Below are 72,089 nucleotides of genomic sequence, written 5' to 3'. Positions count from 1 at the left end.
TCAACTTGTATGTATGTATATATATATATATATATATACACACACGGTACTGCTCGAATTAATTATGAATGAAAATTGTAACATTAAAACTCATTACCATAGAAGACTAGGAATACATAGTAGCTCTAACTATTCTTTCGCCCGTAATTCCTCTACTACTCCTATTTACAATATAGTACAAAACTGCGGGCAGCAGAAAACAACGGCAAATTCTAAAAGGGCAAACTCGCTATTCCAACTAAGTATCTCCCTTTCGTAAAAAATCCTGAGGATACCCCTCTTCAGAAGGCTGTTGCCCTCACCGGTTCACGCGTCACGCAGGGGCAAACCCATCACTTTCTCCATGCCAAAGGAGTCCTGTCCCCTTTCTAAGGATGGCAGCTTCTCATTATATCCCGATATTACATATATATATATATACATATTTTTTTTATATAAATATATAAATATTACATTACTTATGAGAAATAATAAATTATTCTTATATTTTTTTGTTTAATCTATGATATTTAACCAATCTTATATTAATTAACCTCATATAATTTAATAAATTACATATTTATAATATAGTACAAAACCACAGGCAGTAGAAAACAACCACAAATTCTAAAAGGGCAAACTTGTCATTTCAACTAGTATCGCCCTTTCCATGAAAATCCCAAAAATACCTCTCTTCGGAAGGTTGTTGTCCTCACCGTTTCACCCGCCACGCGGGGGGCAAACCTGTCACTTTCTCGACACCAAATGACTCTTGGTCCCCCTTTCTAAGGATGACAATAGGACTCTATTCCTCAATAACCTGTAAAGAATTCTTCTATTAGAGAATATGTATGAGAAAATTTAATCCCCGTGAACATATATGAGGACGAGAACGGGAAGACGCTCTCGTCCTTGCTCCTCATTATATTTCTGATATCACACATATATATATTTTTCTTAGTATATAAATATACAAGCATTATATTATATATGAAAAATAATAAATTACTCTTATATTTTTATATCTACCTATGGTATTTAACTAATCTTATATTAATTACCCTCATATACTTCAATAAATTATTTATTTATATTAAAAACACATTATTAATATATAAAAATAATCAATTATGATTAAATTTATATCTCATTAAAAATCTAATCTCATAAAATTTCTCGTAAAGATAAAGATAAGAGAAAATTACCTCCAATAATTAAATAGGGACAAGACGAGGAAGCATTTCCTAACAAAAATTAGCCCGGTTGTCATCACTACCCCTCCCCACTACTCGGGCCCCACCTGTCAACGTCGTCCTCCCCCTGTCCCCACGTCGCGCCCACCCATTCGCCACGTCACCCACTCCCTCCGCCTCTCCTCCTCTTTATAAGACCTCGCGGCCTCGCGGGCAGCTCACTGCCTCACTCTTCCGTCTCCGCCTCCGTCGCGTGGCAAAGAAGAAGAGAGGGCGAACCGCCGGAGATGGCCGCCGCCGTAGAGCCTCCTGTGAACAAGAAGTAAGACGGCGCAGAGAGCAGAGACTGTCTGGTTGTAACCGAGGCACGCCGCACGCGTCTTTCTTGTCTTGTCAAGTGAGGACGGTGGCGGTTGGGTGGAGGGGGTACGGCTGTAAGGTGCTCACGCGTCGCCGGCGGTCGATGACGTTTCTGTTCCCGGTCAAGAACCAGCAGTGCGTGATGGAAGTCAGGCCACCGGCGCTGGCGAGGGTGTCGATGTTCCGGAGGCTGCTGGTGCGGGTGACCCCGGCCGAGCAGCTGGCCGGGGACGGCAAGGAGAGGGAGAAGGATGAAAAGGCGTCGGGCGCTGGCGCCGGCGGGGAGGCAGAGGTGGGGACGGTGGGGCTGGACCGGATGGTGCTCAGCTTCATGGAGGACGCCGCTCCCGTGGAGCGGCCCCCGCGCGGGCGCTGCAACTGCTTCAACGGCAGCAGCGGCCACCAGGACGGCAGCGACGACGAGGAGTTCGACTTCCTCCCCTCCGCCTCCGCCCTCACCGCAGCGCCTGCCGCGGCCGGCGACGCCTTGGAGCTGCTAAAGGTACGGTCTTGTCTTGTCCGGACTCGAGGCTTGTCGCTTCCGAAATCGCTCGTCGGAGTGATCAAGAATTGATCAAGAATCGCTCGTCGGCGTTAACAGGGTCTGGTACAGTGCGTGAGCGTGGCGGAGCAGAACCTCCTCGCCGACGCGTCGCGGATCACCGAGCAGTGCGGCAAGGGCGGCTTCGGCCGGAAGAAGGCGGACATCCGGCGGGCCGTGGCTGACGGCCTCCGGGCGCTCGGGTACGACGCCGCGGTGTGCCGGTCGCAGTGGGACAAGGCTTCCTCCCACCCAGCCGGCGAGCACGAGTACATCGACGCGGTGGTGGACTCCGGGACGACCCGGCTGGTGGTGGAGGTGGACTTCCAGTCGGAGTTCGAGGTGGCGCGGCCCACCAAGGCGTACCGCGCAGCGCTGCAGGCGCTGCCCCCGCTCTTCGTTGGGACCCCTGACCGGCTCGGCCGGATCGTCGCCGTCGTGGCCGAGACTGCGAGGCAGAGCCTCCGGAAGCGGGGCCTCCACTTCCCGCCGTGGCGCAAGCCCGAGTACATGCGCGCCAAGTGGCTGTCCCCCCACGCCCGCAGCTGCCCCGGCAAGCCAACGCTGCCGGCACCGCCCACGCCGGTGTCCGCCGCCAGCTTCTCCGGCGAGTTCGAGCTGCGGTTCGACGACAAGGTGAAGGCACCTGACACAACCGGCGAGAAGGAGAAGCTCACGGTGGTCGTGTCGCCGTGGCGCCCGGTGGAGGCGGAGACGAGCAAGAGTAGTCCGCAGACCAAGGCGAAGGTGGTCACCGGGCTCGCCTCCGTGCTCTGAGCACGGCGTGGCGGATCGAACAACACTCCAGCTCCAAGTGTTTTTAGCGGTTTTCCGGCTTTTTGGAAAAGAGAAAAACGGCCCCGTTTCCATTCCCATTTTCTGTTTCTTTTCTTTTTGCTCCTTTTTGGCTTCGGCAAATTTTCCGGTTTCCAGTTTTTGAGTTCCTCGTCCTCCGTTGTTGAGGACGACATGGAGAAGACTCTTGCCACTTGCCAGGTTCATCCAAGCCTCGCCATGATTTTTTGAGTTCCTCGTCCTCCGTTGTTGAGGACGACATGGAGAAGACTCTTGCCACTTGCCAGGTTCATCCAAGCCTCGCCATGATCTGACCTGCTGGTTCTAGAACGACTGGAACTACTGTTAACGAGAGATGTCTTGGCCTGCTGATCAAGCCATTAGAGGCTTGTAATCTCAATTTGAAGAGGGTGTAAAGAAAGTAATTAGTAATTACTCTACCAGTGTTGCAAACAGTTTGCCAAAGTGTTTTCGTTGTCTGTTTGTCTGGCTCATCGTTTACTACGATTTTTTACTGGTTTACCGCCAAGGAAAGGATGAAGCACGAGCTGAAGATGTAATAGGATGAAAAGGTACGGGAACGTCAGGGAAAAGCATCTAACTTACTTTCATATTTTTTCTAAAAACTAGAAAGTTAGAAACAAGAACGAACTCGAAACCGTTGGACATTTGAACATAGATCAATCAGAGTGAAAATATGTTGATATCGATCGAGAGCGGATAACTCAAATCGAGATCGTCGAACCGCATGACTTCAAACATTCAACCAAGTATAACAGACCTGATACACAGGACCATGACTTTACCTTCAAAATAACGGTATATACACATATGAGAATAAGTATGACTAATTCATACATGACAACCTCAAGTGTTGGACATAAACGACAAGTCCATGTCCTTGCATTATGCATATGATCTTACAAGTCACATATAACGATTAGGAAATATTTAAATTATTAAAAAACATTAGTAAAAAAGGAATCTTATGGGCTAAGAAAATGATAGGTCCATCCATCGCTCGTGTTCTTATCAGCTATTCAGCTCACACGCGTTCCGTCTCTCCATTGACCCTTTCTCCTACTTCTGGTTGTGATCATGATTACAACACAACAAAAGTATAATGATAGTTGATGTAATAACTATTTATCTCTTTTTTTATATAAGCTGAGTGAGGATATTTATAGGTATACATCAATTATTTCTGTTGTCATTACATCTTTACTCCATCTACAGAAATATTTCTGCTAATACTAGAAAATATTATAGAATATCTCAGGAGTAGTATGATTATTTATATTATCCTAAGCAACCAAATCTCGACACGTGTTTTAGGACCCGCACTGAACCCTTCGTCGGGTTACTAGCGATATCCCTTTAGCCATTTTATTATTGACTTCTAGCTAACTTACGGATCCCTATCTAGGTTAGCCTTCGCTCTTTCACCTAAGGTCCTCGCGCCGCTTTCCTTCGGCTTTAGGACTTTGCTGGACCCTTCATCCTTCAGGTTTCGTCGTACCCCTTCGGCTTTCGAGCTTCGCCTCCAAACTTCGTTCCTTGGGTTTCGCTACACCTTCTCGAGCCTAACTCTTGTAGAATATAAAGGAGATTATCCCTACCTTGACGTTAGCCTCTCTATTTGTCACACCTCAAAATTCTAATCTAGTCATTAAGCATGCTTATGCATCATGACATCATGCTTCATGTTGTTGATTTTGACTTAAAGTATTTAAATATATTTTGAATACACGGAATCGGTCAATACATGTTTCCACCATATATATATATATATATATATATGTATGTGTATGTATGTATATATATATGATGGGAAGTCGTTTCGAGATAGTTAGGAAGACTCTAAAGTCATTTAGGAAGGAGAAGAAAAAGATAAGGAAGAAACGAGAAAAAGAACGAAGGCTTTCAGCACGTGGGCCTTGCCCATGGTCTGACTGGGATTTTCCACAGTCTGACCGCTGGAGTGCAAAGGCGCCACTTAACCATCGAACAACTCTCTCCCGTTCTCTCTCGTTCATTCATTCATTCACTCACTCCCCTTCACCAAACACACAGAGAGAGAGAGAGAGAGAGAGAGAGAGAGAGAGAGAGAGAGAGAGAGAGAGAGAGAGGGGATCACCTTGACCAACTCGATGGCCAGAGATCGACGAAGAGGACTTCCCCGAGCTCCTCGAAGGCTTCCCCAACCTCCTTTCCGCCATCTTCTTCGCTGGAGGCGCTTCCACGCGACTTCTTTCCCCTCAAGGTAGAACCCCACCCAAAGTCCAATCTTTGAATTAAAGCTTCCCTGGAGTTGGCCAACACCCTAGAAAGCTTCCCCACGCCGAGGTGAGACTTCCCCTACCATTTCTCCATCGTTCTCGAGCTCCAACGATCCCCATTTCATTTAGACCCGAGCTCAACTCTAGCCATGGATTTCATCCATAGGGTCCTCGAGTTTGACCCAGTGCATGTTGCCCAAATCACACAAGAAACTGTTGGAATATAAGGCATTTTTATGTTTAATTTAATCTATAAATAATTCATGAGAAAAAACTGATAAACTGATATTATCATATTACCAGAGCATAATTTAGATATGTGTACGAAAGCACAACAAATGACTAGATCTACTATACTCAAAATTAAAAATCACAAGGAATAAAATATGAGTAACATGATTTTTACGTACTCGTCCTACGCTGTGAAGGTTGCTGAAGATGCTGGTTGCACCGTGTTGATGGCACAATCGATCCTGCTGATGATGCACCAAAATTGTTGACGATGACAGTGGGCAGCGCCCAAGCGACCAGGAAGACGAGCTGTGGTGAAGAACTTGAGCAGTCGTGCGGAGCGCTTCCCAAAAACCTTATTCACTCTCTCCCAGTGCAAGATCTCAAGAGCGAGGGTTTCGGATATTTGCTCTCCCGGTTGCCGGTGCACGCCGACGCTAGGATGGAGTAGACTACAGCGGCAGCACAACAGAAAGAGAAAGAGGCAAAAACCCTAAATCTTATATAGACTCACATAATGAGAGCGTTCCCAATTTTAAGGCTACTCTCAATTAGCAGTCTATTTATTCGTGTTACCAAAGAGGTGGGGGTCCTTGCATATATATAAGGGAAAACCCCCACCTCCACTTCCATTAGCAATATGGTACTAATAGAGGGTGGGACTCAACATGGGCCACCTCTCCATAATATAGGCCACCTCTCCACAATATGGGCCTTTGAGATTTATTATGAATTATTATATGAGCCGGCCCCAATAATTCTAACAATCCCACACCAGATCTCAAAGTCCCATAGACAATTACCAGTTTCCCACTGTTATTTGATATACCAGTGTTTCAGTGGAGACTGTTAAATTGAACATCCACCTAGAACATCAAGCTACACTCATTCACAACTTGAACAATGGACTATACCTTGAATTGCAAGTTTAGTGCAAACAAGTTTCACTTAAAGCCATAGCTGATACTTGGCTGCCAGTAGACTACCCCGCAGGTGGAGTATATAAGTCATACTCCATGGTCTCTTCATGAGTTTACTAGAGATCACTAAAATCTCATAGACTGCGACCAACAGTCAGACTCATATAGGTGTGTTCTTTCAAGAATGCCCTGTAGGTCAGCATCTTTGCTACTTAAAGCCAACAGAACACATTAAGGCATTAACCAACATGCCTTACATATCTCTGAGAGTATTGCATCTTCACTCGAGTGGGTCAAACAACAAAGGTACTCTCCTCCAGTTAGACCAATTGCTTGTTCTTCCCAGGTCCTAATTCACGGGATCTTCGATCACATAGGTTGGGTTACCACTATGGTATAACTCACATGGGTCTCATACCCGTCTCCTTCGATGCATTATCTATCACACTCCATGGTAGTCCCTTTGTAAAGGGATCTGCCAGGTTCTTAGCTGTTTGGACATAATCCAAGGTTATCAGTCCGGAGTTTCTCAATTTCCTAATAGACTTCAATCGTCTCTTTACGTGCCTTGAGGACTTGTCATTATCTTTAGAACTATTTATTTTGATAATAACCGTTTGATTATCACAGTTCATAAGGATAGCCGGTACCAGTTTCTCAACCACAGGTAAGTCCATCAACAACTCACGCAACCATTCTGCCTCAACAGTGGTTGTGTCTAATGCAGTGAGTTCTGCTTCCATAGTTGACCTCATCAATATGGTCTGTTTACAAGACCTCCATGACACAGCAGCACCACCTAGAGTGAATACATATCCACTTGTGGCATAAATCTCATCAGCATCAGATATCCAGTTTGAATCACTATAATCCTCTAGTACCGATAGGTACCCAGAATAGTGAAGACCATAACTCATAGTACCAGGCAAATAGCGCATGACTCATTCAAGCGCACACCAATGTTCATCACCCGGGTTAGAAGTAAAGCGACTCAATTTGCTCACAACAAATGAGATGTCAGGCCTTGTAGCATCAGCTAGGTACATGAGTGATCCAATAATCTGAGAGTATCTTAGTTGGTCCCTACCACTTTTCTTATTCTTTTGAAGTATCACACTAGGATCATAAGGTGTTGGAGAAAGCTTGTTGTTCTGGTAACCAAAGTAGCTCAAGACCTTCTCAACATAATGAGATTGTGTAAGAGTAATCCCATTCTCTCCTTTGATTAACTTGATGTTTAAGATTACATCAGCCTTACCTAGATCTTTCATATCAAAGCTTTGAGATAAGAAAGATTTGACCTCATTAACCACGTCAAGGTTTGTTCCAAATATTAGTATGTCATCAACATACAAGCATAATATAACTCTCTCACCCCCACCATGGCGATAGTACACACATTTATCTGCCTCATTGACCAAAAACCTGCAGATGTTAAAGTTCTGTCGAACTTCTCATGCCATTATTTAGGAGCTTGTTTAAGGCCATACAAGGACTTCAACAACTTACACACCATACATGCTTGAACTTTTACTACAAATCCATCAGGCTGTTCCATATAAATTTCCTCGTCCAACTCTCCATTAAGGAAAGTTGTCTTAGCGTCCATCTTATGAACAATGAGATCATGTGAGGCAGCTAAGGAAAGTAGCACTCGGATAGTAGTCAATCTCACAATAGGTGAATAAGTGTTAAAGAAGTCTTCACCTTCCTTTTGGGTATAACCCTTGGCCACAAGCCGAGCCTTGTACTTTCAATAGTACCGTCGGGCCTAAGCTTATTCTTGAACACCCACTTGCAACCCACAAGTTTGCATCCATAGGGTCGTTCTATGACCTCCCAAGTTCCGTTTGCAAGGATGGAATCCATTTTGCTCCGTACAGCCTCCTTCCAGTAGTCTGCATCTGGAGATGCAAACGCTTCTGAGATAGACTTGGGTGTGTCATCCACAAGATACACAGTGAAATCATCACCAAAAGACTTTGCAATCCTTTGTCTCTTCTCCTCATAGGAGCTTCACTGTCATCCTCCTCAAGATCTTGCTCATGTATTTGTTCAATAATCTTAAGAGGTGGAGGAGGTTTAGAGATTATCTCAGAAGATAGTCTAGACATGCTATGTAAATCTTTCATAGGAAATACGAGCTCAAAAAATGTTGCATCACGAGACTCCATAATTGTATCGACATGCATGTCAGGTACCTCAGATTTAACCACTAAAAACCTATAAGAAATGCTCTAATGATCATATCCCAGAAAGACACAATCCACTATTTTAGGTCTGAGCTTGCGCCTTTTAGTTATTGGTACATTGACTTTCGCCAAGCATCCCTAAGTGCGCAAATAAGAAAGTGATGACTTTCTCCCTTCCCATTCATTATATGGGGTTTTCTCCTTATCCTTAAGAGGAACTCTATTTAGGACATGACATGAAGTCAACATAGCCTCCTCCCACCATGCCTTAGATAATCCTACAGTGTCTAACATGGTATTAACCAAGTTAGTCAATGTGCGGTTCTTCCTTTCGGCAACCCCGTTTGATTGGGGTGAATAGGGAGGTGTCATCTCATGAATAATCTCATATTTCTCACAGAATAAATCGAAATCACTAGAGAAATACTCTCCACCACGATCCGACCTAATTCTTTTGATCTTTCTCTCTAGTTGATTCTCAACTTCTGCCTTATAGATTTTAAAGTGATCTAGAGCCTCATCTTTCGTTTTCAACAAATAAACATAGCAATATCTAGTCGCATCATCAATCAAAGTTATGAAATACCTTTTTCCACCCTTCGTCAACACACCATTGATTTCACACAGATATAAATGTATGAGTTTTAGAGGTGCCAAATTTCTCTTCTCGCCTGCCCTGTGGGGCTTACGAGGTTGTTTTGATTGCACATAACTATGACACTTAGAACCTTTGACCATGGAAAAATTTGGAATTAAACTCATACTGGAAAGCCGAGTCATAGAACCAAAATTCAAATGACATAACCGCGAATGCCAAATACTAGCATCATCATTAGCATTGCAACAATATGGTTCACTGACTTATTGCTGAAATCATAAAAGGAAAAACAGAACAGGCCTCCGCACTCATAGCCTTTACCAATAAATTATCCATGCTTTGACACTACTACTTTATTAGACTCTAACACCACCTTAAACCTATCTCTGCAAAGAAGGGAGTCACTAACTAGATTCTTGTTCATTGTAGGGGCATGCTGCACGTTCCTTAGCTGCACGATCTTTTCCGAAGTAAACTTCAGATCTACCGTACCAATACCATGAACAGAAGCATGTGACCCATTCCCCATAAGGACGAAAGAATCATAGACGACCTGATAAGATGAGAACATTGAGATATCAGCATACACATGAACATTGGTCCCTGTATCAATCCATCAATTAGTAGACTGAAATACTGAAAACACTGAGGGTAAGTTTTCATACCCTGCAGCTCCATTTCCAGCTTCGCCAATGGTCACCACAATAGCAGTCTTTGAGTTATATTTTTATGGAGCCTTTCTTCCCTTACTGTCTGGACAATCCTTGGCAAAATATTCAATCTCACCACACACAAAGCAAGATAGTTTTGCTGTGTTCATCTTATTCTTCTTGAAGGTGGTAGTTTTGTTTGGCTTATTATCTTTCCCTTTGTTCTTGTTGTGGAAGGGCTTTTGCACCATATAGACGCTAGTCTGTTGCTCACCTCCTTTTAGACTCACATCCTTAGCCCGAGCTTTCTCCTCAACATCAAGAGACATGATCAAACTCTCAACAGTAATCTCTTGTCTCTTGTGCTTTAGAACAGTGGCAAAGTTTCTCCACGAAGGAGGTAACTTGGCAACGATACCTCTAGCTTTGAAGAGGACTCGAACCTCCACGCTCTTTAGCACAAACTTGTCGGGTACATTGATCGATGTTGAGGAGTTTGAGTTCCTTAATGATGCACTGAACCTCATGAGCCTGCTCGACTACATAGCAATTTTCAACCATCTTGTAGTCATGATACTGCTTCATGATATACAGTTCACTTCCTGCATCTGATGCACCGAATTTAGCATTCAGTGTATCCCACAGCTCCTTCACGCTTTGTATGTGCATATACACATCACAAAGACGGTCACCAAGAACGTTAAGAATGCATCCTACAAAGAGTGTATTGGCATCCGTGAACGCCTTTTCCTGCTCAGCAGTAAGGGTTCCTTCCGGCTTGCCCTTAGCCACCCAGTAGACATTCATAGCCGTCATCCACAGAGTGACCTTGACTTACCATCTCTTAAAGTGCACACCAAAAAACTTATCTGGCCTCAGTGAATCGACAAAACCAGCCATTGATAAACCTAAGTGCCTACAATAAGATTTTTGGATTGTTGGAATATAAGGCACTTTTATGTTTAATTTAACCCATAAATAATTCATGAGCAGAAACTGATAAACTAATATGATCATATTACCAGAGCATAATATAGACATGTGTATGAAAGCACAACAAATGACTAGATCTACTATACTCGAAATTAGAAATTGTAGGAAATAAAATACGAGTAACATGATTTTTACGTACTCGTCCTGCGCTGTAGAGGTTGCTGAAGATGCTGGTTGCACCGTGTTGATGGCACGATCTATCCTGCTGACAATGCGCCAAAATTGTTGACGATGATAGTGGGCAGCGCCCAAGCGACCAGGAAGACGAGCCGTGGTGAAGAACTTGAGCAGTCGTGCGGAGTACTTCCCAAAAACCTTATTCGCCCTCTCCCAGTGCAAGATCTCAAGAGCGAGGGTTTCGGAGACCTGCTCTCCTGGTTGCCGGTGCACGTGATGTCGGGATGGAGTAGACTACAGCGGCAACACAACAGAAAAAGAAAGTGCCAAAAACCCTAACTCTTAGATAGACTGACATAATGAGAGTGTTCCCAATTTTAGGGCTACTCTCAATTAGCAGTCTATTTATTCGTGTTACCAAAGAGGTGGGAGTCCTTATATATATATAGGGGGAAAATCCCCCACCTCTACCTTCATTAGTAATATGGTACTAATAGAGGGTGGGCCTCAACATGGGACACCTCTCCACAATATTGGCCTTTAGGATTTATTAGGAATTATTACATGGGTCGGCCCCAATAATTCTAACAGAAACACTTCCCTAGCCTTGTAGAGTGTTTTGGTACCCTTGATGGTCGAAGGCATCGCCGGAGCTTTCGCCGGTGACCTCACTAAGGTGTCTTCGACCAGGCCCAATGGTCTGACTGTCAGGTTGTGACTTGGCCGGTCAAACTTCCAGTCAAACTCCATAGTCAAGAGTCATACTGCCACTAGGTCCGGTCTGACCACTAGGTCTACTTAGTACTGTTTTCTTCTCTGTTCGACCCCCACAATCTGACCGCCACCTAGGCCAATCTGACTGCCAACTACTCAGTACACTGTGACCTTAGGTTGTCTTATACGAGGTTCAAACATCTTTTAATCCAATCGCTTAGGCGTTCTTTTGCAAATGTTTTGTGACATGGAGCATTTCATCTAGTTCACGATCATACATCATAATCATGCATTTATGTTCATTCATATGTTTATTCAATGTGTTCTTAAATTGTCTAGAGAGTGACGCGTCAACGGTTTAAGCGGTTGAGGCCGACACCGAACTAGAGTTGTACATGAGCAAAGCACTGGAGCTACAAGGCAAACATCTAAGCATATTTTACCTTTTACCTTGGATCACGTTGTGGCTAATTTGATAAATTATCACTTTATGTATGCTATGCATGTTAGCGAGTCGATGTCGGGAATTGTGGGTAGAACCTATGTTGATGCATTGTTCCTATCTTGAACTATTGATAATCCCTATCCTTAAAACTTGGGTATAACCATGTGGATGTCTAACTTAAAAGTTCTCCGAAATGCTTAGCAATACATAGATCATTGGTAGAAGTCGAGCTATGGTTCGACCATCGTTCGCGAGCTATAGTACTTAATTATTGCTTGACAATGAAAATGATATTAGGATGTATGAGTTGTGAGAATAAGACGAGATGTGAGCTGTGACAGGGGTAGTTTGGGGGAGGAACTCGAATGCCATAGACCGCTTGTATCGATTAAGCACTGATCGTTGTTTGCCATTGGCTTAAACACTTTTTGTACTTTCACATATTTAATAAATGTACGGATGAGCTGATTATCATATGTTGTGCTAACGGTTGACTTGCGACCCTATGACGTGTAAGAGAAAAAGAACGAGAAGAAGCAAGGTGGCATGGAGCCGGAGGTGTCCGGGATATGCTCACGATAACTCTGGTGCCATTGGGGAATGTGTAAGTGGGTAGTTTTAGGTATGAGAAGGGTTGTCTCGGGGGCCAAGCGGATAGACCCGTGTTGTGTGGGTAAAGATGTACCCCCTATAGGGTGTAAGATTAATTCAAATTGCCGCACTTATGGTTATGAGTATGCTTATGTCCATCCGCATTAATCGTAGAGTTTCTGATGTTGGGATATTTGTGGTATGTTGGGAAGTAGATAGTGTTGGTTATGTTGGAAAGAGTAAGACCAAGTGATGGATATGCTTATGGTTATGATCTCATGATAGGAAGGTACAAGTTGTTAAGTTGTAGATACTCACACACTTGAGTCAATAAAATGCTTTTGTGTGTGAATTCATTTAACCTTGTGACTGATTTCTTGCAACACATTCCTAAATGCATTATTCTTATAATCAGGTTATTATATGTACCCAATATGGAATAATTCTTGTGAGTACCTTCGTACTCATCTTGCTTTTATTGAGTTTTGCATGTGAGGAATAAGTAGTGTACGGTTACTCCTTGCCTGTCGATGTCGGTGATGGAAAAGAGTAGTATGGGCTACTCGTGTTGTTTTGGGTGGTGCCTTAGGACAAATGGCGACACCTATCTTTTGTTGTTTATAAACTTTAATTCCACTGTGTAGTAACTCTAACCGGCTAGGTGGTGAAACTGTTGTATTTTGTTCTCCTAGCGTTCATTGTTCTATAAATTATTGAACCTCTAATAACTTAAGGCCTTGTATATTTACATTACCCGCTCTTTATTATACCTTTATGTAATGAAGCTTGTTGTAAATTCATGTGTTCTGATCTTGGGCATAAAACACAAGCCGAGATTACCATAATTGGATTCGAGTTAATCATTGATGGTCGCAATCGTGTTGATGAGATGTGGGATAGCATGTGGCATGTCGAAAGACAGACATGTGGGATCGCTGAGCCTTTGGCATCGCTAGCTAGATGAAAGTCGGTAATGTTGGCTGGGCATAGAGTTGTGTGAGGTTCACCGCTGTAAGTTCTGTATTTATATGCAACGGATTAGGTCAGTTGTGAGGAACCGTCCAAATAGTATTCTAATTAATCATCAGGAGGATCATTAGTCATAATCACAACCTCGACGATTAAACAGAATACCATTCCGGTAGTCCCGGCACGTGTTTTGTGCCCAGGATCGGAACACATGCCTTCCAACTCAAATATCACAACACAGTTTAATAGAGAGCAAATAATTAAACTGGATTACCATTGTTAAACAAGCAACTGCTTCCACAATTTACAACAAAAGAGGAACAACAACAACTACTATGCAGCGGAAGAAAAACCTATACAACAAAAGAGTATGGAGCCGTATGCCCTTAGGCTCCATACCAAAAGCGCCCGAGTTCGGAGTAGAAGGTGCTACTCCTGCCCGCCACCCTGATCGGCAGGCACAAAGTAGCCGAACACTGCCTCTTCTTCGCCGACCTGCGAACCTGGAAGCAACTTAAGGGCAGCACCCTTAGTACGAAGGTACTAGCAAGTCTTACACAGTATGAGTATATATATTCTCGACTCCAAGGGTCATGCATTTAAAGCTGTAGCAAGGATTAAGACATGTTTAAGTTCATTAAGCGGTAAGCAACCTAGACTCTAGGTGTAAGCAACTGACTTAATCAACCACCGACTCAAACCCTGCCAACCAACTGATCAAAACAGATATATAACAACAAGTGTATAAAAGCAAACCATTCCCACCAAACCACCAACCACATACCGACCAAGCCACCCCAATCTAACCATGCCACAACCCACATCGAAACTCTACGACCAAAACATGGTCGCTCGGTGGAGATAAGCGATAGCGATGCTCATGACCGAGAGCGCGGCAGTTCGAACTGATTATACACCCTGCAGGGGGATACTCCTGGACCCACACGACACAGGGACCATACGGCTTGTGCCACCCGCTAAGATGCGCACAAGGGGGTACCCGTGACAACCTTTCCCAACCAGGCCCAACCATGTGGATCAACCATAGCTCGGCGAGGCGGTATTAGAACTACTCCCCGAGCAAACTAATACCGCTAAAAGCCCGGACTCAAACCGGACTCACACCGTCTATGACGAGGCCCACATGACCACGTCTGCGAAGGTAATCGGCTCGCCTACCATTATATCAGCATGTGGTGAGTAAGGTATGTGCTAAAGCCGACTACACCGATGATCGGTGCTTAACCGGTGCAAGCGGTCTACGGTGTCCGGGTTCCCTCCCCGAACTGCCTGAGGACTCCTCGTGAGCAGATGACACCCCTAACACCGCCCACACCTCGTCTCAACTCACCACTCACCAAACCGACTCATCATCAACACAACCATAAGTGCGAACAAGTAATAAGTCCTAGGCTCGCGACAACGGTGGACGCCGTCGTCGACTTCTACCGGAAAGCCTAAGCACCACTAAGCATAGCGAACTAAAATTAGACCTCGATGACCCCACTAGGCTCCTAGGAACAACACATGACACGTGACCGAAATGGGATAATGCATCGGCATAGGTTCTACCCAACTCAGTACCCGACACATGCAATATATACATAAGCGTAGATAACATATTAAAATTTCAAGTAGACACGGTGCAATATGAACGATGCTTGCCTTGCTGCCCTGAATCAGAAAGGTGGGACGCCTCACGATCGCCCACGGCCTCCGGGATCGACGGATCGGCGTTCACTACAGAGAGCAACGCGTGCAATGTAATGAGCATGTATGAAATGCGATCATGTAAGAAAAATATGCTCCACAATACATGACAACATTATTCCAAGATCGTACTGTCCAAACCAGAATTTTCCAAGTGGTCTCAAAAGTTTGGAGTTCCTACGAATTAACTACGAATTTTACAAGCTATCAGCTATCAGGAAAGCCTGATAAACCGTGCTCGGGGTGCCCGGGATGAACAGTACTCACGGGTACCCGGGGTGAACAGTACCCGGGGGTCCTCGGGATCGACCGTGCTCGGGTGCTCGGGGTGAATCAGTACAGGGGTGCTCGGGTGCTCGGGTGAACAGTACCCGGGGGTCGTCGTGTGAACAGTACCCGGGGGTGCTCGGGAGTGCTCGGGGGTGAACAGTACCCGGGGTGCTCGGTGAACAGTACCAGGGTCCTCGGGATCGCCCGTGCTCGGGGTCTCGGGTGAACAGTACCCCCGGGGGGGTCGTCGGGTGAACAGTACCCGGGTGCTCGGGGTGACTGCGCTCGGGTGCTCGGGTGAACAGTACCAGGGGGTCGTCGGGTGAACAGTACCCGGGGTGCTCGGGAGTGCTCGCGGTGACTGAGCTCGTGCTCGGGTGAACAGTACCCGGGGGTCGTCGGGTGAACAGTACCCGGGGTGCTCGGGAGTGCTCGCGGTGACTGAGCTCGTGCTCGGGTGAACAGTACCCGGGGGTCGTCGGGTGAACAGTACCCGGGGGTGCTCGGGAGTGCTCGCGGTGACTGCGCCCGTGCTCGGGTGAACAGTACCCGGGGGTCGTCGGTGAACAGTATCAGGGGGTGCTCGGTGAACAGTATCCGGGGTGCTCGGGTGAACAGTACTCGCGCTACAGTAAAATCAGCCTCGCGCAGCTCCAGAACAGCAGCCATTACGAAGGGAAAAACTGAGCTAAACTAACCTGGGAGTCTCTCTAAATCAAAAGTAAAAATGCCTAGAAGGGTGTACAGGGTCTAGACTTTGTTCAACCGCCTAGCAACATGATTCCTAACTCAAATCCACATAAATCCTCATTTGTTCCCAGACTGTAGAACTTTAAGAACTTTGCAACCCTAGTTCCAGATCCAAGATCTATCCAACCAAAAATGAGCATACTTGCCATGGGAGCCTAGCAGACTCACCTAAGGTCCTTTGCTGAGGTTGGTGACCGCCAGTTGAAGGAGGAAACGACGGAAAATGGCTTGGAGAAGAGAGGAAAAACTGCTGCTTCCTTGCTTCTCCCAAAGAACACCAAACAAGTTCAGAACCAGCTCGAATTCCTTCGGGGAAACTGAAAATGAATTGGATGGACGAGTAGTCCTTGAGCTGGTGGTCACATGAGTACCACATACGTACCTTGATCTTGCTCCCAAAGGTAGGGATCCAAAAGGGGAAAAAGGGAGCCTAAGAGAGAGAGTGAGAGAGACAGCCAACTCCAACTTGCTTCCTCAAAAAGCCTTATGTGGTGGAGTGGGTGAGGAGTACGTATGGGCAGGTTTGAGGGGAGAGAGAGCTGTTGCCCACTTATAGAGAGATATTTTCCACCCAAGTGGGCCCCATTTACCTAGAGGAAAGTTCAGACTTGCTTCCAGCTCCTTTATTTCTCTTAGTTTTTCCTTCTCCCACCTCATTGACTCAAAGTGAAGTGCTCCAGTGACCCAAACTGGAACATGAACCTGAAATTGCATGTTTTAGGATTAAAACACACAATTATGGATTTCGGGACGTGACATCAGTTTTGGGGTGTGAACAATCACACATCACTTTGGGTTAAGTGGCGACTGCTGCGATTTCCCATCAGTGCCTAGGCATCTCAACGCATGTGCCGTACGCCGTTATGGCACCGTACGATGGTTTTGGTGCTCTCGAGACCGTTATGGTGACCAATTTGGTTGTTCCATATCTGTTCACGACGTGTCGCCTTTATGTCCCGTAATTCTCTCGTCGTGAAGACGTGACATGAGTTGTGTGGGCCTCATGTGTTAGGATGCCCACCATGTTCTGGTAGGCCGTGCTACGACATGCCCCAGACTTTTTGGGATCGTGGCTTGGGTGTCAGGTATATATATATATATATGGGTTCCCCCTCACCTCTTGTGGTAATTCTTTTTGTTCACCCCCATTTTGTTCTTGTTCTTCTGATAGCCCCCTCCTTGCTACTGTGCGTACCCTTTGGGTAAGGCGTTCCCTTTTCTTGGTATTTCATTTCCTGTCCTCTTTAGGAGATGACGAAGGCCAAGCTTCAACGTGCTAGTACGACGGCTCCCTCAATGCCATACTTTGGTGTTAGCTGGTGCACCGAAGGGCATATCAAATCTTTAGTGGAGAAATGTCGGATCTGCGATGTGGGCGATGCCCGGTTGCCTTTGCCTGAGGAGACGACGCCGCAGCCATGTGAATTTGAGGTCATCCTGTTCCTCGAGTTTTTCACCACCAGCCTTTGCTTCCCGATCTCCATGATGGCTGGTGTTCTGAATCGGTATGAGCTGCAGATCCAGTAGCTAACGCCAAATGCCATCATCCATCTATTGGTGTTCACGTGGATTTGGCGTTCGCAGGGCCAGAAGCATAGTTCTGTGGCTTTTGTGTTCTTCCATTACGTGCACTACCAACCGAAGAAGCTGGTGCTAAATGGGGAGGAGTATGCGATGTCATATGGCAGCGTCATGTTCTGCCCTTTTGCAGGGTTGCTGGTTCATGTGAATGCTCAACGAAATCGATGGAGCAACGACTGGACAAATTTTTGGTTCTATCATAAGGTTCCCCATGGATTGAAGATGGCTTCGGATAAGAAGGAAATCGGATTATGAAGAAGGCCATCCGTGTCCTTGAGTGCTGACATCAATGCGAAGCTCAAGACCATCGCACTGGCCATGAAGCATCTTGGCTTTCATGATCTTGTTGAGGAGTATTGCGCAGCCAGGGTTAGTCTGCTCTCCTTCTACTGGAAGTTCAAAGTGGCACCTAAGGAATCTTCAAGCGAACTTCAAGCCTTTTAAAATATGTCTTGAAGGGGCACCTGGTAATTGTCCTCATGTGCTCGATATCCCCCCACTTTTTCTAAGATGCTATGATTACTCACCTTTTATTACAGGGAGCGTTGAGGATATTGAGGCAAAGGTGGAAGCTCTACTCGAGCCGTATACACGGTCCGAGCACGAAGAGTTGGTGGGGAGGGTAACAAGTGGACATCATATCCTTGTGATATGGGTCTCACATTCCACCTCCCGAGGTCAAGCAAAGGCAAAAAGTGGTGGATATCACCGCTGATGATGCATCTGGTTTTGCTGTTGCCGTGAAGGTCCCCCATCGAGGTTCCAGATCATGCAATGAGCCAAGACCGAAGAAACAATGAGTTGTACCTATCGTTGAAGGACATGGTGATAGCCATGGTGGCCTGCCTTTGAAGATGGCTAGTGATGAGGATGCGGCAGCGACATCGTCTACTCCCAAACCTCGCAACCATGTCTCTTACTTATGTGGCTCCCCCTTCGTGCAAGGGTGCTCATGCAACGGACAATGTTTGTGACAAACGCTTTGATTCCGATTCCGAGGGAGATGATGAGGAAGATATTGGTGAGGAGGGTGTCGTGAACTCACCCCCTGGTGTGCTGTATCTCTCGAAGGCTCTATCATGGCCCCTAACAGCTCTACTTCAGATTCTGAGGGCTTTGCTACGGGTCTTGAAGGATCTTCTAACTGTGGCAGCGAGATGCATCCGAACGCGAGTAAAGAGAATACTTTGGGTACCTTTCCTACATATTTATCTGATATGTGTATTATGTCTTATGCTATATTATATTTATTCATAAGAGAATGTGTGAGGAACCATTCAGATAATATTCTAATTAATCATTAAGTCAACCATTTGTGTAATCACGACCACAACGATTAATCAGAATATCACCCCGGTAGTCTCGGCACGTGTTTTGTGCCTAAGATCGGAACACATGTCTTTCCAACATTAAACATCACAACATAGCTTAATAAAGAGAGAGTAATTAACATTATATTACAAGTTCTTAAGCCAAAAATAGGTTTACAACAATTTAGATCAAAAGAGGTAAAACTATGCATCGGAAGATTTAAAACTTAACAACAACAAAAAGACTGGTGGAGCCATATACCCTTATGTTCCACCCAAACCTCGCCACATGAGTACTTCGGCACTGGCGGACATGAAGTAGCCAGAAGCTAACCTTTCCTTGCATGCCGATCTCAAAGAGCAGCGTGAGTACGAAGGTAGTTGCAAGACTTAAATCATATATGGCACATGCAAACATACATAAAGCAAAATTTATATATTGAGACTCCATTCAATTTGAACAAAGGATGCAATATGTTTAGTTGCTTGCCTTGTGGTTCAGCTTGATCACAAACAGCAAAAGAAGCAACCTCTGGATCGCCCGTGTTAACCTCTGGTCCTTTGTTCACTAAAGAGAACGAGTGCAATGTTGAGTATGAGAGAGATGCGATGATATATGCTACATGTTGTATAGAAGTAAATAATGCATCACAAGATCAAGCTAATAGCATAAGACATACAAAGGAACAAAGAAGACTTGCAAACTAAACTATGTTGGAAGTTGACAGCAGTCCGGATAGTCTGGGTTAGGCCGGAGTATCCGGGTTCGGACCCTCCGGGTGAGGTTGGACCCTTCGGGTCAACCTTCGGTCTGGCTCTCGCTCCTAACTCAATTCAATCCGAACTATTCGGGCTAGGTTGGATACTTCGGGTTAGCTGGACTATCTGGGTTATACTCCATTAGAGGCTCTCTGTTAAATTTAGACTAAATTACCCAGAGTTTCTAGGTAGACCCGGATACTCCGAATGCTAGCAGTCTAGATTCTTGCGACAATTCTCGCGATCGATTCAATCGTGCATGTTAAATCCATTGCACCTAAACATGGATAAGAACTAGTACATGGGTTCTAAACCCAATTTGGACCCTTAAACATCAAGATTTTTTAGCATAATACCTGGAGTATCCGGGTTAAGTCCAAACGATCTGGATTGCTACAGAGAGCATGTTCGTGTCATTTCATCGATCGATTCGACTTGCATGTTGAAAGATAAACCACCTAAACATGTAATGGTGTGAATACATTAGTTCTAAACCTAATTTACTCACTCTGCACCCACGAATCAAATGCTAACTCATCCAACACCCTTTTAGCTCTAATGCCTCAAGAACACGACATGCTCCGCTATTCCTCGATTGCAGTCCACATATCCATCCCAAAAACTAACTGAGACATGCACATGCTACCATAGAAACCCCAGGGACTTACCCAACATCCTTGTCGAGACTTGGGACTGTCGGTTGGGGAAGATTCGAAGGGAGAGGCTCAGCGAAGAGGGATGCCAAGCTGTTGAAATTCAGAAGAAAGGGAGGTGACAGAATTGGATGTCAAACCTTCAAATCTTCTTGCATGTAAGAGATTCTTGGGTGGATGTGAAGCTAGAGAGATGGGGAATGTGGTGGTATAACATGCAAACCTTGCTTTAGCTTCTTTAGGGCAGATTCTTGAGGAGAGATGAGGGAGTTTGTGAGAGAGGGAGAGGAGAGAGTAGCGGCTCTTGTGCTGCTCATTTAAGAGGGGGAGTGAGAGAGTGAAGGAGAGGGGCTGCTGGTGGGGTAGGCAGCCGAGTGGGGGAGGGAGAGAAAAGGGGTGGGGCTGGCCAAGGTGGGCCTCATGAGCTAGAGAGAAGCTAATTTTAGCTGCACAACTATTATAAAAACAAGCGCAATGATAATAACTTCTAAGTGAGACTTAAACTAACGAAAATCCTCATGTCGGTTATTTTTAAAACGCAAAGCAATTATCAAACCACCAAATGAGATAACAAGCTATCAACCATGCTTGAAGATTAAACATGATGTTAATGATGCACAAGATGCATGATTACTTGATTAAAGAATTGGGACGTGACAGAATGCCACTCGACATCATGCCTCTCCACCAAGAAAAGGCTTAGGGAAAGGTTAGTCATTGATGGGGACCCTAAGGATTCCTCAGCCAAGCGATAGTACCTCCACTTTTGAAGGTTTTGACTGCTAGGATCTCTTTGTGAGAACCCTCTAAGTGGCATGATCTTAACACGCTCGATGAGTCGCTAGAGAAAACTGCGGTCTAGATAATGGCAACTCAATACGCCCCTGATGACATGATTGACCATCTTTTCATGGTGCAAACGAATGTTTGACTTCACATGTTTTTGCGTTTTTGTGTCGTTTCTCCGACGCTAACATGCATGTGGATTTACGATAGGGTTTGGTTCTTGTGCAAACTGCTCGGATAGTCATTAGCCATATGGTGGCTTAGCTTGACAAGGCTAGGTCCTGGCGCTACCGTGTCGAAGAGGAGGTTAAGGACCTTAGAGCTACAATAGAGGAGGAGTGTCAAGCGCGGCTTGCCTCTGAAGGTCCCTCGAAGAAGAAAAGAGGAAATGGTGCACCTCTGACGATGCCCTCGAAGGAGAGAAGAAACGATAGCTTGCTTTGGACTCTACTAAGGAAGAAGAGAAATGGAGAAGGCTCGATCTTGAGGCCACCCTCAAAAGATAGCTAGGACATGTGCTTTAATCTACTGCAACCCTTAAGCATGAGAAGGTGAAGCAGGAAAAGCTAACTGCCTCCTTCGAGAGGGAAAAGGTGGCATGAGAAAAACACACCGCCATCCTCTAGCAGGTGAAGGGCGCTTGAGCATCAGAAGGCAACTCTAGAAAATGAGTTGGTCAATTTGAACCCGTGGGAAATTTGAATCCCTCGCTAGTGCCCAGGACGTCAGCGCTTTGGCCTCGGTGGTGACCGAAACCAACGAAATATGTCTCGGGGATGCATCCGAGGGAGGCTAAGGTGAAGGAGTTAATGTTAGTAGAGCCCAGGTGTGACATTATAATCTTGGCTCTACTAATATGTTTTATTAGGTCATAGGATAGGTCATAGGCCAGGTCCTCTGCTTTGTTTTTGTAAGGACTAGGGTCTTTGTTAGTCTTCTGTAAGGCAAAACTTTTGGTAATGGAACAACCCTTTGTTAGCTTTCCTTATTTGTTCTCTTCATGTCTTTCGACTTTTCAAACGCATTGTCGAATGCAATCCTCGTCCTATTTATAAGCGGGAGAAGATGCTATCATTGAGCCCCAACCCAAAGAGGGTTGTTCTAGATGAAATTTCTCTAGAGATGGAGTATGAATGTCTCTACATGCGTTGTCCGACATGGCGAACATTTCTACGCTAGTATCCACAAGGGGAGTTCAAATACTATTATCGTTGGTGAAAGGCCACTCAGGATGCCTCTAATGCTCAGGCCCACACATTTTGGAGGACATTTGATAGGTCATTTTTAGAGGCTCGATGAAAATGAAAGGGAGCTCAACCCTGTGACCAAGCTCTTCACACCAAAAGAGGGGCCTATCAAGAAGATGAGGTTACGATGACTGAAAGCTTCACTGTGACTTCATCATAAAAGTCCTCTTATTCTGGGTGCCTGTCTGATTGGGAAATAGATCCATAAGCTCCTTTTGATGCGAGGCACGACCTCACCTTTTAGTTGACACGTAGCTAGAGGTATAAGGAGATTTTTCTCTCGTGATCCTTCGGGACCTTCGATCGGCTCCCCTGACCTCTTCGTGATGTTTTAATAATTTATGTTAAATAATGTGTTGGCAACCTTTGCACAATTTCATGTTCTTACGTAAGTTTCAAGCTATTAAGTGTTTGTAACACTTTGGTCCGATCGTTAGTTTAGGAAAAATTGAGCCCATGTGCAAGCGTAGACCCTCAGTTTGTTGTGGGAGAGTCCTTAGACTATAGCCCCTTAGGGCCCTTAGGCCGGTCTGCTTATCGGAAGGATCAACCCCAATCGAGTGGGTATTGGCCCTTCGATTATCATGGGCTAGTCCTTAAACTTCAGCCCTTCGGAACCCTTGGGTCTGGCTGGTTTATCGGAAGGATCAACCCCATTCAAGTGGGTATTGACCCTCTAATTATCATGTGCGAGTCCTTAGACTTCAGCCCTCAGGGGATCCATTAGACTGCTATCCTATTTTATTATAGGTGTGTCCCTTAGGCATCAACCCTCCGAGGCCCTCGGGCTTGTCTTGCTTTTAAATGGCACGTACTTGGACTTTGGTCATAAGTGAGCCCTTGGATTATCACCATTTATTATGCAGAGCATAAATGCACATTGTTCTTCAGGGAATTAATTTTCATTCCTCTAGGGATTACATAAGGAGGCTGCCTCATTAAAAACATTGCACCCCAGCATGGGGCTTCCCCTGTAAGGAAAAGAGTAAAGCTCCGAAGTTGCTTATATATTTTATAGAAAAGTAAAGGCCGTAACCGAACCCACCTATCCTAAGAGGTTGCATGAAGGATGGTCCTTAGACCCAATACTTGCGGAGCAAATCCGTGTTCCACGTGTGAGTAAACCTGTTAAAAGGTTGGGCTGGGTCGGGCTTTGGGCCAGTCTTTGAAAAGCCCGACAAGAAAACCACAAGTCCAAACCTGATGCCGAGCCAGATTTCTAGGCTCGAGCCTGACTTGACATCATTTTTTTTTCAGACCGAGCTCAGGCTTTCGTGGGTTTTTTCGAGTTTTAGACCTATTTTTGAAGCCAGAGCCCAACCCAAAAAAATCTATGGGCTAGGAAGTTAAGCCCGAGCCTGGCCTTGTGCTATGGTCGGGTTAGGCCGAGTCGGGCTAATCGGGCTAGGCTGCCCCTGCCGCCCAACGACCTCCCTCTAATCACGAAGATGGAGAATCTCACCGGAGAAGACCTGTCGAGAAAGAAGATGGACGTTCACACCAATCGTCTAAACTCAATCGAGTTTTCAAATATCTGGAATTTAGGAAGCGTGATAAAAAACAATACCTGTACCATTGGCCACATTGCCAATGGATTTTTTTAATGCTATTATTTTTTGGAAAATTGCAAAAATAATAGCTACATTCATAAAGTTGCAAGAATAGGTACATTTCAGCACATGGAGTACCGATAAGTGACTTGTTGGTACTTCGTATGCTGACAACCTACGTGGCAGTAGGCTCGGAGGCTTATCGGCACACATGTTGTGCCGAAAAGGTCCATCTGCACTTCGCATACCGACATGACCCTAGGTAGACACTGATATGGGTGTCGTGCTACTTGACAGCTGACATGCCCGTCGGACTTGGAATACCGACAGCTTGTCGGCACTCCGTTTGCCGACAATAACATCTTTTTTGGTTTTTTATTAATAATTTGGCAAGAATCATGTATTTAATGAGGCACAGGAAGAGATCACTCAACATCCTATAAAAGAATTCAAACTCTTTCAAAAATATCAACTACGGCTACACGGAGGGTAAGGCAATGAGGCGCGCGAATGTTGAACGGCCAAAAATATTTTTTGTGCAAATAGTTGTCCAATCGGCATCACAGAGTGGTTCATTTTTTCCTTAAATATGGTTCGTTGTAATTTTATCAATATTTATTTATTTAGTTGATGTAAAATTGTGCGAGTAATTTTTTTAGTGAAGTAACGTTGGGAGGATACAAAATCTAATTTTTAGAAGAATAGTAGTTGTGAAGCACAATTATCATAAAACTCGGTACGGAGGTTACATGCGCTGACAAACATTATATGGGACATGGGGTTTATTGTTGTTGTGTGAATGGACCATAACCATAAAGAAATGAAGATAACAAATTTGGCATGTACGATACGCCTAAAGATTAACCTAATAGTGCTAAACCTAACATGCCTTAGAGAATTAAAATAGGTTGGGTTACAATAGATGCTCTCTACTAAGTGCATCTAGGATATTTACCCTTTCTCAGGGCATCGAGGCCCTCCGCCTTAGTACGACATGCCTATCCCGCTTCCTTTCCCTCTTTGCTTTGCATGCTTTAGCCGCGGTGCATGGACTGAGTGCATGGGCATTACTGGGGGTTAGAGCATGGGAGTATTGTGCACAAGGACAAATAAGCAGGGATACTCTGTGAAAGCTGAAAAAGTTGTGGTAATGATGCTTGGCAAAGATTCTCTGTGAAAGCTGTTACTTGGTGGGATCATTTCATTCTGCAAAAGTTTAGCAAGGAGTTATTATTGCCTCTGCATGGAAGGCAGGGAATCCTATGAATGCATTAGGCTTAGAAAAAAATGTATTGATATGTTCCACATTTCATTGATGAAAGTGAAGTACATCACATATAAAGGTCATTGTAAGCATTCATTGCATGTCTGTGGCTATAGTGCATAAGGCAATATGCACCGACTCATACCCTATCCGTAGATAATCTACAACAAGTTACAATGTCATGTAGTACTCTATCGCTAAATGAAGCATGCCTGCAAGACAACATCTACAAGGTTGGTGGAAAATATGGAGGCTTGTCATCCATATATTCCCAGTGGATCTCTTGAAAGTTGCATCCACGGGGGTAGAGCTTGCTACACACGTACCCTTTGTGTCAATCCACGTGCCATAGGCCCCGACACAACCGGTAGTGAGGTACTTATCCCTTCACTCTTCATTGACCTCCTGTAGCCTCATCTTCAGCCGTTTAACATCCACGCGCCTTATTGTCTCAGCCTCATCATAGTCGTAGTTGATGTTCGCGTACTCTTCTTCGTTCGTGTACCATTCATACTTGCACCTTGGCTTATCGTACTGTTGGAGGGAAGCAGGTGAATTAGATGAAATTCGTAGCACGGTAATATGTCATGCACACTTACCCCACATTGGTACCAAGCAATTGTGGTAAGTGGGAATGGTTTTAGACGTACTATTTTACCGCAGTCGCACCGTGGCATGCATGCCTCGTACGCTTCTATCTGCAGCTCAATCTCCCTCTTCTTCCGCTCTAGATCTTTATTTCTATTTCACTCTTCGTCCTCACTCTTGATTCTATCAAGGATTTTGTGCCATAGCTCGTAAGGGCCCATCTTGCCCTTAGCCTTGTTGGACCCAGATCCGGATCCACTTGCCACGAAAGGGATTGTGTTGGAGATGAAGTAGCCATGGATGGATTACCCTTATATACAAAAAGGGGGAATACTGTCATAAATTGTTCACTGTGTTTGAGGGAGAGTTATTGCGATGTCACGGTGGGTCTTAGGTAATCTTGTCACGTGTCTATTGAAAGCGTTCGCCAATAGAGAGAGAAAGAGGTGCGGTACTATAGAAGAAGGGATAAGGTCACGGGCAAGTGTCCAAGCTATAGGTGTAGGCCAGCTGTAGCTGCAAGTGCTATGAATGTGATGCATCACGTGCTCTAGCATCTTCTCTGACAACATAGAGTGGTTCCTTTTACATCGTGCAGGAACAGTCTCAACTAATGATCAATGATAGAAGGACAACGTTGATGGGTTACCCTTATATAGACAAGGTGGTCATGGCCTGTTTTAGAGATCAATGATACAAGGGGGAATATTGCTACACCATGTGATGCTTTAGAAACAAGGATAAGGTCACGAGATCATGTATCATTGCTAATTTTGTGAAGTAAAAAAGGTTTGTAGAATAACAGCCGATGACAATTCATTCAAGTACGGTTATATAACACAGTTATACTGCCATACGGCACACATATAGGAAATTTACAATTTTTGTGGCGTTAGTTATCATGGTCGATACAAAACATAAGCATAACATGTAGACAAGCCTTAGGGAAAGTAAATAGCCGGACTACAGTGGAGTAACATCAGAGTCAATCCTCGTCACTTGATGCTTCTTTTGTGCGCGGGCTTCTTTCTCACGCCTCCAATTCAGCTCATCGTCCCACTTCTTCCTTTGACCCACCCATTCCTGGTCCTTGAGGGATATGAAGTCATCAATCCACTGGTGAAATGCACACACCCCGGTTAGTGGCTGGATGCGATTTGTTGCCTACGTACGAAAAGTGTTAGTACATGAAGTGAATGGAAAATTGTGTAAAGTGATTACCTAAGAAGAGTCGCTCTCTTTGGAAAGTGCATCTATGTTTGAACGATAGTAATACCTCCTCCCGAAGGTGTCCAAGTCATGGGAACACCGAACACTGCATGTCTGTCCACAATAGCATTCAGGTCTCGGCATACATTTTGGAAGTAAGCGGTTGTTGGACGCATTCCTACTTGGATCATTTGGTGGATGACCTTCAAATAATTGCATGGCCCTTCTACATCTTACTCTTTCCACCATACTTAGTATTAGTTGTGTTCAGATGGTCGAGATAGAGGTGCCTTATTGTAACAGCCTAAATTCCTAAAACCAAGAAAATAAAAACTTTTTCAAAAGAAAGTAAAAAGAGCTTTGTAAAATTAAATAAATCCCTAAGTGTGTACGTGTGCTTTATACATATATACATATATACATATATGTGAGTATGTGTGTTATATGTATAAATACATATAGGCAATGAGGGATTTTTCCTATAAAAGAATGTATATATATGCATATATGTGTATATATTTGATTGCTTGTTTATATAAGCTAATATAAGTATATAGGTGGTATATAAGCTGTATTTATAAATATACATGTGTATACACATAAGGGAATAGAAAAGATAAAATGAGAAGAAAAAGAAAAGCTTTTTGGTTGTATAGGCCGAAGCCCACCTCCTCTCTTTTCTCTCTTCTCTCGACCAACTCAGTCAAGCCGGCCTAGCTTGCCCTCTCTTCTTTTCTCTCCCTCTCTGCTTCAACTCAGCGTAGCACTGCAGCAGTAGCCGGCCACCACCATGTGTGCGTCGTCGTTGTGTCCGAGCCGGAGAGCAAGCACCCATTCGCCAGACAAGATCGCCAAAGCCTCTAGAAACTTGAGCCCACACTGATGTTGCTAAAGCTCAAGCCAAGTCTGAGATGAACACGTAAAGGAGTCCATCAACCGTATGGAGTCTCGATCAAACTTAGGAGAATGCATGGGAGATAAGCTTTGGATCAAAAGGAGGAAGATTCTAGAGGCTATGCATGATCTTTTTCCTAAGAGATAGAAGCCCGAGCACATTTGAATCGCCAGTTTGGAGTTCAGATCGCTGTCACCTCTCGTTTTCAAATCTGACTCAAAATTGGAGATAAGGAAGTCTCCCGTGTATAAATATGCGCCCCTAGACCTCCCTTAGAACATCCCGAAGCTTATGCCCAACTTGCCGAGGCAAAATCGACGCCCAGCGGCCAACCCCGGCGAGCCCTAAAGCTTTGCGCCACCCATTTCCATTGCCAGCCTCTCTAGAGCCTCTCCAACGCTGACACGTACCCTAGGTGAGTTCCCTGTGCTCTCCCAAACCTTTTTCGTCGCTCGTCAGAGGAGTTGGTCCATCGGAGTGCTATTTCAGCGAGTTTCCAGCCATGTACCACCACGGGAGGAGCCGTCGTCACCTCTGTTCTGCCAGAGCCAAGAGCTAACACGTGTGAGCTGTCTGATTTAAAACCAAGGGCCGAGATTAGAAGCCTGTGTACTCTCAGCATAGTGTAGACTAGGCAGAAGAGTGGTGAATGAACAATATCTTGGGATCCGAAAGGCACAAGAGGGGGCTTCCATTGTTGAGGTGAAATCACGCAGCAATGAAACCTTAGCAGGAAGACATGTACTAAGAGGGGGCATTGTAAATACTTTGTAGTGGATTCCTAGCGCACACCTCAGTAGTGTGTAAGAGTTCTTCGCTAGCCAACGGATGTTTGACAAAACAGGATAATACATCTTGTGGATAAAGTACAATCTTTGCAGAGTTAAAATTGAACATTCAGCCGTGCTCACAGTCATGAGCGGCACTAAAAACATACCATGATTATAACTTGATGTTTTGGTTAGTTGGGTCAACTATGATGGTGGAAATCATAGTTGAGGATGATCAATCATAGTATTGGGAACTATGATTAAGGGTTTAACCTTAGTGGATGGAACTTTCATTGAGGTGTTAGTTAGTTGGTTAAGTCAAGATGGATGGAATCTTGAGATAGTTTGCTATTCACTTAATTATTATTGCTTTTCAAATGTTTTCCTTAAATGTTGTTTTATGCAAGAGAGCCATATTAGCCTTATTTTTGTCAAGCCTTCATATGCATACTATTTTCTGCATAACTTGCTAAGTACGATAAGTGTTCACTCTTAGTATCACTAAACACTCAGTTGGAGAAGGTATCGAGGAGTACGCTGAAGGTGGATCATTCTAAGATGCTTTATACGTCGATGATGCCTATGGAAGAGTCGTAAAGGATTAGAGTCTTCGTAGTTCGTTTAGTACCACTGCAGAGTTTAATTGGTTCTTTGACCCATGAAAGTCACTTTTGTAAGACGGTTTATTCGATTAAGTTTGGATATTGTAATGATGAAGTCACTATGTGTTGGGATTGGTTCCTGGGCTCAGCACATAGATGAGATTGGTTTGTTTCTTGAATCGGTCTCGACACTTATATTGACGAAGGGCACCAGATACTTTGGTAAGCTCATCATCGCGTGTCACTGCAGCGGTAGGGAAAACCTATGCCATGCCTTATATTGATGAAGGGCATTAGATACTCTAGTAAGCTCATTAGCATGCGTTATTGCAGCGGCAGGGAAAAACTTGTGCATGATTCAATGCTGCAGTGCGATGAGGTGATGGGTCGCTATAGTTCAATAATTGACCTGCACCGAGATTGTGGTGGAGATGAAGTAGTCGGTCTGTATGCACTGAAGTGTATTCATCCTTGGGGTTCCCTTTATATAGAGTAGGTTTTCATATGGATGATTGTGGGTTCGAGTACTGGATTGACCCACGAGTAGAACCACACATTCAAAAATGCATCCATCACCTGCATGTCATTATTGAGGAACTACAGGAACAATTGCGCCAAGAGAGAGCCAACAACTTCAGAAGGCGCTATATCCTACCTAGTATGGCAGGTTGGAGAAACAACTGGGAGTAATATGGATGTGTTCTAGTGGTCGGTCAAGGATTTGATTTTGTATATGTACCCATGAGTCACCAAAAGTTTGCTCCTCCTCCTCCATAACCCTCGGTGCACTATGGTCAAGGAGGATGCTAGGAGTCAGGAGAGTCTTCACAGTTCATTCTTAGTCAGCATGACTAGAAGCAATGCATCCCGATGTATGGGCAAACCCAGTTGCATGGAGACATCCTGTAGCGTGACAGTCATCTCACCTACGGGCAGGTGAAAAATGTGTCTCTGGCCTCTAGCGGTCGACAAGTGCAGTTAGTAGTGCCCGATCAAGCAGAATCCGAGGGGGGAGGGGGCGATCCCTATTCGGGTTGAGGAGCCGCTCCATCGAAAGGAGACCTGATGCCCTCAACCTATGAAAAATAAAGAATGAGAATAAAATATCAGGTGATTTAGAACAACAAACATATAATGAACGAACTTATTACCTCGAGATCTAGTGATGGTCAAGCCTCCAGAAGTGGTCTGGAGTACGTAAACGCAAGGTAGGGTACAACTCGGTGCCGTCCAAGGGTGTTCAACGCGTCGCATCGATCACCGAGTCGATAAGCTCCATACCTAGAAGCAAAAATGATTGTACTGCATAACATAATGAATATGACACGTACATAGTACTGCGACATAGGATATGCAAAATAAAAATTGAACTATAGAGAAATAAAAAAAAAGAATAATGCATAAATGAAACACAATATGAGTACAAATGTAACAGGTTGTTCGAAAACATCATAGAGTACAACAAATTATGTACAACAAATTATGAGTACTTACAGAAGTTAATAATATTACAACAAACAGTCAGGTAGTATGAATATAACATAACCCAAATGGTCCAAATATTATAACGTGGTCTAAATATTACACCAAATACTAAGGTTGCCAAGTACTCCGAATAATACATAATACAACCTGGTCCAAATATAACATCACATATTCAGGTTGTCCATTAACTCCAAATAGTACATAATACAACATGCTTCAAATATTACAACACATACTCACGTTGTCTGAATATTACATAATGCAACAATGTACCAATATTACAATAGTTCAACACATAATCTAATGAATATTACAAGCATAGGGCACCATCCAATTAGTAATACAACATGGAAACATTTAAGCCATGTTTCAAATACGAGTCTTGTTCAAAGGGTCTTTCTTTTTCTTCAGCTTGTGTACCAGGACACGCCTAACTTGCCCGCCTTATGCTAGAGTGTCCACCAGATACTGATCGCACTACCCCCTCTAATGTGGACCTTCGCATACTAGGCACTCCTTACAGGCTTGTGCTTCCTCAGCATCATCCATATCATTCCTAATATGCCGAGTCTTGCGTTGCTCCTTTGTGTTCACCTTGATGTTTGGATCTGAAATGTAATACGAACCATTTTTAGGCGGCTTCATGAAATCTTTTAACTCCCTCCACCCAAGCAACTCGCCAGCCTAAGTACTTTCTATGGCTTCCTTGTGGTAGTACGGTGACATTAAATATTCCGATTCTATGCTACTCTCTGCGCAACAAGCTAGCACATGGGATAAAGGCAAATGCATCAGTGATGGCCTGTTGCAAGTGCACTCGCACTTGTTGTCTGCTGGCCACAACCGGCATTCCATTGTAATTTCCTACCTTCTGATACCCAGTCTGTCCTTATCATGCAACATCACCTCGAAGACGTGCTGATGGTTACCAACAACATAAACTCTGTGGGAGTGGCCCTTCCCACTCTTCTCTTCCATGTGAGATGTTATCCTCTCCGTGTACACCCTTTGCGGGATGCCCATATGTAGCGTAACCTTACTGTAATGCTCTCGGGGATACCACTTCGTTCTATGAGTGACTCCCTCCACAATTGCCACCAATGGAACTGACCTATTTCCCTTCATTACCCAATTGTAAACCTCGGTGAGGTTAGTTGTCATAATTCCACAACGTGAACCATCAGTGTCCGCAATGAGTACCCATTTCTCCAATGGTTCGTGTTTGATCCAGTCAGAGAAACACTTAACCCTCCTTCAACCCTTCCTTCTCCTAGTGACACTCTGCGACTCAAGTGGTAAAGGCTCTAGGCCCTCAGGCTCCTCCTCCCTTGGTATAACTGGCTTCTTCATAACTTCGTGCATGTGCTTACCAATTAGTTTATTCAGCTCTTCCCACAAAGCATCAAACTTTCTCCTTTGGTTCTGTTTGCACATCTTCTTAAAAAGATCCATCAACCTCTTGCTCCTAAATTGTTTGTAGAAGTTTATTATGAGATGCCGCATGCACCAACAGCTATACAAATATGGCCATGACAATACACCACCCGCACCACTCTGCAATGTGTTGATAGCATTCAATAAGCCTACATGGAGATCATGAAGGACACACACGTTAGGCATGTTACCAACAACACCTTTCTTAACCTACTACAAGAACCATAATTAACTATTCATAGACTCTTGTTCAACGAATGCAAAAGCCAAAGGCACAACCTGGTTCTCACCATCTACCCTGATAGCTGTGAATATCTACCTCATGTATTTGCATATGAGGAATGTCCCGTCCATACACATCACTAACTGGCAATGTTGGAATGCCACGATCATACAGCTGAATGAACAGAATGCCCGCTGAAGGACTCGATCTCCATCCTGATTGACGAAATCGTGAGTAGCAATGCAGGTGCCTGGGTTCCTCCCCTAAATAACCTCTAGCAATGAAGGTACATTGTGGTATGAGTTCTTATATATGCCAAACCTCTTCTCTAACACATTCTGTTTCGCTCTCCATGCCATGTCGTAAGTAATCTCGTACCCAAATCTGTTGTCGATAGCATTCATAATTCCAAATGGGGACATAATAGTCTTCTTCACAATCTCTGGGTACATCTGCTTTGCAACATAATCAGCGGCCATGTTCATATGTGCACGCAGGTCGACACAAGTTGCAAGTATGTGGCTCAACAATGGACGCTACCCATACAGTGTCACACATCGGCAAGAATTCATGGACTCGCCACGTGCAACCTTCACCTAAACATTTCACGTCGTATGTCTGAGGATTGGAAATTACCACCTTGCACTCCCTCTGCTCCGAGAAACACCATCTCTTCACTGCATGTTGCAAATGGACATTGTCATGAAACATATGGCCTTTGGTCAGCACGATGAAATCATACTCCCATACTGACTCGTGTCCATCATTCACCATCAACTTCTCCAATGCAAAATTCGACCATTCCTTCAGGATTTTGCACCTGAGTCCACAAATGTGCGAAACTCGTCGTCATCTACCTCCATCTGGTCCACAAGTGCCTCGTCCCGCTCCCCCTGATCAGCACGCATTGTGATCTGATTATCTTCCCTGTCGTTATGTCCGTCTCTTGTTGTCTGTATCTCAATAGGTGCACTAGTCCGTAGAGGTACCTCTGGAACCACACTCTCCTGCACCTCCTCATGGAAAACATTTTCACCTACAGCTTCTACAGTGCTAGGCTTGTCTTTTGTCAAACCAATATCGCTCGCTTCTACAAGCATGTAGTGGGAAAAACCCCGTCTCAACCCCAGTGATACAAATTGCTTCCATTGCTTCGAACATGTATCCTCCCAGAGCTCTCACTACTAACCGATTTCTCGACGTCCAGGAATCAGAGCCTTCACCATCAATTGTTGATGTGCCGAACTAAGTTGCAGCGGATTATGCAGCCAACCTAACACTTGGGCCCATTGCAACTCTCTCGGACTATGTAATTATGTGTTCACATACTGAAAGTTACTCAAATTCACCCTACTATCTCAATGCATGACATATCTAGTGCCATAAAAAATCCTAAACCCCACTACAGTCGATATCACTGATTCAACAATAATACTATACTCCGTCAGATAAAATAATTGTAATCAACATACAATAGCTATGACCACAAAATATATTCAACCTCAACACTTGTATTCTACATAACCATCAAATATCACAACTAACATACCCTTTCTGTTCACACTATACCATTCTAAATGTATTTCTGCCAAAAATATTACTCCATTTCTATTGTAAATATCCTACAACTATGAAATATTTTTACTACATATTCAGAACAATTCGACTTCAAACTAGTGTAGATTGTCTAACTATTTAAAAATTCCAAACTATGTATCCTCTATGCTAAATTATCCATTCTACACATATCTAAATACAATTTTACAAAAATCCTCAACAATTCAAATGAACAATTCTTACATCGACGGAAAATGTGTACATCTAATAATATTAAATTTTCAAATCTGCACTATACTACATTTCCTAATTATACTATATTTCCTGCCTAGAGCTAATTTCCAAACCATACATTCTCTATTCTAAATTTCATTTCATTATTTTTCTAAATTATCTACTCTACTCGATAATTCTCTAATATTCTCTAATTATTTTCCTATTTTTTCTAAGTATTTCTATTTTTTCTAACTATTTTCTACTGTTTTTCTATTTTTTCTAACTATTCCTAATTTGTAACTATTCTCTACTATTTTTTTCTAAATCACCTACTATTTTTCCAACTATTTTATATCCTACTACTTTTCCTAATTTCTAATATTCTAACTATTCCTATTTTCTAACTACTCTAAATTTCTAACTATTCCTAACTATTTCTAAAAAGAAAAAACTTACGGTACCTACTGCATTTCTTCTATATTTCTACTCTAATTTCTATGTCCCTTATTTTTCTAAATTTCTTCCTATACTGCTATGTTTCTATGTAAATTTCTCTAATCCTAAATTTTGTATCTATATTTCTATTCTAAATATGCCTCAAATCTAATAAAAAATCATATTCGACATATACCCAAATTTCGTTAATAATAGACCTAAACTATTTCCTACTCTAAATTTTCTATTTATACCGTGGAAATCCTACTCTAAATTTTCTATTGATACCGCGGAAATCCTAGTCTAACAATTATAAACACTCTTGAATGTCCTAATCGAATTATACCACTAAAATCCTACAATAAAATTTCTAAACACTCTAAATATCCAATTCTAAATATACCGCGCAAATTATACTCTAAATTTTCTATCTATTATTCTACAAAACTTAGTCTCTAACCTAGTTTTATTCTACCGAATTTATCTAAAAATCCATCTAGATTTTTCTTATACTACCTACTACTATTCCTATTCTAATCTAAATATAAAAGAAAAAAGGAAAAAAGTTACTAAAAAATTGTACGGCGCCGCCGATTCTTGCTCCACGCCCCACCGGTCGCCGTTTGCTCTCCTCCGCACGCTGCCGCTCACTCTACTCCGCGCGCCACCACCCTCTCTCTCCTCTACTCGTGCTGCTGCTCTCGGTCGATTGAACGGCGAGCGTTCGAGGAAGAAGCCAAACCGGTCGGTGGTCGTGTTAATATTATAGGCTTGTCGGCACTCCATGTGCTGATTGGCATGAGCTGGCACTTGTCGGTATGCTGAGTACCGACAGGCATGAGCTGGCACCTATCGGCACTCCGGTGCCGATAGATCTCCTCGGTGCGCCAAAAGCCTCTGTAGCACCCCATTTCGCTGCATGCCCTGAGTACCGACAAGTTCTCGGACCCACTCACATATAGGAAGTCGACATGTGGAGTGCCAACATACCTCTAGTCGGTACTTCATGTGCCGACGGGTACCATGCTCTGAGTACCGACAGGTCCTCGGACCCACTTACACATAGGAAGTCGGCACGCGAAGAGGTGATAGACTCCTAGTCGGTATTACGTGTGCCGATGGGTATCTATTCATGCAATTTTGTCAATTCAGCTATTATTTTTACAATTTTTAATAAAATAATATTATTAAAAAAGCTCTAAACCAACCCGGTTTGGGACTAAACACACGAGCGCACGCTCAGCTTCGCATCCTCTTTTCTCGAGCTCTTGCCCGATACAAGCAGCATTTGCATAAGAAGCCACCTAGAGTTTCGATGAGCAGACAAGACTGCTGCCGAATCCGAGGTGTGAATAAAGTTAACGCTGGGAACGGCGAAAAAAAAAAAGTTCCGAGTTGCATGCTGCCTGCCTGCCTCGGCCATGGAAGTCGGATCGTGGTTGGCTCACGTATGCTTCGGTGGAAACAAAACCTCGGAAGCAATGATCACGCTTTACGTCTTTACCAACACCCCTTCATTTCAAAATATTCAACTTGTCCCTGTGCTTCATCGAAAAAAAACAGAGCATTTCTTAAATCGATTAGAGGATCTCCAACAATATAATCTATCACTAGTTATAAAATTTATTTATATCATTTATAAATAACATAACAGGCAACCCTTCTAATGAATTGACTATATTCTTTTGTCCTAATTTAACGAGGGTTCACTTGTAATAGGTATTAAAAATCTACATATACCTAGGAATACGCAATATACTAACTATATGTTGATAGTCTCTCCTCACAATAACTCTTTTTCACGTAGAAAAATAAAATAAAATATGTACATTCATACATCTAGCTGGTATAGATTGTTAGAGACACCTTGTCACGATCTCGATCCATCATGCTCGTGAACTCAATAGCAGTAGGGATTTAGGAAATCAGGAAGAAAGAAATGGACTAGGGAAGATGGAGTTCATTCCGCCATGAGAGATTTCAGAGAAGTTCATAGTAGTGTTTTCATTCTCCATACCTCTCACACCCACGCTACACCCTTCTTAACTCTCTCCTCATCATCGGCCCGTCACTTGGCCCACACTACAGTTGGATAACGCGTGCTGGGCCACGACACTCGAGTACTCCTCCGTTGGCCCGTCGATGGGTTCCTACACAGCTCTTCATTTCCCACTCGATCTATTCCAGCCTTCGATCCACCGTTGCCTCCAGTATCGACAGTGACACACCTCTAATATTCTATTGAAGCGCCCTAAACAAAATAAAATTAAGTGTCTTAACCACAGCGCTAATCACGCAAGTAGCCTCCCTAGTAAGGATGCAAGTGGCATGGGTCTGTCCGTGAGCCTACTTGGCCCGTCCGCAAAAAAGGCCTTGTTGGACAATGCGGGAAGCCTCCTTTTTTTGCTGCAGTTTGAAGTGCTAGGCCCATTGGGCGATCAGCTAATGTAGTTGCCATAGCTAGAGGGCGGTCGGGTTCGATTCGCCTCGGCGTTCGGTTGTGATTGACGGCGTGGAGGTGTCACGACGGAGAGGCGACTGGGGATGAGGTGGCGGTGGCCGCCGCTGGAGGTACCAATGGTGGCGAGCTCGAGCACGAGTAAGTGGAGAAATATTTCATCGCTGCTTCGCTTTTCCCGCGTTCAAGTGTCGACAGCTTCTACGTTTGGTTGTTCGTCGTTGTGTTTAATTGTAGCTTCAGATTAATTGATCTCGATCTCCAAGCTCTGATACCAGGATGTCACGATCCCGATCGATCGTGCTCATGAACTCGATAGCAGCAGGGATTTGGGAAATCAGGAAGAAAAAAGAGGCTGGGGAAGACAGAGTTCATTCCGCCATGAGAGGTTTCAGAGAAGTTCAAAGTAGTGTTTTCATTCTGCACGCCTCTTACACCCACACTACACCCTTCTTAACCCTCTCCTCATCGCCGGCCTGTCACTTGGCCCACACTGCAGTTGGATAACGCGTGCTGGGCCACGACACCCGAGTACTCCTCCGTTGGCCTATCGATGGGTTCCTGCACAACTCTTTGTTTCCCGCTCGATCCAATCCAGCCTTTGATCCACCATTGCCTCCAGTATCAACAGTGACACACCTCTAATATTCTATCGAAGCGCCCTAAACAAAATAAAATTAAGTGCCTTAATCACAGCACTAATCGCGCAAGTAGTCTCCCTTGTAAGGATGCAAGTGACGTGGGCCTGTCTGCGAGCCCAATTGGCCCATCCCACCAAAAGGCCTTGTTGGACAATGCGGGGAGCCTCCTTTTCTGCTGCAGTTTGAAGTTCTAGGTCCATTGGACGATCAGCTAATGCTGTTGTTGTTGCCGGAGGGCGGTCGGGTTCGATTCGCCTCAGTGTTCGGTTGTGATCGAGGGCGTGGAGGTGCCGCGGTGGAGAGGTGACCGGGGATGGGGTGGCGGCGGTGGCCGCTGGAGGTATCGATGGCGGTGAGCTCGAGCGCGTGTAAGTGGAAAAATATTTCATCACTGCTTCGCTTTTCCCGCATTTAGGTGTCGGTGGCTTCTGCGTTTGGTTGTTCGTTGTTGCGTTTAATTGTAGCTTCGGATTAATTGACCTCGATCGGGATCCTGCCATGTGACATGCTTGTGCAGGTAGTTTTGAAATGGGAGGGATTTCAGCTGGTTTGATGGTTGTTAGGAGTGCTCTGGGGCGCTTGGCTTGAGGTGGTCTCCTTTTGCCTTCATATGGCCATGAATTTTGGTTGTCACCTTACCTAGGATGTAGCTGTGTGCAGATTGAGATATGAAAGCTGGTGATGCATGCCTACATATCCAAGTGGGTATAATCATGTGAGATGTGGAGTAGGTACTGCTTTGTGTGGCATCTTGCCTGCATATTTTGGGGATAAGTAAACAACAATGAACAAGTTGCAAACGGGAGACTGTTATAAGAATTGAGCACTCGGCCTGCTTACCTTATCCATAAATGGTGATCTAACCAAAGTAGGCATTTCATCCGTGTGAATGGGAGTGAGACATGTGTGGCTCTTCTGTTTCCAGTATAAGGCAGAAAAGGATCAATTGAATATCCTACAAACAATCCAGTTGAAACAGGGATTATTGACATTTGTCAACAAGGTAGATTGTAAAGAGTTCATTTTGGTTGTCAGACTATTGATCAAAGATGGATGCACAGGTTTCCAATTGTGGAGCCAGACTACGGCCACACTAAACTCTCTCAAAAGAAGGTTTGGAGGCACTTCAGAGGATCGAAATTCCAATAGCTTCTGTCTATGCATATATGTTCATAATATCTAATTTGGATAAGTTGTATATCACATGAATACAGGATATTTTGTTTGTCAGAACCATACATGTCTGTCCCGGCACACACTAAGTTATGTTTCTGTGATTGTCTAATCAGGTTATTGGTCCATACCGATCTGGCAAATCTTTTCTTCTCAACCAGCTTCTCTCCCTATCATGTGATAAAGGTATACCGAGCTTCCCGTCCTATATATCATGCTTCAGAAAAGTAAATATTTGGACAATTGGACTGGAGGGATTACAAATTTTCGTTGCAGGTTTTGGAGTTGGACACATGCAGGATACCAAAACAAAAGGTGAGGTGGCCTGCTAGTTACACCAATTAATGTACTTGTCACATCCTTATTGAAGAATATCACACTGATCCACATTTTGCAGGTATATGGGTCTGGGGCGCCCCTGTCGAGGTCGATGTTGATGGCTCCATAGTGTCTGTCCTATACCTGGACACTGAAGGATTTGAGAGTATTGGAAAATCAAATTTATATGATGATAGGTTTGTCACCTACAATAACTCATACAGTGATTCTGAATTAACTTTTTTTTTCTAGTTTGGATGTGGCAACTAATGTGTTCACTTTTTTGCTTGTGGCAGGATATTTGCTCTGGCGACTGTTTTAAGTTGTGTTCTTATCAAATCGGTCACCGATTCATTTCATTTCAATAGTCTACATACATTAGTCCCGTGAACCACCCCTAGTGGTCTTCAAAGCTATTATGACTTTTACTAGTTTGAAAACTTTGTTACCTCATCTTCTTATCAGACTAAATATCATTGATGCGATTAAAAAAAACATGGTACATAGATAATTAGTCAGTACTCTTACAAGCTGGATGCAGAGATTTCTGGCATGGAGTTCATAAAGTTCATTTCTTTACAGCAATTGGTTGATGCTCTTTAAGTACCCACATTTTCGTAAGGTAGGTGCTACATTAGTAGTTAAGATGTGTTGTAGACTTGCAGTAGTGGTTGTATACGCTCATAAATTTATTAAACTTTCTCTGATGTTACTGACTTCCATGATGCAGAAGGAAAATATGTTCAGCAGATGGTTGATGAAGCTCTCCAACGTATGCCTAATAACAATGGTTAGTTCAAGTTATCTTATGAACTATCTCTAGTATATTGTATTATCTCTAACTATCTAAACGCAGTCGCGTTCTCTACATGTGAGCTACTCCATGTTATCGTTTTTTTCTATGGTCTGTCCGATACAAAATGAACGGTTAGGATGCCACCTGCCATGGCTCTGACGAGTTCTCTAGATTTCTCTCTCTCTGGGCCCGCCTCCTCTTCATCGCCTTGCTACGCCGCAAGACGGCGGTGGTCACCGGGATAACCCGTGACATCCGCTCGTTCTGGGATAAGGACAGAAGAAGGTGGCGCACGGCTATAGCACAAAGCTCATGCGCGGCGAAGCATGCAGGCGATTTACATGCACATGCTGGAGGAAAAAAGAAGCACCAGGCCGCTCGCATCCCCTCTGACGTCGTCGCTGCATCAATGTAAATTCGGCGACCAAGCTAGAGAAGTTCATCGCCGTGTAGGAGGTCGTCACTATGCTGGTAGTGCTCAACCCCGTCACACCGTGGAGGAGGTGGCCCCAGTGCTGCTGGGGCTCGACGCCGTCGCACTGTAGAGGAGGTCACCCCTGCACTAGTAGCACTCAAAACCATGGAGGAGCTCGCACTATTACAGAATCGGTCTTTTATACCGGCCTATCACTGCTGGTTCCTAATGGATCGACAGTGATGACGTATCACTGCCGGTTCATAAGCCACGAGAGAAAAATCAGACATCGTAGCTTGTGAATCAGCAGTAATAAGGGTCATCACCCTGGCTCGTATTAAAAATCAGCAGTGATACTATCATTGCCAGTTTTTAATACCCACCGGTAGTGAAACCGTGACCAGACCCAAAATTGCCGTCCAATCTAATTTTGGCTTGTCAGGTCCATGCGTTTGATTGGCTCACTAGATATTTTCGAGTGAGCCTCATCCTCTCCACTCTCTCTGGCCCATTGAGTGAGCCTTATCCTCTCTGTCTCTCTCTCTCCCTCTCTCTCTCTCTCTGAAACTGGATCTCGCCGTCGTCATCGTCGTCCTCCTACTTCATGTTAGCGCATCAGAACTCTGTGTGCGCATGTATGTATTCGATTGATGCATCTAAACATCTGAGACTGAACTGAACTTGAGTGTGTTCTTGTTGTTTAATTGCGTAGAGATGCTTGCAGCTGGACGACCTGATCTCACTGCTCAAGCACAAGCTACAGTTGATCCACCAAGGCCACACCTTCAATGGCAAGCAGACCAAGATGGTGCGGTCACAGGGCCACAAGTTGCAGGTCACCCTCGAGCAAGAACAACTAGGCTCCTTGTAAGTTCCGCATTTATTGTAGTTTCTTGGGGATTGAAGCTTCAACTCATCTCCTTCTCGATTCATTCATTCTGGCCATGGTTGTTGTGCAGGGCAATCTGGGGTGGGCACTAATTCAGAAAGAGAACTACACGGACTTGTTCATGTTTTCTTATTCATATTTGGTTGTTCTTTTTTGCTTGTTGCCCTCTGTATATGTATATATGATACATAAATTGTGTCTTGTTCTTGTTTGCTTGTTGCTCTCTGTATATGTACAGATAATGCATAAATTGTATATGTGCTCTCCTCTGTAATTTCTGTGTTCGATGTGAACAAAAGGGGGAATGGGTTCATCTGTTCAGGTGTTGATTTTTCTTTTTCGAGTCATTTTTGTGTTTGATGTGAACAAAAGGGCAAGGAGCTCCACTTGGGAAGGCCGTGCTCTGGGCGGTGGTGGTGGCAGCGGACTGCGCTGGCTGGCATGGCATCAGTCGAGCCGGCTTGTTTCCTTTTTTTTGTTTTGGAAGGGGCAACACTACCGGGTTGGGATCCAGTAGTGATAGTCCTCCAACTATCACTACTTGAAACCCACTACTGGTTCCAAAACTGGCAGTGATGAAGGGGTTTGGAACTGGCAGTGATCCATGTTTCTGTAGTAGTTTTGCCGTCATGGAAGAGGTAGCCATCGTGGAGAAGCTCGCCGCCTTGGAGGAGGTCGCCCCTGCACTGCTAGTGCTCAACACCCCTACCGCTCATTACCACCATGCCCCCTTCGTGGCCCGACCACTCCCATCGCCGACAGTTCACCTAAACGGATCAACACGAGCAGAGATAGAGGCGACGCCACCCCTCCTCCTGGTCGCTCTTTAGGCACCAAAGGCACGATGGACCAACCGTACCCGAGCACGACGAATGGTGGCTAGCGTGAGAAGGTAGATGGAGATATTGAGACACATCGTCCACAGGAGGCGCCTGATCCTGTCGAGGATAGCCTCATGGAGGGGCTCCTCGCGTCGAGGTGGGTTGAGCACCAACGTCATCGTCGGCACCCTAATAAGAAGCATGTAGATCCGAGGAGGGCAAGACCCCCACGGTGGGGGCGGACGGAGGATCACCTCCCACATGCGTTGTCACCTACACCTGGTCGACGCCCCCACCACCCTCCTTCCCACCGGGGCACACTGACGAGGGACGACGCCGTCGCCATCTTCTGCTACCAGGATGGCGATCACGACATCACCTTCCCCTCCATCACTCCAACGCCTTCTCCCGAAACAGCAACCATGGGGCTCGGCCTCCCCTCCGACGAGATCCAACGTGCCATGTGCCGGCCTAGCCAAATGGACTCGCATGCGGAGTGGCAACGATGACCACCTACAGCGGCGTGCTACTACGACGACTACAAGCCTACGACGGTTGGCTCAAAGGCAATGGCGGTGGGTCGAAGGGAAGAAGGGGGGGACCCTAACCCTAACTGCCTTCGCCCCCTCTCACCTTTATATGGGACTCCCCTCCTGGCTTGGGCTGGATGGGCCAAAAAGGCCACCTAGGCCAAAGCCCAGGTTGTCTCAGCCTTAGGCGCCACCCGTTTGCACCGATCATCTAAAAGACCTAAAAGTTCGTAGCCCAAGTTGGTTCGGCCCATAAGGCTGACAATTACAAGCTTCAGCCCTTATTACAAAAAGGCCTTGAAAGTTTTATAGAAAACCCCCCGAACTTCTGCAAAATTGTGTAAACATCTAGCAAAATTATATCATAAATTCACAATTCATATTTACTTTTGATCATTTTTTACTATGGATTGGAAGCTCAAGAATTTTCTCAAGTCTGCAATTTTACTATGAATTGGGAGCCCGAGAATTTTCCTAAGTCTGGAGTTTTACTATGACTTGGATATCAACATTCTGGATAAGTCTAGAATTTTGTCGTGGCTTGGGCTAACTCCAAAACGTTATAGCAGCTTATGAGTCCGATCTCCGGACTTACTCCATAACTCGGTAGTAGCTCAAACATCCGGCAAAGTCCGCTATTTCGTGATAAGTCTTCCCAACTAGGCCCGCCTGCTAGACACTGTTCCTTCCCGCCGGTGGCAGCCAACATGCCTGCATCCCAATGACCTGCATCCTTCTTATCGGCTTAAGCACCACCATGCCTGCATCTTATTCGACGAAATGCCTGACCTGTAAGCACCACCACCATCCCCCCTTTCTTGGCTGATATAAAAATTGTGCATTTTCTGCATATACTTTCCCTCTTCTATTTATTTGATGATTCATTACGGGTCATATGGCGCGCTAACGGCACACGATTTTTCTAGTTATTTTTCTATTGAAGCACCTCCCTTTGCACTTCTCAGATTTGGATATATCTTATGAGCAGTGGAATTCAACTTATAGTTTTTGTGTATTGCTGTAGGAGACAAATATATCGATGAGGTAACAGCTATTTGAACATTTATGCTATTGACTTGAAGATATGATATGCAAGTTTAATGAAGAAAATGGTTTTCATGCTATATCAGATTAACCAAATCAGATACTCTTTGGCTGCTATGGGAGATAACAGTACGGCTTTTAGCTTGCAACAGGTGCGTTGCAATGGGACAACCTTTGATTTTCAAGTTCTGCTATACCATTAGCAGGATTGATGGGTGTGAATTGTTGGGATCTCAGATATGTCACTAAAGTACACGACTTGTTATGTGCATTAAATTTATCTAGTGCTTGTCAAAATTGTAAAATACGATTTTGGTGGAGGGAACACCCGTTTAACTTTGCTCTTTCAAGCTACAAATATGAGAGCAATCCATACATTTCTTTAATATTGTCCTATACTCCAATGTGTATTCAGTTTGATAATTCTACATTATGCTTTTTTTGACACCCATGGGTTGTTGCGATGTTGAACTTCTTCTTTTCCAGCCTCATCTGCAAAGAACAAAGTTATGTGATATGGAGGACCAAGAACTTGACCCATTGTACATAAAAAGGAGGGATCAATGGAAACAAATTGTTGCATCCATGATAAAACCAAAAATTGTGCAGGGTAGAACTCTAAATGGGACAGAGTTTGTATCCTTCCTAGGGCAGGTAATACTTCTTGGAAGGTTCATTACTGATATAGAGTATCCCAATACATCCTTGCAAAATATTCTCTAAAACTTTTCCCCTTTGTTTTAGATACTTAAAGCTTTTAATAAAGGAGAAATTCCATCAACAGGATCACTTGTTGAAATTTTCATTGAGGCCATTCTTGAGCGTTGCTTGAAGGTGTACAATGAAATAATGGGTAGAGCAGGTCTACCAGTATCAGTGGATAAACTTCAGCAGTTTCAGGAGCTGGCAAAAGACGAAGCCAGAAGGCTCTTCGACAAGCAGCATTTTGGTAAACATCATGTTGCTCAGTCCATCCTCAAGTTCAATGAAGAAATTAAAAAGGTTTTTCTGAAATTTTGTTCTGCATTTTATTCAGTCCACGAAAAAATCTTGATTCTGCATTTTACTCCCGACCTTGTGCATTTGTAGCTACATTGTTCAAGATTTTCTGTTTTCTCAGCGCTGCGCCATTGTGGTATGATAGCATTTCTTACGTGTGGTATGATAGTGTAATGTGTTGTGTGCACTACTACATTTTGTGGCCAATTGAACACTTAGATATTTTCATGGCTTCTTAGGGAAAGAACTACTATGTAATTTTTGATCTTGTGCCACTTGCACCCTATGCAATTTGGATATTATCTATAATATACCTAATTGGGTATTCTATTTAGGTCTTCAGAATCTTTGGTCAAGCCAATGAGTATCAGTCATCAAAGCTGTGTGAAGCACGGTTCTCAGAGTGTGAAGATAAAATGGATCGCCTTCAGGTCTTGAAGCTTCCGTCCATGGCAAAATTTAATGCAGGATTTCTTCTCTGCAATCAAAGTTTTGAAATGGGATGTGGGGCCTGCCAAGGAAAGCTATCAACGTCTAATGTCAAAGGTTTATCTCTTCTAATTACAAGTTAAGATAGGTTCCATGAGCATCAAGACTTGGGATAATGCACAGTGTACTATACTATATGTTTGCATAACATTTCCACTTTAGTTGTTGACAAATCAGAGAGTTTGTTCTGCTGGTTATTCTTAGCTGATTTTTCCATGTCAAAGCAATTCACTCCAGTAGGTTACGGTGTATAGTTTTTAAGTATTCCCTCTACTTGTCCTGATTTATGAATAACAAAACGAATCAGAAAGCTAAATATGTTGATGGAACATTTTGATAACAACTTTTTTATTTGCTTCCTTCCACCCTCCCTTCTCTGGTAAATGCCAGCTCACTCTATTTTCAGCTAAAGCTATTTTTTTTCCAATCTTGAAAGCTCACTCTATTTTCAGCTAAAGCTATTTTTTTTTCCCAATCTTGAACTATTCCATACTTTAACAAGTGCCTGAAACTTGATGCATGCTCGCATTTGTGCTCATTGCTACTGCTGACTTTTCTTGCTGGTGCATATAGATGCGCTATCCTGACACTGACTATATGTCGCATCCTGTTCTATCGTCTATTCATGTTTCCAGATGCTTGCAAGGTCTCTCGTTCGTTTCATCAAGGAGTACAACAAGAAGCTCTTCAACTGGTTGGTGATATTCTCCTTAGTCATGGTTGTCATCAGGCGCTTCGTCATCAAGTTCTGCCTGCTCGAAATCGCCGCTTGGGTGATGTTCGTCTTCCTGAAGACGTGCACAAGGCTGTTCTGGTCTTCAGAGTCACTGTACTACAATCTTGTCTGGCACATAGTTGTCTCTTCGTGGGAAACCAGCGCTGTTCTTGATCTTGCCAGGTAGGCTCTCTTCCAGTCTTCCTCCTCCCTGTAACTCTAAAGCGCCCATGTAATCTCTGTTCCAGTTTTCTATTGCTCTTAAGGCCATCTCCAAGGGAATCGGCATCCGGCTGCCGTATCCCTATGCCTGATGATTTGCCGCTCGTCTGCTCCCGCAAAAAGCTCCAACAGAATCGGCAAACTTGCTTTTTCATGTCTACAGGGATGCGGGCTGCGTTCGGAGATGGCAAATTTGCCAAAGGAAAACGGCACTTGTATCACTGTGCATAGCGTATGTACGTGAGTTCGAGGAGAGGAGGAGAGTAATGGAAAGGAGGAAATAGGATAGCTGTTGGAGATGTAAAAAATAAAAGATATTGTAATAGTATTAGTGAATGTTATAATAGTATTATAGAGAATGAATTTTTAGAGTTTCTGTTGGAAATGGCTTTACACTGCTGTTCTTGCATAGATGGGCGACCCCAATAGTCGTCATGCTGTCGTTTTTAGCGCTCTATAGGCGTTGTCTTGGTGGAAGGAAAGGAATTGCCCGGTCGTTGCTACCTCTGTATAATGGATCTTACAGAAACTCCAATCGTCCAAGAACAGACTGATCACAGACCAAGAACATGTACGTATGTACATAATCCACCAGTTGTCAGGGCGTTATTTCATCAGCACTCGCTGCCAATGAATCTCAAATTCTTTTCGGTACTGTGGAAATGAATAGAAGGACGACGAAAATGCTGATCCTGTGTGCACTCTGTAAGATACAATTGTAGATATGTAACCCAAGCCAACTATTTATTTATGCTCCGAGGCTGTATTATGCTCATTTCCAACAGCTGCATTATTTGATTATTGGTCAAACTCAGAGGATGCATGAAATATAACCTTTCTTTTATTTTGTATCATTTAAATGACAAAGTAGTCATCAAATGTATCATATAAACTGGCTCCAAATAAGAAATACTGCGACTTGTGTTTAATCAATTCTCACAGCTCAAAACAGACAACTACCAGGCATTACTACAAGTCACTGGAATAGTGTTACCACAGCAGCAGCAAAAAGATTTTACAGACCAGGGCAATACACATCTGTTCCATATCAACGACCAGAGTAACATGTCTACCATATCCAAGTTACTGTGATCTGGATTTATGATCTGTGATGTTCCCGAGTAACGAATGCCTAGAGCAACCACCATCCGTTCAACTCTGCTGCCTCTGCCGAGTTATCTCCCGAGGCCTTTCACGCAGTTCTTCTGGCGGCGGAGGGCGTGGGCCTTCGGGAGGATAAACCACATAAGGACGCTGCAACGGGAGAATGAATATAGTTAATGCAAAGTTCTAAAAAGCATACCAAAAGAAAGCAGGATGGAAACCAGGGGGTTCAAAACTCATGACTAGTGAAACTGTTTTTGACGAGTATGTGATCCAATGAGCGAAACAATTGTCGGAAATAATCTAATTGAGAAACTGCAGAATGAAAAGTTTGTAACACATGGCTAAAGAATTTATTTTTGACAAGTTTGTAATACATGGCTACAGAATTTGTTTTTGACAAGTTTGTGACCCAATGAACAAGCAATTGTCGGAAATAACCTGTTGATGATCTGCACTAATTCAGATGCACATTCATGCCCAATTCGTAATGTATAACTCTGATCAATAAGATCATTGAATTCACAGGTAACGTATAACACCGATCTTGCCAGCTGATTTCCTTAATCACACCAGAGTGAATGGATTACAATGGATCCAACAAAATTTTCTTAAACTAGTAAGACAGGCAGTGCCATCGATAGGGCGTTCTATGCTCATCACCATGGCTCTTGCTCAACAAGAGAACTATACTGTTTCATCTAAGGCACGCTTGACACAGCTGAGCCCCTAAGCCACCCACAGATCCCAAATCGGTCCTATCTCCTAAGCACTAGTCCATAGCCAAGAACCTCTAATCAAGTCGTAGCGCCAATCTTGCTAGCTAACTAGCCTGATGTCGCTTTGCGGTGTGATGGTTGAGGGCAAAAACTTAAAATCTGAAACATTCGTGCCAAGAAACCAAGCAAGGCTCAGCAAGCAGTGCCATCCATCGATTTGTGAGGAAACCTCTTGAACCAGAGGGAGGGAAGTAGTACTTGCGAGTCCCATGAGCTTCTTGAGGGTCTTGGAGTCGGTGGCGACGAGGTAGGTGAGCGAGACGGGCACAGAGACGTACACCCCGAACTTGGCGATCTCCAGGATCCCCTTCGACGTCCCAACTGACAACATGCTCCGGCGACGAGTCAACGACACCCTCCTTCCTCCCTCCTCTCCCCGCCTCCTTCGACTGCTCCGAATCCAAATCCCTCTCTCTCTCTCTCTCTCTCTCAGCGACGGCGGCGGCCCGCGGGACAGAGACGAGAGGAGCGGTGGTTGCCTAGATTTGGGTTCGAGCTCCGACTGCGGGGCCAGGGTCCGGCCACGTACGGTATGTGCCGATCCCAACGTGGCAGTGATATAGGACCTGTTTGGAATGCAGAATTATTAAAACAAAAAATAAGAAAAACATAGCATTAGAATGTCATAACATCTTGAATTTTATGAAATAAAAATATAAAAAAAACTAAAAAAATAACCGTTTAGATGGAGCATAGAAAAAAACACAAGAATCAGATAAGAGAGATATGACTAGATCATGTGATACCGCTTCAAAATGCATGGGACGATCGCACCAGGTCGGAAATACTCACTGTCGCGCGTCTAGTTAATATCGAACATGAACAATTTGTTTAGTTATAATTGCTATTATTACTCTGTTGAGACAGTTTAGCTTTTAATCATGATTAATGCTTGTAATCATGAGTCGATGACCTTTATCTGGAGAGAAACAAAGAGAGGGAGGGTATCTTGTTGTAATAGAATAGCCACCTCTTCCATAAATTTCTTGAGTTCTTGCTTGATTCTGAATCTTTCTGCTTGATTACTTGTTGGGTTGCGACAAATTGGTATCAGAGCTTGTCGCTCCTTGGATTCTTGACATCAAGATCTTTCGGGCGGATAGTTGCGCAACTTGTTTGCATGTGAAACCCCGAACGCCCGAGTAGATTTCCGAGCAGCGACGATGGCTGTAACAGCTGATGTGGTGGTTACTTCTCTAATGGGAGTAACAATCAGGACGATTTTGAAGATTTCAGCATGGGGTTTGTCGAGACAATGCAAGATGAGGTAATGGTTCTAAACTCTAGAGTTGGTAATGTACAAGGACATCTAGCCCATATTGAGAACCAGCTTAGCTCAATCCAGGCCACCTTACTCGAGTTAGTTAGAAATTCTTAGGCCATTGGTGATCAATCCATGCCCAAGGTAGTGGATCAGGAAGGGGAAACAGTAAGATTGATGAGGTAGAATTGAGTAAGGTTCTGTTGGAGAAGATGAGGAAATTTCCTAGAGAGGGTAGTTTGAATGTTACACAAGATCATTCTGCCCCTTTTGGTGTGGTGTATAATGACATGCCTGTAAGGAATAGTCCACATGCTCTGAATTAGATCTACTCCAGGAGAGACCAATACCCTTCCAGAAGCACAACATGCCAAGGTTGCAAACACATATGTGCCACCACATCCTAAGGGTTATGAACATCATAGATATGCTAAGGAGGTTGTCACACCCTGATTTTCAGATTTTTCAAATTTCTAAAATTTTCCATGATTTGATTATAGGTTGAATAATTAGAATAGGAAAAAGCCTATTTTCTAAATTAAAATGCAAATTTAAATTAGGATACAAATGTTTGTATGCATTCATGCTGATTAATAGGCATTTAGGTTTTAAATTTGGCCTCGGATTTTATTTGGATTTTCTTAGTTTTTATTTGAGCTCATTTGGATATTTCTTGAATTTATTTGTGCTAAATTTAATTTCAATAATACCAAAATGTTTTCATAAGTCCAAAATATTTTACTTGGTTTCAAAATGATTTCAAAAGCTTGTCGGATTTTTCTAGAATTTTAGGCACCATTTGTTATTTTACTCGGATTTTAATTGTTTTCTCTTTTTTTTAAATCCCCAAGTATTAGAAATACCTAAATCTAGCTGGGCCTAAACCCCTACCCAAACCAGCACATCTCCTCCCTCTGGCCTGGCCCAACCCAAGCCCTCCCTCTCTCTCATCTGGGTCGAACCAGAGCCAGCCCACCGTACCCTAGCCAGCCCATCTGCCGGTCTCGACCTTCCCTCTCCGCCTGGGCCCAGCCGCCCTGGCCCAGCTCGCCGCACCCTGTCTCCTCTATGTCGCACCTACCCGTAGCCAAAGATTCCTCCGCACCACCCACCTTCCCTGTCTCACCTTCAAGTGGGCCCTGATTGTCAGCCTTGTTGTCCCTAAGCTGGACTCGGCCATGGCAGTCGTGTCTGCGCCGGACGCTGCCATCCCTACCATGTTTCGCACGAAGGCTGCACGATAAATAACCCGGTCCAGCCACCCTCGTGCCCCTCATCTTGATTCTGCCGCAAACCCATCGCTTTCCTTTGCCCTAAATCGCCAAGTTGCCAAAATCCTAGAGCCGCTGCCACCATTGACGCCTCGACCGAGGTTGCAAATCCGCCGCACCCAAGCTGTCTCCACCCTTAGCCCCTCGGCATCGTAAGCTCACGAGGAATCGGTTCTGCTGCTTCTCGATGACTCTCCACCACCGAACAGCCCTTCTCGCCAAACACTAATCCTGCCGCTCACTGTTCATCGTCGCCAGCCATCTGCACCGCCTCCCGGAGCCAACCGACACTCTAGGTGAGTTCGTTGACCTCATGTTGTGCCTCTCTGAAGCTCTCCATCAAAAACCGACACCGGTGATGACCTTTTCCTCGTTCTCCGGTTAGTCCGCCGCCATGGCCGACTTGGCTTTGCCACCTATGTTCTGTGTCTTCAATTCGATCCACAATGGGTCGGTGGACTGAGCCACCATTCAAATACACGGCAACCGTGCAACCGGTCCACCAGATCCAAAGCATCGGATCAAGATCCAGCGTCCAGATCCAATCCACCAGCCTTGTTAGCACATAATCCCACGTGGTATCCACATGTCAGAAATGTTAGCTCCAACTCAGCCCAAAAAGCCAACCTAGTGCCACGTCAGCCATGCCACCTCATCAACCACGTGTTTATACATATCATTGTCCACCATAGCAAAATTTCTGATATGTCATCTTTGTCACCATGCAACATCAGCCAAAATCACCTAGTCAACTATCGAGTCAGCAACTTATCTTTTCCAGTACAAAATAATCTCTAGAATTCTAGAAATTCCCCGCTATTTTGCAATTAGGTCCCTAGAACTTCAATTCTTCGTATCTTTTTCGTTTTAGCTCCGATTTGAGTGATTCTTGCGCTCAAATTTTTCTAAAATCATGATCTATCCAACCATGCTAGTTTCAAATAGCCATCTTCACATATTTATAGTATTTATTCCTTATTAATATTTATATTCCTACAATATGAAGATATCATTTTGATTAGTTAATTTATGGTTGATACAACAACATATAGGTCCTGATCAGATCTACATGTCGTTGTATCACAAACATAGGTTTATAATATTAAAATAATATATTGATTTTTAGGTCTCTCATGTTAATGCTTCAAACAATCTTTTCTGTCATTTCATGTGAATTCTTTTCTATCATTTCATGTGAACCTCTAGATCCTATCATTTCATCTTTCCTCGAAAGAAGTATAGTCAATTTTGTTCTCCCTATCCAGCCCAATCAAAGACCCCAGTCTATCATTTTGTTTCTCATATTTTTGCAATTTGGAGTTTATTCGATGTTGCTTTTGTTTGTCGATAGAATTCACGATTAGTCGATAACACTTCAAATATGTTCGAGGGACTTCAAGAATAAGATTTTGATAACACTAAGCAGCATTAGATAAAAGGCAAGTGTCCTTGATCATCTTGAACCTATACTTTTAAATATTTTGTTTTACAAAATTGCATGCAGTGTCTGTCAATTTGACAGGTAGTCACCTATGTTAGGGTTTTCCCTAGATTTTTCCTATCTACCCTTGGAACCTAAGTGGTTTATGGTTAGATATCTATCATGGGTATAAGTGCTTAGCCATGCTATCGGAAATATTGGGAAGTGTCTTATACCTGATTAATAAACATATGCAACAATGATGATTAACTTGTTAATGGTATAGCAATATGGAACTTTATGCCTTGAACAAATAGGTGGTTGTGAAGGTGATCATAGAGATGTTATTGGTTTAGTCTTTGCTCAAGTGACCTAAATAAGGACCAGTTCGTGGAACGATAACCCAAAAAGTTTTGTACAAACACGAGACCGATATGGGTAGGTTTAGCCGATTAGTTAGGGTTTTTCCAGTGTTGTGTGGGCCAGATTGGTAGTGTGGATAAGGGAAGATAATTCTCCAAAACCACAAGGCACAAGAGGGGGCTTCTGGGTAGAAGTTAGACTCACGTAAACCCTGGTAGTGAAACCTGGAGTGATGGTGATACATATTGGGAGGATTGTTTGTAAAGGATTCGTAGTGATCTGCTGGCCACACACACTAGGTAGTGTGTAATGTGCCTGATCAGTATGGGCAATATAGAGACTTTAGTCACCTGCTTGTAGGTGATGAAACCACGACTTGTAGGAAAGTTGTATAACCTCTGCAGAATGTAAAATCTAATATACCAACCACACTCATAATCATTAGAGATTTGGATCCTCACTTGATTAGTTGGTGGTAGAATAGTTTTAGTTATGATTATGGTTATGGTTATGGTCTGGTAGTACAAGATGGTTATAGTTTGCAAGATGGTTAGCCTTAGGTGATGTTAGTTAATGGGTTAATTAGGTTACATTCACTTAATAATTATTTAATATTTTTGAGTCTAAATATCTTTTTATTACTCATATTTATGTAAATGTACCATTGTTAGCATGTCATTGTTATAAGCATGCATATCATTATTCTCCTGTAGACTTGCTGAGCGCGTTATATGCTCACACTTGCTATTTTTCCTATGCCATGCGACATGTGTGGTGTTGTTATAAGCATGCATATCTTAACTTTTTTTGCTTATATTGTGCACTTTAACATATATCCATATTAGTCTAGAATTATTTGTGAATCAACTTATTCACATTTTTATTTCTAATTTTGTATCTCTAGACTTTATCAAAGAAACATAATTCACTCTAACTGAACCCTTGCGATCAACATGCATTGGCATTTCTAACTTTGTATTTTTAGAGTTTCTGACAACAAAAGAAAAACATAACTTGCACAAACTTCACCCGAAACATTGTTGCTTATCAATTATACATTCTTCATATCCTCTTTATTTAGTTCTCAGTAATTGTATTCCGAAATTTAAAGTATATGCTTTATTTATGCCTTTAACATAATAATGACAATGTGTGCAGGTTGTTTCTAAAAGAAAGGAAAAGGGTAGCATAAAGTGCAAATACATACGTGTGTCTTTCTCTAGTGTTAATTAATAATAGTGTTATTATAGGTTTTATTTTTCGGTGTGTTTCAGCATGTGTTTTTATAGTAATCTTATCAGAGTAAAAAAAAAGTTTCTAACTTTTAGTCTTTAAAAGATATGAAAACATAAGTAACAATAAGTTCAAGCTAAAGATAGCAGACTACTAGCATGTATATAATAAACACAATACAATACTGTTCTAGAACTGGGAAATTCGACATCAAGGATGAGAGGGGCCTTGTAATTCCAGCAGATCAGAGCAAGAATATCCAAAAGCAATGTCATTTTCAGAACCACCACCTAATCCGTAGGCACAATGGGTGAGTTGAAATGCTAAGTTTCAAAGAGAAATTCCAGACAACAATATCTACTATGGATAATTTTGTACCAATTTTTCATGCAATGCATGTAGACATTAATTTCTGCACTGAACCTTGACTGTTCATTCGAGCATTCAACACAAGGATATAACTATTTTCACCACACAACAGCAACCCAAGAAACCTAAATAGGGGAAAGTACATCTTCCACCGTAAAACAAAGGAAATATTATAACTAGATCCTTGTACTCTTCTGCATCAAGGTGCCTCACAATCGTGTTGTGAGCTGTGTGGACCGTGTTATTGTTGGCAAATCAACAATGCTGAAGCGCTCCGGAAAACTTAGTATAAACAATTTTAATTTAGAACCGTTTGTACCTTTCATTTATATAAATTTGATTTGTACACATCCTTTAGTATAGGCGTTTCGAAAACAAATGTTTCACACAGGTTTCTAAACCGTATGTATAAATTATTTTTCTAGTACTGACCGTGGTGAAGAGAAAAAAATAATTTTGTTCGGGAAGGGAAGGAAAAGGCTAACAGAAAGCGGTGTTAGGTGATGCAAAGTTATGGGTTTTATCGTGACGCTATATGTAAGTTTTGTTTCCTTTGTACGCTCTAACACATGTGGCTAATAATCCAAGCCCGGATCGAACCAACTACGTTGTGTGTTTCTCACTTTTAAGTCATTGGAGTGTAAGTTACACTGACTTTGCGCTAGATAACATGCATGGCTTATCAACACGTACTTGCATTGTCTGTTTGACCTAGAAGTTCGATGTCGATCTTGAAAAACTACGAGAAACTTAAATGCATAATCCCCACTTTTATTGTGACAATGAAAATGGCGTACAATTAATTTGGCCAAACTAGAGAAAGAGGTAAACACAAATCGCAGCTACGTGCTATGAGGATAGGGGGGTACGACATAATGTTGTTGTAAGTTTTTGTTTTTTCATGTGCTTTGCTACATTTTTATATTAGTCTAGACTGATTAGCCAACAAAGTACACTTGTCCATTTATAAGTTTTTAATCACTGATCAACCAACAAGCTGCACTTGTCCATTTGTACTTTTTTACCTTTAAGAAAGTGCACAGGAAAACATAAACGTACACGTACACTTCGCACTAGATATTGTAGCTTATCAACATCTGTGTGTATTTTTAGTGCTAAAATATTCTCCTAAACATATGTTTGTGTGTTTAGTGTGGCATTATTTTAGATTATTTTTGTATGTACGCCTTAACATATGTTTGTAGTAATATGAGCTTATAGCAAGCCAACCAAATTTTTTATGTTTGAAAATCAAATCTAATGTACATAACCAAAGGTGACTTAACGCTAACGTCATGCTCGACATTATGGTTTATCTATTCTTGCCATTTACACTGAAATATTTTCTTCCTCTAATATTTGTTTATATCTTCAATCTTTGTTATGGGAATCTACAAGAAACAGAAAGCATGTAACACACATGTTAGGTGATATGATGACAATCCAATAGCTTTCCAAAAGGAAGAAAATATTAACAATAATTGCATTTAGGTGCTACTAAGTGCTAACACATGTTATGCTGGTAGTGTAAGTTTCTGCTTTTTCTTTGCGTGCTAACACTTGTATATAGTAGTCCAATCTCATGTAAAACAACCACATATTTATTCCCTTTTTGGACTTTAAATCAGTAGACTACTAGAGTTTACATCAAAGAATAAATAGGTAAAATCTAAAAACTACATGTGCATACTTTAGTCTTATGACATGCACATCTATTTTGCTCATAAAAGTATACAAAATTGCTTAGAGTTTGAACCAATTTGTTTTTCTAAAATTTGCTTGCAACAAAATTGTTCACAAATTGTTCTTTTTTATTGAAAATATGTAGTAGCTAGATCTAATATTGCCTTGAATGGTTTTAATTTGTTCACAAAATTTATTAAACACCCGATTTGAATTGCCTTAACCTATTTCTTAAATTGCTCACAAATCCATTCTAGTTTGCTTATGATTTTTCACAAAATTGCTTACATAACTGCATTTAGAAGCAGACGGATAGATGCATTTTTCTATCAAATGCTTTTTTTTTTGCCACACATTGAAGTTGGTCATAGATAAAAAAAGTCCAAAAATAGAATAAAATGCTCATGTTCAGATATTTTTTACTAAAAATAGGTGTGCATGCTATAAGTCTAAAGCATGCACGTGCAGTTTTTAGATGTGTCCGAATAAATGAATGCTAGTAACTTCACACTAGACAGAGCATCCTATCAACGAGTAATTAGTCTCCAATTTTTTTTACATAATTCAGCTTTCTGTTAATATCCTTTTTCTTTCTTCTCTTAATTGTTATATCTTTAAGATTTGTCTTTAGAACTATGATAATATAAAGTGTGTAACCGATGATACGATGATGCAGACATTTTTTTTTATATAAAGGAAGAAAATTGGTTAGTAGAAAGCACACGTATGTACAATGTGTACCATGACTTGTTGCAATTTTCCTTTTCCTGTGCACTTTAATATATGTTTGTAGTAATATAGATTGATTAACAAACCAACCACACATTTTTATTTCTAACTTTAAATCATTTTTTGCATATGGAAGAGCATAACTCATACTAACTTCACTCTAAACATTGTTGCTTATCAACCACACTCTCTTCCTACCCTCTTTGTTTATTTCTCCAGAATTTCTCTTGAAAAACTAAAAAGAGGTAAGCTCATCTCAAATAAAAACAAAAGTAAGTGTGTTTAATGTAAGAAAGACGATCCAGGCAAGTTATTTCTCGAAAGGAACAAAAAGGATAGCATAAAAAGCAAATATGTTGGTCTAAGCTCCAACGTCTAGTGTAGCATTATTGCATGTTTTTAAGTATCCTCTAACATTTTTTCGAAGTGATCCTAGCAAAGTAACAACAAACTTTGGCTTCTAACTTTAATTCTTTAGAAGAAACAACAAAAAACATAACTTATACTAACTTCATTCTCAATTTTTCTGACAATTTTATTCCCCTCCTCTATATGTAGCTCAATTTCACATAAGCTACATTAAAGCATGCAGATTTTGTTCAAGATTTCAAGTTATGAAGGGTAGTACATTTGATAAACCCGGTGTCTAGAGTCACATTAGTGTGAGGTTATTATATTTTATTTTTAAAAAAAAAATCAATGGCTTAGAGTTACAAATTTGAAAAGGTGATGGATAGCTTTTTTTTCTTAATTAATGTATATAGCTGTAAATGTATTGTGAAACTGAGTGGCACAACAAGCAAGGATGGTTTAATGCATATTTAATTTTCTACATCAAAAACTTGTTGAAAGTAACAATGACTATGAGAGTTAAGTATTAGTAATTCTCTACAAAAGAACTCACTCCATATGACAAATAAAAGAATGTTCTGTCCAATAATCATATTTATCTCAGGTCAATGACAAATTATCCACACAATGCCACAAGATATATCATACAAGAGAGCAGTTAGAGGACTTTGGAGCTCACCTGATAACTACTGGTGTGACAGAAGCCAAGACATAAATTTCCAAATTATTCCTTTTTGTTCTTTAGAGATTTCATTTTCTAGAGTAGAATATCATCGTTTGTCCCAGCTTTCTCCAAAATTTTCCTAACAACTGAAGGCAGGATAAAACAATCGGTTTCTTTCTGATGAAAAGGATCTGCGCATATCATTCTACCACATGTTCGAAGTCCTCAAAGCCATGTCATGCTCTTCTTAGTACCATGAAAAATTTAATCTATATCAACCTTAATACCTTGTCAATTCATACTCGTTAGGATTTTCCTTTTGTGGAAATTCTGTGTTTTCGAGTCAAACATAGGTGTTCTTTCTCATTTTAGAGGTGTCAAACATAGAAGTTGGATTTGCTTTCTTGATCGGAATTTATGTATCTTTCTCCCATTAATCAGATGTTTAATCCGACATGTAACTGAACTTTTTACCGATGGTTGTTAGATCTTATATACAGTATAATGGACAAGATGGTAATTTTAGTACCTGCTGCCTGAACAAAAAATAAATGGAGGCTTGTCCTTTTGGAACAATTACTTGGCAAGTTGGCATACATCCATAGTAACATAACAGAAAGGTCTATCAGAATGGCTCCCGAAAAAGAGGTCTATCAAAATGTCGACAAGTTTATCTGATTTACAGCTGTGCAATGCAAGCATGAAGTATTGGTTAACCTCTGCGAGCTTGACATGGCTTCACTGCTTCAGGCATACCATACACATTTCACCTCTATCATGCTGGCTTGAGTTGAAAAGTCACATGTACATAATAAACACAGCGGAGTGACTTTTAAGAACTCAAAAGTTCTGACATCGGGACCGGAGGACCCTGGAATTTCAACAGATAAGAGCAAGAATGTCCAGATGCACTTACTTTACAAAACAACCATCGTGACGCCTCATCCATACACAACGGGGCAAATCTTGTTCAAATACCGGGTTTCCAAAGAGAAATTTCAGTCAACCACTCGTGATCCTGAACTTATTCATATCCACTAGGGATAATTCGGTACCGATTCGTTGTGCACTGTTTATATTCTAACCTTGATTTATTCATTTGAGCATTCAACACAAAGGTTATAATTATTTCACCACACAACAGCAACACCTGAAACCTAAATACGGAAAAGTCAGGTTTCCAATGCTACACTTAAAGCATACTACAAAAAATTCATCTTCATGTTTTCTCCATGTGAAAATGTTTGTTTCATGGCAATGCAGCCTTCAGGCTCTTGGCTAACTCCTCCAGCTTCTTCAATCCTTCTTCAGGAGAAGCAGCTTCCCCCAATTGCCTGACCATTGCACTCCCGATGATCACACCATCTGCACCCCATCCTGCGATCTGAATTATAAACGATGAAGCGACAAGGTTGTCAAACGCCATGCAAAGAAAGAGGAATGAACCAGACTGTGCTTAGCAGGAAAGTTGCTCGAGTATGAGTTACCTGTTTCACCTGCTCTGGAGTCGACACACCAAATCCAACTGCCACAGCTTTTTCTGTGACCTATAAAAAGGACAGATGATTTTATAAGCATTCTTGAATGTTATATCCTTTGCAGAATAATGAAGGATGATGCAAACCTGCTTGATATCCTGAAGAAGAGATTGCACCTTGGCGCTTACATTCACACGTGTGCCAGTAACTCCAACAGTGCTTACCTGAACATCATAAAAGTTACCAACCAACCCATCAACCACTAGTTGGCTAGCATCAAACAGATTGAAAGAAACTTGGTAGTAGTAAATTCCAACGGTGTGGAGGGAATTCCAGTTAGCTATCATTCAAAATATAGACCGAGAAGTGGCATGCAAGAAACTGAGGCGCCTCAGTGATTTCAAACTACAGTTTACTTTTCGACTATATTTTTCAGTCAGTTCTAGCATGTCAGAGCAACTAACACCAGGATATATCTTTAGTGGTTGAGGCCCGGGAGTTCCAGGTGATTCGCCTAGGTTCAAAGCCTGCGTCAAGCACGCTAAAAATCCTCTTCCGAAAAATTGATATGGCATATGTCGTAAAAAATGTTTGTTAATGACTTGACGAGCAAGAAGTCTATTGTACTCAGCGCTTGTTCTTCTTAAATCTTATATATACTAGCCTGTGTATTCTAAAGTGCAAAACTACTGACTAGAGATCAGAGAAATGCCATATGAGAACAGGTCTTCAAAAAATAGTTAGGGAGTTATAGACACTTACGAGATAAATGAATCCTTCTGAAGCCTTCGTAATTTTTTCCATTCTTTCTTTTGGTGTAGTTGGTGTTGTCAGTAGCACCTGCAGATATTCATGCAAAGTAGATCCAGTTAAATAGCTTAAATGGCATAACAAAAATAATGTTACCTCAAACTGCATAGACAAAAGAGAAGTATTTGTTATTCCTCCATAATCAGCACCATGAACTGAGTAACAGAGAGTATGGCTACTATCATGTGAATCAGATGTTGTACCTTACTGTAACAAGGAAAGGAGAGAGAGAAAAAAAGGAAGCATGGGACTCAGGACTTATGGCGCATGGAGTCAGCCAACTAGCTTCCCAGCTATTCTATCTATACTAAAACAAAAGGCAACAGTAGTGTTCTTTTCCGCATCCACACCATAATATGCACTGAACGATCTCATCCATCGAATCGCTTTTATATTAGTATAGATTTGGCCCAAAAATTAACAACATGCAAGAGGTGTAAAACACTTAAAGGGCTAAGCTATAAGCCTATAAATCATGGTATGCGAACAGGCCTACCAGCTCTAGGTTGTTCTTGGCAGCTTCACTCCTCAAAATATCTGTCTCCTCCAGAGGGACATCAGGTACCACAAGACCTGAATAGAGCAATACATGAGTAACTCGACTGTCACAATGAACAAGGAAATTTTACAAAAAAGTTACCATATTAGTAAGATCAGAATACAACGTCAAGTGTGTAAAATACACACATAACAACTACCTCGAAACTAGGAGTGCTGATGCAACTCCTGTACAAAGATCAGTTGTGAATATTTGTCAATATTGTTATACAAGTTTAAATATCTCAATTGTCTATCTGAGCATTGTTGTGCATTAGACAAACTAAGATACAAGAGAAGGAATATAATACTTCAGCTAATTAGATTCATATGAGAGTTTGAGGAAAATGCATTTAAATCGGACATCAGTGCATTCATGTGATTAACTGAAAGTCTATAAAAGGAATATTACCGTGTATACCAGCTTCTTTTACAATAGTCATGAACTTTGGGATACCGCGCTTCAAAATCGGGTTATAATATGTGAAAAGCGCTACAGGGCAGGACAGCTCAGGTATCACCTCCTTTACCATAGAAATAACATCCTCAAATGTGGTGCCTTTTGCTAGCGCACGTGTGGCAGCGGCCTAAAATGGTGCGACCAAAGGCAAAAACTCATAAGCAAAATCACACAAACACAACAGAATATAATAGCAATTATAGCAGAGGTGTCATGTAGCACACCTGAATAACAGGCCCATCAGCCAGTGGATCAGAGTAAGGCACGCCCAATTCAATCACATCTGAACCACACGCATCAAGGATCTTCAATGCTTTTGCAGTGGTGGCCAAGTCAGGGTCACCAGCAGTGATGAATGGGACGAACGCAGTCTGATGGTATAGAAATATTAGATAATAAACAGACAACGGAGGTATGAACTCTATGTTGATCTGGACTAACATCTCACTTCTCAGGAACTTGAGGTAGAATACTACAACATAAACACGTGGACTGTTTTTTACTCTACAGACGCGAAGTGGTGAGATCCATCAAGCACTAACCAATTTATAGAAGTGAATTTCATCGCAAAAATTGCTTACTAGACACCAGCAATCCTTATTCTCCACATCATTATGCGCTAGAGTACTAGATTAACATGACAAAGGCAGAAAATAACAAGCCTGGTTCTTCAGACCGTACCCAAGCCTACCCAGAAGATAGCACGTGACAAATCGCGCATCTCACGGACAAGTGATTTAATAAAGGAAAGGAGTCGTCGAGGAGGGGATTCAAAAAAGCTCACCTTTCCCTGCTCCTTGAGATCGGCGAAGGTGCCCGAGATGCTTCGCTTGTCCTCGGCCACGGCCACGCCTGCCGTCGCCACCGCCGCCCTGACGGAGACCACGGGCGCGACGCCCCGGAAGGAAACCCTCCCCGCCGCCGCGGCCCGCCTCGGCCCCGCCGCGGAGAACGATGCCGACCCCGCGGCTACGGTGGATGCGGCGGCCTTGAGCGCGAACGCCATGGGGGCGGCGGGTGGTTTGCTCTGGGTCAGCTGCCTCGGCTGCGCGCGCGCAGGGTGTTCGACGCCGTGCTCGGAAGGGGGGAAGGGGATAGGGAGTGAGGTGGTGACTGGTGACGTGCCCGTATTAATAAGGGGCGGGTGGGCCCGGGGGTTGGTGGGCCGAGGTGGCTGCGTCGCACGGGCGCCTGTGGGCCACGCACGTCAGTGACTCGTTACCTCGGGAGTTCAAGTGAACGTGCTACCAGTAGGCGCAATAGTTTACCGAATTTTTGTTTGAAATACGTTTACCGAATTTTTCACCAAGATAAATAGAGCTATCCAATTCGGTAACCACGAGAAATCCAAATCCTATCAAAGAGAGTTATCCGTCGGATTAATGAAAGAGAAACTTCCAAATGCTGAGAAGTTTATCATAAAGGGTTTCGATAGGAGGTTTTATTGGTTCTTTGAGAAAAAAAAGATAAAAATAGGATAAATTTGTACCGTAATTATAAAAATAATAACTACTATACAGTCCATTCTGATCTGCACCATTTGCAAGTCAAAAGCTTCCTTAGCAACAAAACGAAACTGATTTGGACCAAATCAACTAGTACAAAGATTCATCAAAATAACGCTGAAAGTTGCTTGGTTTACATGGAAAGACAGACGAGGGTAAGTGTTTCCAAAAAAAAAAAAAAAACAGACGAGGGTAGGAGACATGCCGGTCCTTCCCCTCTACCGAGGAAAGAGAAGAGGAAGACGATGGGCAGTGCCGTGCGGCGGTTGTCGCCACGCTTTACTCGTGGAAACGTTGCAACGCTGAACCGTCTCGGGAGTCGGGACGCGAAATGGCCAGCCTCCAGGGTCCAGGCAGCTGAGCGCGATGTCCTGCGACGCACATTGCTCACCAACCCCCAGAAGTGACAACCGAGCAGGGCTCTCTCTCTCTCTCTCGTGCGATTAAATTAAGAAGGTCGACCAGTGTTTGGACCGTCTGCCGGCTAGTACTAGTAAGAAATAGTGGACCAGGTAAAAAAGAATCCATTCAGGCATGTGAGTTGTTGCAACCAATATTATATTAGGAACTGAAGTTCTTGAGATAAGCACTTGCCTTTTTTTAAGAAATAGAAAATCATTTTGGCCTCTGCATCATTTTGCCGGGCACTTGTGTGGATAATCTATATTTACGCGGAAGCTCAGTGGGACACGACCTGATTGATGTTGAAAAAATAGCATTTTATATTTAATTTAATTCAATTTTTAAATGTAATATGAAAAGAAATATATGCAAATAATCAGTTCTGACTAGCTTTCTAATAAGTTCCGACGAGCCCCAACTAACTTTCCAAGTAGGATTTCGACAAGCTTCGATAAACCTTGATAAGATCTCTACAAACCTAATGAGCTTTCGACAAGCTCCGACAAGGTATATAACAGATCATAGTGTATGTACCCGACAACAGCGTGAGATGTAGAGGCTGCCATGATGTCAATGCAATAGATGATAACGAAGATGAAGTAGACAAAACAGATCACGATGATATAGAGAAAACAGATCATGAGCAGTCGCGCCGAACGTTTTTCAAAGACCTTATTCGCCCTCTCCCGGTGCAGGATCCCAAGAATAACGGGTTTCAAAGACCTACTCTACTGTTAGTCGGTGTATACCGTCACAGTGAGATGGAGTAGACTATGTATGACAACGTAGCAGAGAGAAAATAGACGAAACCCTAATTGTGTATATTCTTTGTGACGACGGCTGGCGGATATAAATAGAAGGAGAATCACATGGTTGAGACGCGCCACGATCGGACTATGTTACGCCCCACGATCGGATTTTTAAGCGACACGATTTCCATATATATATGTATATATAAATATATATATATATATATATATATTTGCCCACGTAGCAAAAAAAATAAAACTATAAAAGGAGGTTGAACATGCGCAAGCAACTAGACCCGATTTTGACGGACTATTCATACAGGTACCGCACGCCTGCGCCCTCCACCACGGCCACGGCCCCACAAGGCGAGCGAGTGAGTGCGTATATGTTCTTCTAGTCCTCACATTCAATATGCTAAGTAAGTGGATGAGACAATTCCTTATAAGTTAGTCTCCCTCTATCTTCACTAGCAAGGTGGGACTAAAGGTATACATCCACATTCACTTGTTGGGTTTTTAAGATTTATTTGGAATTTTCTTAAATATATTAGGCTAAGCCTATATATCTAACAATCTCCTACCAGATCTCAAAGTCTTACGGGGATTTGCATTTTTCTTAATACTATTTGATATATCAGTATTTCGATAGAGATTTGTTAGTGTTGAACATCCACCTAAAACATTAAGATATACTCATTCACAATTTGAACAATGGACTATACCTTTAATTGCAAGTTTTGTGTAAATAAATTTCACTTAAAGTCATAACTGATATTTGGCTACCAGTAGGCTACCCCTCGGGTGGAACATATAGTCTTATAGAGTGCGACCAAGAGTCAGAATGCTCTATAGGATAGCATCGTCACTAATTAAAGCCAATAGAATTCATTAAGGAAACAGCCAACCTGCCTTATATATTTCGAGAGTATTACATCTTTACTCGAGTATGTTGTGTGGTACTCTTCTTTAGTTACCGATAGCTCGTTCTTCCTAGGTCCTAATTCACGGGATCTCCGATTACATAGGTTGGGTTACCACTATAGTATAACTCACATGGGTCTTATCCTCATCTCCTTCGATGCATTATCTATCACATTCTATAATAGTCCCTTTGTAAATTGATCTGTTAGATTTTTAGCCATTTGAATATAATCCAACGCTATTACTCTGGAGTTTCTCATTATTTGATAGATTTCAATCGTCTCTTCACATGTCTTGAGGATTTCATGTTGCCCTTAGAATTGTTCACTTTGATAATAACTGTTTGATTATTATAGTTCATAAGGATAGCTGGTATCAGTTTTTCAACCACTAGCAAATCCATCAAAAGCTCACATAGTCATTCTACCTCAACAATGGATGTGTCCAACGCTGTGAGCTTTGCTTCCATGATTGACCTCATCAATATGGTCTATTTGCAAGACCTTTATGAGATAGCAGCACCGCTAAGAGTGAATACATATCCACTTGTGGCTTTGATCTCATCAATATCGGATATCCAATTTGAATCACTATAGCCCTCTAGTTCTGATGGGTATCTAGTATAGTGAAATTCATAATTCATAGTACCTAGCAAGTAGCGCATGACTCGCTCAAGCTCATGCCAATGATCATTACCTGAGTTAGAAGTAAATCGGCTCAATTTGCTCATAGCAAATGAGATATCAGGCCTTGTAGCACTAGCTAGGTACATAAGTGATCCAATTATTTAGGAGTATCTCAATTAATCCTTAGCAATCCTTTTATTCTTTCAAAGTATTAAGCTAGGATCATAAGGTGTTGGAGCGATCATGTTGTCCGTGGAGCCAAAATGACTCAAGATCTTTACCACATAATAAGATTACGAAAGTGTAATCTCAGTCTCACCTCTGATAAACTTAATGTTTAAGATCACATCAGCCTCTTCCGGATCTTTCATATCAAAAATTATAGACAAGTATGACTTAACCTCATTAATCACATTAAGATTTGTCACAAAAATCAGTATGTCATCAACATACAGGCACAAAATAACTCCCCCCCCCCCCCCACAATGATGGTAATACACACATCTATTAAGTACAAATCCCACATATGTTAAAATTCTATCGAACTTCTCGTGCCATTGTTTAGAAGCTTGTTTAAGGCCATATAAAGATTTTAATAGCTTACATACCTTGTCCTCCTGACCTTCTACTACAAACCCATCAAGCAAATCCATATAGATTTCATCATCTAACTCTCCATTAAGAAAAGTTATCTTTAACGTCCATCTGATGAACGAAAAGACCACGTGAGCCAGTCAAGGAAAGTAGAACTCTTATCGTGGTCATCCTAGCGACTGGTGAATAAGTATCAAATAAATTTTCGCCTTCTTTTTGGGTATAACCCTTGGTCGCAAGCCAAGTCTTATACTTTTTGATAGTACCATCAGGCCTGAGCTTCTTTTTGAACACTCACTTGTAACCTATAGGTTTAGAACCATAATGTCGATCTGTGACTTCTCAAGTTCTGTTGGCGAGAATGGAATTCATCTTGCTATGAACTACTTCCTTATAGTAGTCTGCATCTAGAGATGCATATGCTTCTGAAATAGACTTGGCAGTGTCATTCACAAGGTACACAATGAAATCATCACCAAAGAATTTTATTGTCCTTTGTCTCTTACTCCTTAGAGCCTCACTGTCATCCTCCTCAGGAACTAGCTCATGTGTTTGTTCAGAATACTCAAGAGGTATGATATGTTCAGGAATTATCTCAGAGGTTTGATAAGAAGTGTTATATATATCCTTTGTAGGAAAATATTCTCAAATAAAGTAGCATATCTAGACTTCATAATTGTATCAATAAGTATGTCAACTATCTCATATTTAACTACTAAAAACCTATAAGCAATGATATAATGAGCATATCCTAAAAAGACACAATCCACTATTTTAGGTCACGGTTTATGCTTTTTAGTTATTGGTACATTGACTTTTGTCAAGCATCCCCAAGTGTGCACATAAGAAAGTGATGGTTTTCTCCCTTCACATTCTTCATATGGAGTTTCACCCCTTATTCTTAGTAGAAACTCTATTTAAAACATGACACGAAGTCAACAAGACATCCTCCACCATTTTTTAGATAAACCCGTAGTGTCTAACATGGTATTAACCAAATTAGTCAGGGTGTGGTTCTTCCTCTCGACTACCCTATTTGATTGGGGTGAATAAGGAGGTATTCTCTTATGAATAATTCCATGTTCCCATAGAATAAGTCGATATCACTAGAGAAATACTCGCCACCACGATCTAACCTAAGTCTTTTGATTTTTCTTTCCAATTGATTTTCAACTTCTGCCTTATAAATTTTAAAGTAGTCTAGAGCCTCATCTTTAGATTTTAACAAATACACATAACTAGATGCATCATTAATTAAAGTCATAAAATATCTTTTTCCACCTTTCGTCAATATACCATTCATTTCACACAGATCTGAATGTATGAGTTCTAATTATGCTAAATTTCTCTCCTCAATTGTCTTGTGAGGCTTACGAGGTTACTTAGATTGCATACAACTTTGGCACTTAGAACCTTTGATAATTAAAAAAATTGAAATTAAATTTAAGCTGGAAAGCCAAGACATACAACTAAAATTTATGTGACATAATCGTTAGTGGCACTAGCCTCATCTCCATTAATATTGCCATAAATATGGTTCATAGATTTATTGCAGAAATTAGAAAGGGAAAAACGGAACAAGCCTTCGCACTCATAGCCTTTATCAATAAAAAGTCCATGTTTTGACACAACTATTTTATTGGACTCAAGTATCACCTTAAACCCATCTCTACAGAAAAGAAAACCGCTTACTAGATTCTTGTGTATTGAAGGGACATGCTGCACGTTTTTCATTTACATGATCTTTCCTGAAGTAAACTTCAAATCTACCATACCAATACCATAAACAAAAGCATGAGACCCATTCTCTATCAAGACGGAGGAATCCTGAGTGATCTGATAAGAAGAGAGCATTTGAATATCAGCACAAACATGTACATTAGCCCTAATATTAATCCACCAACTGGTAGACTGATTCATTGAAAGAATAATAGGTAAATTGCCATACCCACTAGCTCCATCTCCAGTGTTGCCAATGGTCATATTGATAGACTTGATGTTCTTTCTTTGATTAACCTTTTTCCCTTTGCGGTGTTGACAATCTTTAGCCCAATAGTCATTCTCGCCACACACAAAACAAGATTTATTATCTTTGTTCATCTTCTTCTTCTTGAAGTTGGTGGTTTGTTTTGCCTTATTATTTTTTCCTTTGAACTTGCTGTTAGAGGACTGTTGCACCATATTTGTGATAGACTATCCATCGCCTTCTTTGTTATGCATATCCTTAACCCAAGCTTTCTCCTCAACATCAAGAGACGCGATCAAACTCTCAACAAAGATTTCTTGTCTCTTGTATTTTAGAGTAGTGGTAAAATTCCTCCAAGAGGGAGGCAATTTGGCAATGATGCTCCCAGCCATAAACTTGTCGAGTAAGGCATAATTTAGGAGTTCAAGTTCCTTTACAATATACTGAATTTCATGAGCTTCCTCGACTACCGACCGATTATCGGCCATCTTATAGTCATGATACTGCTCCATAACATACAACTCACTGCTTGCATCTGACGCACCAAATTTGCATTCAGTGCATCCCCCAACTCTTTTACGTCCTTTATGTGCATGTACACATTGCAGAGATGATCGACAAGAGTGCTAAGAACACATCCTACAAAGAGCGTGTTGGCTTCCTTGAATTTTTTCTCCTTATCAGAGGAAAGAGTTCCTTCAAGCTTGTCATACACAACCCAGTAGCAATTCATAGTTGTAAGCCACAGAGTGGCTTCTTTAACCTGCCATCACTTAAAGTGCACACTAGTAAACTTGTCCGGCCTCAGTGCATCAACAAAACTAACCATCGTTAAATCAAAGTGCCTACAATAAGGTCTTTGAATTGTTGGAAAAATAGCACTTTCAGATTTAATGTAATCCAATTCCTAAATATAACATGAATAGAAACAGATGCAAATAACCAGTTCTGACTAGCTTCTCGACTAGCTCCGACGAGCTCCAACTAGCTTTCCGAGTAGGATTCCGACAAGCTCCGATGAGCCCCGATAAGATCTCGACAAACCTGACAAGCTTTTGACAAACTCCGACAAGGTATATAACATATCGTAGTGTACGTACCCACTATGGCAAAACAGCCTCCTAGAGACGGTTTATTGCCCCTGTAGACATGGGTATAACCGTGTCTAGGTTTCCTAGACAAGGTTTTTGCACCCGTCTTAGAGCCGTTGCTGTTGCTCCTGTCTCAAACACATAGAGATGGTTTTGAAAGCCGTGTCTCTTAGCGAGAAACGGTCCTTTGGCACGACCAAAACCGTTGCTACATTATGAATTTGAATTTTGAATCAAATTGCTAGATACACAAATGTCATCTCTATTTTAAAGCTGATCGGGTCTAGTTTGAAATACAAAATATGAAATTAAACATGCAGGGACGGCTAGCAACATACTAGACATGGTTTGCTTCGTCTCTACGTTGCATGTACATATAATCAACACCCTACTAGACACGGTTTGCCCCGTCTCAATGTTGCTTGTAGAGACAATCAACACCCCACTAGACACGGTTTTCCTCGTATCTAGGTTGAATGTAGAGACGATCAACACCCTACTGGCATGGTTTTCCCCGTCTCTACATTGCATGTAGAGACGATGAGCACCCTACTAGAGACAGTTTGACCCGTTTGATAGTTGCATGTAGAGACGGTCAACATCATAGTAGACACAGTTCACACCGTCTAAAGGTTACATGTATATACTGTTAGCATAGTACTAGACACAGTTACAACCGTCACTACTCTGTTAGATCATGCTATTAGTTTTTCTATTATGGACAGATTTTTATTTTTGTAGACACAGTTGCAACCATCAATACTGTTACATCATAGATCATATTTATATCTTAAATTTATTGAACGATCAAACACAACAATGTAATAATTCAAAGTTCAATCATTTTCTCATCACCAAGGTCCACGCATCAGTTTGATGCAAAGAAAAACAACATACTAAAGAATGTTCTTAATGGTGATATACGTTCACTAGCTAGTGAAAAGTGACAAATGAATGATACGCCTACAAGATCTAGCTAACATGTTCAGTGCAATATCTAGCTAGCTTGATGAAACTGCTATGTATAACTTTTCTCTAGTCTTCGTCTGAAGATCCAGGTGACTCTCCACCGGCTGAAGATGGATCATTATGTGCTGACTGACTTGCACGGTTCCTGCCGAACTAGAAATACAAAATAAAGTATATCAGTTTGCAAGTAATGTAGATGTTCGTTCAAAAATATGATATGCACAAAAGGTACATTGTTTAATTCTGAAAGATATGAAACATATAAAAATATGGAGACGAGTAAATTTGCAACTAGCTAATATATATCCATATAAATTCACATTTGTTAGCATGTCAGTAAAAAAGAACATCTTTAAAGTGCACATACCTCTCGTAGAAATGGTGGTACTTGAGACATGAAATCCTCTTCAGGAAACTTCTTTTGCCGAAATGATAACATAAATTTCATGAAACCCTTTGCATCATTCCAGTTACTAGAGCCAGTTCCTGGTTCATTGCGTGCAGGGGAGTTTCAAAATCTTACACCATAGTAATTTGATGGAGTAATGGTTGGACCCATTCCCCTGACTCAACCATTGTGGTCCTTTCAGAAAACAGTGTTCATAGCTTCTTCAACATCATGTTCAGTTATGTCATGACCATCTATTCTTTTCTTAGCCAACATCATGTAGACTCAGTCCTACATATTGTATAATTCAATTATCTGTATATTTTGGTTGTAAAAACAACTGATATACTACAGAAGTCGATACCATTTTTTCCTCAATTATTGAGTTGATATATGCGCCCTCCTTGTTCTTATGACTTTCATCAAATAAAGTTGCTCGATCTACCTCTTCTCCATGAGCATCTTCCTAGATGTATAAATTAGTTTATGACGATTCAACAGTAGGAAATAAAAAATATTAGAACTAGAGAATTACCAATTCTTTTCTCTTTTTGGCAATGCTTTTCCTCCCTAATGTGTGGGTGCTTAATGTTTTTCGCAGTCACTTGGTTCATCGTGCTCATTGCCTAATTAAATAACATATCATTATCATGTGTTGACCAATGGATATGCTTGTTTATTCGAAAGTCCAAGAAAATATTTTACCTTAGCCTCATCTGAGTACCAATAGGAAACAAGCGTAGCTCATTGAGATTCATCAACAGTTTCAGGAATAGTTTTTAGTACTCGTTCAATAGGCAAGTTAGGCTTGTAAAATGTTTTTTCAATTGCCGCTTGTACTGCCTCCACTTGTTACTTAATTGGGTAAGAAGCCATTTCCTTGCCTTATGGTCAATAGCAAATTTGCTCTAGTTCACATAAAATATAGGCAAAAAGTTAAACATTTTCAACCTCACCAATTCATCAAACAACAATTTATTTCTTAAGTTCCAGAACTGTACCTCCAGTTCATCAATAAATTCTGATGATATAAACATTTGAAGATACGATCAGTCCACTTGAGAACATTTAAAGGAGCAAGGTGTGTTTTCTTAACAATTGTACCTAAGTAGGATCCAAGAATACCAGCAGATTTTGAGATAGGCACATTGTACCAGTCCAACATAACTACAATTTTAGTGACTTCTGGAAGACCCTCAATATCTGCTAGTTTTGTTGGTCCTCGACATTCTTCATGCATCCATCAGGATCTACAAAGAAGATATAGAAAAATATTAGTTTGCACAAAAAATACATATGAAAGAAATAATATGCTTTGTACTTACAAAACTCATAGAGGTCATGGTGCAGATCCTCCTCCATTATGTTCTGTTCCTCATAATTGTTTGATGAGTCAACATTTCTGAGCATACCTATGCCTTCGTTCTAAAAGTTATTCTCCACAAACTATAACTTTTGTGACCTCCGGTTTCTTTGTGCCATATGCCACACTTATAAATGAAAGAGTAGAAAAGTTTAGGTGTTACAGTCATAAGCAATATGGAAACAAAGATTCTGTTGTTAAGCATCAAGTATAAAGAAAAAAGAATACATGAAAGCGAGATGTATGCATGATAAATATTAAGAAATTACAAATAACTTTTGGTGATGTCCATAAATATGTTCATGAATAAAAAAAAAGTCCATGCAAGATAAACATATCATTTTCATCAGCATTATCTTCTGCACTTCCCATATCAAACAAATCTCATGGTTTGACCCTAACAGGAATACACCGATCATTATGTTTTCCATCTTGCACATAGAACACTTGTTCAACATGGGACAAGAAAACAAATGGATCATCCATGACCTTATGACCAATGTGTATCAATCGAGTGAAATTTAGTAAAGTAAACCTAAACTCATCTAGCTTCATGCCTGCATGATGATGGACATCATACCAATCACACTTAAATGAGATGACCTTAAATGCCCCACTGTAATTCAACTCTA

At 42.2% G+C, this 72,089-nt stretch overlaps 3 protein-coding genes and 1 pseudogene across 4 annotated transcripts; 2 read left to right on the top strand and 2 right to left on the bottom strand.

Annotated features, from left to right (window-relative positions):
- Nucleotides 1-1,411: 1,411 nt before the first annotated feature.
- On the top strand, nt 1,412-3,308 carry LOC133893602 (uncharacterized). 2 transcript variants are annotated; one of them, XR_009904537.1, is made up of 3 exons: nt 1,412-2,034; nt 2,134-3,069; nt 3,156-3,308. XR_009904537.1 is itself a non-coding variant. In XM_062334666.1 (2 exons), exons 1-2 carry the CDS (start codon nt 1,636-1,638, stop codon nt 2,848-2,850), a joined length of 1,116 nt encoding a protein of 371 aa, XP_062190650.1. In that variant the 5' UTR covers nt 1,412-1,635; the 3' UTR covers nt 2,851-3,086. The 2 variants fall into 2 exon arrangements, 1 of the variants encoding a protein (XP_062190650.1); XM_062334666.1 differs by lacking the exon at nt 3,156-3,308 and having other exon boundaries at nt 2,134-3,086.
- A 33,881-nt stretch (nt 3,309-37,189) lies between these two features.
- Nucleotides 37,190-47,249, top strand: LOC133892253 (uncharacterized; annotated as a pseudogene).
- A 27-nt stretch (nt 47,250-47,276) lies between these two features.
- On the bottom strand, nt 47,277-48,783 carry LOC133891941 (uncharacterized). The gene is made up of 2 exons (XM_062332657.1): nt 48,457-48,783; nt 47,277-47,625 (listed from the first exon to the last, which is right to left on the bottom strand). The coding sequence occupies exons 1-2, from the start codon at nt 48,583-48,585 to the stop codon at nt 47,524-47,526; spliced, it is 231 nt and encodes a 76-aa protein (XP_062188641.1). The 5' UTR covers nt 48,586-48,783; the 3' UTR covers nt 47,277-47,523.
- Nucleotides 48,784-58,670: 9,887 nt separating this feature from the next.
- On the bottom strand, nt 58,671-61,988 carry LOC133892674 (tryptophan synthase alpha chain-like). The gene is made up of 8 exons (XM_062333572.1): nt 61,668-61,988; nt 61,108-61,254; nt 60,836-61,010; nt 60,383-60,459; nt 59,839-59,916; nt 59,223-59,300; nt 59,086-59,145; nt 58,671-58,982 (listed from the first exon to the last, which is right to left on the bottom strand). Exons 1-8 carry the CDS (start codon nt 61,887-61,889, stop codon nt 58,848-58,850), a joined length of 972 nt encoding a protein of 323 aa, XP_062189556.1. The 5' UTR covers nt 61,890-61,988; the 3' UTR covers nt 58,671-58,847.
- Nucleotides 61,989-72,089: the final 10,101 nt, after the last annotated feature.

Source organism: Phragmites australis, chromosome 15 (genome assembly GCF_958298935.1).
Source record: "Phragmites australis chromosome 15, lpPhrAust1.1, whole genome shotgun sequence".
Classification (NCBI taxonomy): Eukaryota; Viridiplantae; Streptophyta; class Magnoliopsida; order Poales; family Poaceae; genus Phragmites; species Phragmites australis.
This window is presented reverse-complemented; position numbering and strand designations above follow the sequence as displayed.

What these genes read in the sequence shown, in the direction of transcription:
- LOC133893602 (XM_062334666.1), top strand. Translation starts at nt 1,636, where the DNA reads ATGACGTTTCTGTTCCCGGTCAAGAACCAGCAGTGCGTGATGGAAGTC. An exon ending in ACGCCTTGGAGCTGCTAAAG is followed by an intron (nt 2,035 to 2,133) that starts GTACGGTCTTGT and finishes CGGCGTTAACAG; the next exon opens with GGTCTGGTACAGTGCGTGAG.
- LOC133891941 (XM_062332657.1), bottom strand. Translation starts at nt 48,585, where the DNA reads ATGTTGTCAGTTGGGACGTCGAAGGGGATCCTGGAGATCGCCAAGTTC. An exon ending in TCAAGAAGCTCATGGGACTC is followed by an intron (nt 47,626 to 48,456) that starts GCAAGTACTACT and finishes CTCCCGTTGCAG; the next exon opens with CGTCCTTATGTGGTTTATCC.
- LOC133892674 (XM_062333572.1), bottom strand. Translation starts at nt 61,889, where the DNA reads ATGGCGTTCGCGCTCAAGGCCGCCGCATCCACCGTAGCCGCGGGGTCG. An exon ending in AAAAGAAGCTGGTATACACG is followed by an intron (nt 60,460 to 60,835) that starts GTAATATTCCTT and finishes TGCTCTATTCAG; the next exon opens with GTCTTGTGGTACCTGATGTC. An exon ending in TTCTTCAGGATATCAAGCAG is followed by an intron (nt 59,146 to 59,222) that starts GTTTGCATCATC and finishes TCCTTTTTATAG; the next exon opens with GTCACAGAAAAAGCTGTGGC.